At 35.3% G+C, this 60,948-nt stretch overlaps 1 protein-coding gene across 1 annotated transcript; it reads right to left on the bottom strand.

Moving 5' to 3' along the window:
* Positions 1-471: 471 nt before the first annotated feature.
* Positions 472-30,420, bottom strand: LOC149423917 (G1/S-specific cyclin-D2-like). Its single transcript, XM_089632191.1, has 4 exons — positions 29,908-30,420; positions 25,933-26,148; positions 16,589-16,745; positions 472-1,894 (listed from the first exon to the last, which is right to left on the bottom strand). Exons 1-4 carry the CDS (start codon positions 30,139-30,141, stop codon positions 1,566-1,568), a joined length of 936 nt encoding a protein of 311 aa, XP_089488317.1. The 5' UTR covers positions 30,142-30,420; the 3' UTR covers positions 472-1,565.
* Positions 30,421-60,948: the final 30,528 nt, after the last annotated feature.

The following is a 60,948-nucleotide window of genomic DNA, read 5'->3' as shown; positions in this document are numbered from 1 at the left end:
TCTGTTTGCCGGCAAGTGTCTGTCAATGTTTCAAAATCATTTCACTGTCCCTAAATATAAAAAAAAGAAAGAGTCATAGACCAAGAAATGAATGGAATAAAGCTAAACAAAATATTTTCTGAAAAAAAAAAAAAAAACTATTTTAGAAAATGCAAAAATAAGTATGCTATTTGTGTTAATGGTGTTCTAATAAACAGATTATTATTGTTTGTAATGGGGTTAAATCGTACCACATAAGAATTTATCGATTTTAATAAAATGGTCCAGGTTTATGGCCACCCTGATTAATAACATTAAAAAATAGTTTTTCTATTCTTTTGTTACTTTAAAATTAACTACCAGAAGTTATTGTGTCAAATATTTCAAGTAATGGTAAATCTAGTCATGACGCATAGCTTATTAAATATATAACTTTGGTTGAAAGCAGGGTGGGTTAAGTTGCTAACGTAATACGGTAATATCTATAACATACACGTCGGTAATAATAATAATAAGTAATAATGGTCTTAACGGTATAAAAATACTGTACAGCGGTGGACACTTTACAAGAACCTAAAAAGGATAAGTATATCCCAAGGATCCTTTAAGGAGCTAAAACTGAGATGTATAATATCTACAGAATAAGCCTACATCAAGCTTTGGTAAATCTAGTAAGTCTAGATGTAGGCTGGAGGGGAGTTCTACAAAAAATACTACTTACAATAGGCACTTCAATGGCGATAAGTTATTTTTTTGTTTTTTTTAAAGTAGGAACCATCAAATAGAATGGCAAGTAGCTGAAAAATAGCTTTTGGATTATTCATAGCCGCCATTGAAGTGACAGCACATAAAACAAAGTAATTTCAATGAGCCTAATATAGGTGGATTTGAGTCTTGTTTCGTTGGGCAAATATGAGATCAATTATACTGTCTTCTCTTCTATAGAAGAGCTTGTGGGTATGCTTAGGTTAGGATTTTTCAAGCTCTCTCAAATTTGATAATCACCTAATTGACAATTAGCGCCATTTTTAATTTTTGAGATTTGAACGGTCCCTGTCAAACGCCGATAGGGTATTTTCACTGTTTTCTTTTAACTCTTGACAAAAATTATGGTAATGATGGCGTTAATATTTTATTTTTATGTTGACGAATAGTTTAAAGCGTGCCATTTAGATCTGCCGCCAACACGACATTGTCGTGAATATGGCGTTGTTGACGTCATGCCGGTTAACGTTGGTGACAACCGTCTTACCAGCCAGTAGCTTTTTCTACATCATAACGATGTTGTAGCAAGTTAAACCGTTTAGGAATGTGACTATGAGTAAAAATGTTAAAGTAAACATTGTTAGTATGATGATCAAAACCATTTAAATGTGCAACATAAGTATTTTAGTTTGTGAAAATACCTTATTCTCAGCCCATTTTAGCTTTTCATCAAATTGTTGCCGGTTGATCACAATTTTATCAACTGCTGAAATGGGCGGAGAATCGACGTTTAACGGCGCTTATCAAATGTGATTTTTGAAACATCTCAACCTTAGGATAGTCTAGTAGTCTATCATAAGGAGTAGGTTTTGTCGGCTAGTTTAGAAGAGCACGTCTTGCACATCGGTTGGCGTGCCTGGCGGGTCTGCAGCCCCCGCTTGATAGGTACTCTTGGGGGGCGCGGTCTCGCTGGCCACGAGGCGCTCCACGTGCTGCACGGCGCGCTCTGCTGCCATCGGGCACGAGCCACTGAGTGCGCATACTGCGGCCAGACCGTCCACCGTCAGCGGGTTGCCGGCAGAGCTTGAAGAGGCAGAAGAGGCGCTGGTCGTGGTGGGGGGCGTGATGATCCTAGCTCCCAATCCTCGGGCGGCGGCGATCAGGCAGGCAGTCGCGATCAAAGATGGCCGCACGTGTAAGAAGTCCGTATCTGAAACAATGACAAATAATTCTCATAAGTTTATGATGTAAATTATAAAAATGGCAGGAATCGTGTAACCATCCACACATCATCCACAATGTACATTGAAGAGATAAATCTATAAAATTACAAATGTTATGGGTGCAATTTTTTATATCTTACTTCTGGTGAAATCGATTAAACATTTTAATACCTGAGCATATTTGGAGTACAATGTAATTTTGCTGTCCGATGACAACTTTTTATAGACAAAAAAAAATAAATATATATATGTACCTATTTATATATTTATTTATATTTGCCATTTCACTCGTCGCCGCTGGGCGCAACATACATCACGTGACTCGCACTTCGTCTCGTTCTGGCAGCACCATACATACGAGCGCGTGTATCACGTGATCGGTGGCGACGTGTAGCAGTGTGATCAGTAGCGACGTGTGGTAGAGATTTTTTTTTTATTGAAAAAAATATATCATCGGAAAGCAAAATGACATCTAAATACACTTTTTTACTCCAAATATGCTCAGGAATCGCTGGTTTAAGTCGTTCTTGGACCTGTTGATACACTGTTGACACTTCTACTGATTTTCTGTCCAGTGCCGAAGTGATTAATCGATGTTCCTTCTTGCAATATATATTTTTTTGCATTACTATTTAGTGGATCCCGCTATGCTTTGCTATTGTTAAAGCCTTTCTCGGGCGTCTCTGACTTCTTCCACCATTCACTACTGTATCCCACAATGTTACTGTTAAAAAAACTACATTTCATCGGCTTTAATTGGACTCCATATCTCATTCCGGTGCAAAGATATTGCGTTAAGTATTCCTCGGGCGTCCCCGACTTCATCTATCATTCAAACGACTCTCTAAACACGCCTGTCACTAATAAGAATAAACTTTGAAAATTTCAGCAATATCGGTCGACTACTTTGTCGATTATTTTGCGAGAACCAACATAAGCTTTCTGAATAAAGGCCAGCGATGTAACTCCAAAATGTTTAAAAAGAAAAATGCCAAATTGTCAACAACGAAAAAACCCAATCGGAAGCGAAAACGATAACAAAACATCCGAGTTATGGACGATATAATAGAAAAAAAAACAAATAATTAGGGTAGGTATGTAAGAACATCGATGTTTACGTTTTGTATAAGATGCATGCACAATGCACATAATAATATCTAGGTTATCTCGGGTGCGTACGCGCTTGACCTCCGTAAGTGCACCTTTTGTTTTGGTCGAGATGCATCATTAACAGGTGTCTGTTGCAAGACGCGGTGTAAGACTACAGATGCTGGGCAGGTGTCAGGTGTGTTGCACCTTGCGCCACTCTCCGCTACCTTGGAGTACCTACCACCACCACCCGCAGCAGAAGAGTCAACAATACCACTTACTTTCAGACATAACAAACCCTTTAACTTCCTTTCCACCAAAGGCGAGATAAACAGACATGTGGCTGACGAATTCAAACAAAAAAACTATCAAAACAGTTTTTTGTAGAAATTCGTTTTACATTAAGTTGGTTTATATCATTATAATACCAAACTTCAAACAATTCCATTTCGATGGCTTACTTCTACACTGGGACAAATAAAAAATGCCGATCTTTAATTAGTGATACAATTTCGTTATGAATCTGATCCTGTTTCAATGAAGAAACAACTTAAATATTGTCTTATTTAGCAGGGAAAACACACAGACAAACATTTGTGGAAAAAGTTGAAACAATGTTAATTTTCTATTTTTATTAAAACTCGCTGAGGAGTTCTCAGCTTGGCTGTAAATGATTTGGAGTACAAGGATTTGAATTCTAAGATAAACATTAACATATAAGACATTTCTCTACTTTCTATAAATATAATATGCATGTATTATTTGTTCAAACCTTGAGGAAGAAATTCTTAAATAAAAGATGGTGAAAAAAAAGCCTATCAAAATCCATTGCGTAGTTTAGAAGAACTAAGCGCACAAACATACAGACGCGGATAGTGACTTTATTTTGTACTATTTAGAGATAAAAGAATTCACTTGAGAATTATTATTGTTTCTGAGAGCAATAAAATAAATAAGTATTGTTTTAATATTCTGCATAAATTCCTATTTATTTAATTTCGAAAATTTTGCAAAGAGCGAAATAATCATGGCGAAACACCTCAAGCACACTTAATAGTATTCATTATAGGTGTGTTATTAGATGTATCATTCGCATAATATGAAAAAGTTTACAAAGAAGTCTCGCAGAAATGTTTGTTTATTCAGCGTGCGTAGCCCTGTCTGACGTATTATGTATGTAAGTCCCACTGCACCGAAACATCTGCTCGGTGGTGTTTGTGGTTTGGTGCCCGTTACCTGTTGCGATCTGCAATATGTACGAGAATATTGGCGAGCGAAAGTCATACGCATTTTACCTCGATGCCTCTACCGGCTACCTGAGTACCTGAGTACCTGACCACGGACCACGTGGCTGTAAACTTGTTTCGCAAACAAACCAGGTGATCGTAGGTATTATAATAAGAACACGACCAATTTTTCAAGAATTAATTATAATATGAATATTTGCGCGTCATCAAAACTTAGTTTGCAAGACGTGCGTAAATAACTTTAAAAAAATTTGAATTATTTCAGAAATTGAGACATTTCTGTTGGTCGTAAATATGCCAAATTTAACAACGTGTCGTAACCATTGTAACAGAATAACAATGACACATTTTTGACGTGAAGAAATAACTCTTTATTAAGTGAAAAAGTTGTAACAAAAGGCGGTGTTTTCATCGCAAAGGTGCTTTAAAAAAAGCTCGAGTTGTTCATACAGGTTTTCAACATCTGTTCATCCAGAAGTTTTAATGGTCTCGGAACGCTGCCAATCCAGATTTCGGTAATTTGAAAATAATTATTCGGGCCATATGCGAAGGCTGTGGTCCAAACGATGAAAAATAAAGAACGTAACCCTCGCTTATACATGTACGAGTATTATAGACAAAGGGTTGCGAGCGATTTGTTCAAATGTCTGCAATATCGTTTGTATTGCAAGAAAAATTACGCCTGTAAATCTCGTAGTTTTGATTTTTGAATACCACAAAAATAGATAACACCATGCAGAAGGCATGTGCAAAAAGCGTAAGTAAAAAAAACTATTCTTCTTAATGTGAATGAATTTGTTTTGGAGATAAATGGAGCGGCGACATTGGACATACGTCACAGAAATCAAATGTTTGGTTAGCGACAGCTGTGAAGGTTTTTTCGACACAAGGCACCCGATAGGTCGAAGAACGGGCATCTGATGTATTTCAATGGAAACACAAATGTCGCAAGACTCGTTCAAGATAAAGAATAAAGGACGGGATGGTCAGCTGTACTCCACTGTGTACTGGAGACGGACGACATGTTTCGGAGAATTTGAACAATTCATCAAATTTCAACGTTCATTTACGGGTTTTGTGAAAGTCCTATTCAAATTCTGTTATTATATCATTATAGGCTAGTTGCTTGACAGAACTGAAATAAAAACAGAACTTAAAAATATCTTTCACAGAACTTGAAAATTAACTTTGAAATTTGAAGAATTGTTCAAGTTCTCCGAAACAACCCGTCCTAAATAAAGTCTATCAAAGCACTACATTATAAATACGTTTTTGTAATTTAGCTGAATATTCACGAAGAGGTCAAGCTTTTAGCGTGCTCGTTAGGCGAGCTTTCTGAAGGCTTTTGCAATAAGAGTTTAAAAACATTAATTAACTCGTTTCGTCAAATCGTCACGCTTTATGGGTACGCATTAAAGCAACTGGCTTCACAGTACAATGGGTATAAAATAAATGCAAAAGCTGTTATAAATAATAATAACACTAAAATTATATTGCTATCCGGGGAGAAATGGGTGGCATTGCAATCAATTACATCGCATGGGCGTTAATGAGTGAAACCAAAAAATCCTCAGAAAGAAATAACCATAAATAGAAAATGAGTTAAAAACCATATTTCAGAGCGTAGTTTTTTTCAAATATATCTGGATTTCACACTGGATCATCAATTTAAATTATAGAGAAGGAAGGTGAATTTACATATTAATTTTATTGAAATGAGCAAATTTCATAATTATTCCCAAATTAAATAATATAATATGTATAACATTTTTTCACTATTCTGTAAATTTTGCTATTTTTTAAAAGTCCAAAATTTTTTACATAGCTTATCTATTTTAGATACCGTTAATTTCATAAAGCCTGACGGTGCAATTTTAAGACTAGTAAAACTACGATCTAAGTGGTTCATTGGTTATGTCATTTTTAGCCGTGTAAATGACGTGAGATGACATTTCACAAAAAAATAAGCTATGAAAAAAAAATTGTAAATCTCGTTCGGTGCAGAAGACTAATATTTTATGATACAAACGAAAATCACGTGTATTTGAAAATAAAGCTCGCCTTTTCGATTTCAATTGTAAACATACACCCAAATACTATTTTTACTACGGAATAATGTCCTCATTTTGTCCTTTTTAGCCTCGAGCAATCTCACACCTGCCATCGCCAGGTTTACCTTTTGATCCGGTAGTCCTGGCGCAGGCTGTGTTTTACACAGCGCAGGCTTTATGCTGTATGACGCAGGCTGTAGTGCCCGTGCACCACATGTCCTTAAGCTTCCTTCACGAAACAAAAAAATCGGATCCAGAAATAATAAAAACAACGCAGAAACACGAGCTGTCGGCCTGACAGAAGGCACGTGGGCTTGAAAAATCAAAATAGTGGCAAGTAATTTTTAGAAACAATATAAACTTATTAAAGGTAATAAGACTTATAATTTTTTTATTTATAAAGCACTTAAGGCAATGCCATACGTAGTAATTCAAAATCATGTGTTTTTTGTTTGAAAATTTGGTCGCCTAGAAATGTTTCAGATGCTTTAATTAAATACTGCGAGTAGAATACATCTTGGCCTTTGAAATAATCGAGTATTTTTTAGATAAGTCTTTTTATAAGCCCAGAAAAAAATAATGTAAAGGCCTATGAAAGCTGCTTTAAAGTTCAAAATCTCCTACTTAAGACCCCATTTTTGGTTATGATTTTATTGTATAATGTGGAAAATTAAGTTATTTATAAAATGATCGAAAAAAAATTAAATATTTATGCCTGAACATCCACAAAATAAAATAAAAGGCACTTTTTGGCCATGTTTTTTTCTTGCATAAATCAAAACAGGCGGATGGTGTTAAGCGGGAATTTAAACCTTATCGCCATCTACGTAAGGGTTGTTATTGATAGCGGCCCAATTTAAAATATTACACGACGTAGTGCATCGCCTTAAAATTTTCTAATCTCGTAGTTTGCAGATGTACACATGGCTAAAAATGTGAAGAGTGTGTTAAATAACACGGACAACTGTTTGTGTTATTTTATAACAATTATTACATCGAGTAATCGACATAATAGATAAACATGTACTAGAATAATGTCATAAATTACAACGAAAAACGATTATGTCAGCTTTTGACTTATTTATCACCATCAAAATGATAACAAAATATCAATAATAATTACCATTGTGATGGATCACGTTTACCTAGCAGTATAAATATTTGTAAAAGCCTTGTATATGTGGGGGCTAAAAGGAAGGGATAAAACGACAAACGGCTCGTGGGGTGTCTCAGTCAATTTCTCCAAGACAATGATATTATTATAAAGGTAAAGGTAATGGTGAAGGCGGGGGAGGGGGAGGGGAAGGCCGGCAGATGTCGCACAGCACCTGCCCGGGCCCCATTACCTCAAGGGGCTCTGCACGGGGTGAGTCCATTGCCCGGACTTATTTTTTACATAACTGTTATCAAAAAACAGGACCGCGCATCAACGAGGACTCCAAGATTAATGGGATTATATTGGGAACGAGCAATGGAAAATTGGTAATTGCTATCGAGTTATAGTGAAATTATGATAGTCATGCGTGATAATCATAAGGAGGTACAAGAAAACATATGACCAGAGACACCCATTCATAGCATTAAAGATATTTTCGCGGATTAGAGCGATAAATGGTGTTTTTAGCGATAATAAAAAAGATTTTTTAGTCGCTATAATATTGTATTGACAGATCGTAGAACGAACATGGAACACTCTACTGTAGAAACATGTGCCATGTTGAGTTCAATCAATAATACAATAAACATGTTTCAAGTGATTTTGCTAATTTAATTGTTTTTCCCCTCTTGCCGACTCCCATTCCTTGAAGTTATCCTATTTAGCTAAAAACGCTAAAAAACGAAAAATTAAACCTATTTTTTCAATAATTATTGCTACATTTCTAAAAAATTAAAGCTATGAATAGGTGTCTCTATTTAGGACTAAAAATTGTGTTTATACAGGAACTAAAATGTTTAAAAAGATCATAATAAAGTGTAATATAGGTACGTTTTTAATTTGAGTTTTATTTGATGGATCCAATGAAGTGAGTAAAAAGCAACTAATTTTATGTTTAACTCGTATTCTAATGCCGATGACCGCGTGATGAGTTGATTTCGCAGGTGATAATGAGCTCCGTGGTCAAAAAACTAATCAAATAGGTCTAATGAACTAAGTGACTGACCTTGGCAATCAAAAATACTGCCGCCCAATTCTTTAAAAATAGGCAATGTGTCTTTAATTCGATAGTGTTGAGTGAGTGTGTATTTTAAAATTGGCAACCAATAAAATATTTGCCTGATTCTGTATAAGTGCTTCAAAATAAGCAATAGGTCAGTTCAGTAATTTAATTATATAAACCTTGGCAATCAAATCGATCAAGACATTTATTTATTGCTGGGGAATACGTCTTCAAATTTGACGCACAAATAAAACGAGTCATTATCGAGGACAATCGTTCGTGACGCGAAGTAAATTAATTTAATGAAGTGGTTGGCCATTCCAGTTACAAGCCGTGACCTGCCTGCTTTGCAGAAGGAGGTACTTCTTGCCACTGGTGTGTAGCCAAGAACGTCATCTGGACAGTTGGTTAAACGGATAATAACTGAAGACCAACTGACGGAATTACAAAGAAAACGGTAGCGCCGTAAGTAGTAACTAGGGAAAGGCAACACACCCCAAGAACGCCGGAGGGCCGGACCTAGGATAGTATGGAAGAAATAATGCAAAGATGCATAGTAAAATCTAATGCAGAGGTGGATTAATTTAACGAAGAATGGGAAAGACGGAAAAGACAAGCATTAGAAATGAAAATTTTCAAACAATTTCTACTTTTTCTTTTTAACAGAGTGCTCAGAGTTTCATAAAATTCGTGGGTTTGGAAACGAGTCTACAGCGTAATTGTTTATTATAAAGGAGGCAAATATTAGGAGGGCTGCAAAAGTCCCCACGCCGCCCCAGAGGGCAGTAAACCCCAAGAATGATCCCCGCCCCTCCCCTCCTCCGCAAACCTCCGAGAACCCTCACAAACAACAGGTTGATTTTCAGTTAAACGAACTCCGCCACAGTTAGCCGGGTGGAGGTCGCCTAATTATCATGTATGGTAATGCGCCACGCTCGGGTTCAGTTCAAGATCAAAAAGCCAACTATTACGATAAGAAATTATTTAAAAAAACATGATTTTATATTGGCAAGGTGTTTCTTGCTGATAGCGCTTGATTAAACTGAACCCTTAGCAAGAAGACTCGGGATATCGAAAGCCGTACCAAAATTACAGTATGTAAATCAATGAAGCAAACCAAAACGAATCTTTTCTATCACAACGCTAAAGTACTTAACATAATCGTTAAATGCATGATTAAATCAGGAAATATTTTATTCTGTGGAATAATAAATTAGACTATTTACTTTTGCTTTCGGGAGCTTAGTTACATGTGTAAATTAAATCAGTGCTGTGAATTTATAACGACGAATATTATTTGGGGGCTCGCCAACAAGCCGTGGAAAATCTTCTTACAGAAGTCCCGCTGAACCTCACAGATCATAGAATTATGCAAATATCTCGCGTCGTTTCAAGAATACGCAGCAATATTTTAGGCTAAGTGCATATTAAATAGTAACTCTGGTGCTTAACAAGACATAAAATTAGGTTGGCTCCGCGAGTGCCAATCTACGCTACCCATTTGCATTTAGGGGTGCTGGTTAGAAGATCCCAAAACTCACCCTCTTATGTATGAACCCCAATGGGAAAATAGAAAAACTAGTTTGTTAGCATGTAATAGATTTTGTGTAACACAAAAACCTCAAGAGTCGTTCGTCATTTGCTTACATTTGCATGCAAATATGTGATGAAGAATAGTTGCAACGTTCCCCCGGCCTGGCTGTCTCTAGTTATTTAGTCTGAGCCTGAGGGGTTTAGTTTTTAACAGTTATCCGTGTCTCAGCAGTCGGTAAAGGGTGAATCTACAATGCATGGAAGTGGAGACTCAAGATGTTTGTACAACTTCTCCACGCAGTCGGGGTGTGGCGGAACAAGGACACTGCCACTGCTCTGCCCCCCTCGAGTCACTAACTGTTATGTCTGGTTGAAGTCAATTACACGATATTACTTGAGTACTTCAGTCATTGTTTAAAAGCTCTCCATTACGATTGGATAATAAAATAATAAGCAAGGTAATGGAGTGAAACAGAAGGGCGGTTTCTTAAATGAGAATTGGGGTTTTCTTAAAAGGGTTTGAGCGCTTCTAAAATAAATGTATAAAGTTAGATTTCTCTCAAATATAAAAGTCAAAAGGCACAACTCTTTGTATTGGAGCTTCATACATATCGTGCTTTCAAGACATCTATTGTGATTCTTCAGCACAATAAGACCCAAAATCTACTCACATTTTTTCCTTCATAATTTCATATTCCCCGATCCAATTTTCATTGTTCCTGGAGTCGCACAACTGCATTGTAGTTCTTTGATAGTATTTCTTCTCAGACGTCGCAACAATGCTTCCTCGCTGAAATTTATTTGCGCAAAAATCGCCGAATCAGAATAATAGGGTACCTTCGAAAGGCGACTGGGGCAGCTGCAACCAAACTATTGTCCGTGTCTGGAGAGATGCCTGAGACCTGAGATATTGTGTAGCCAAGCGGAGTTTGTCGCGGTTCTAGGAATAATAGTTGATACCTAATCAGAACGACTTGAAAATATTTCACGCAGATGATACACGAGGAAATTGCGTGGATTTGGCGACCCATCTGCTCCAAGACGCGCGTCTCGAGGGACTTTATTTATATCTTAGATTTACAAAGGACGGATTTCGGAAAGGTCAACAATACAAGCTAATTCATATGTGGTGATCGAAAGTAATACAAAAAAAGTGTAGGTACACATGAAAACAATATCTGATCACCCGCTGACATCTTAACAGATAAACTTAAGAAAACTTTGAGCAGATGATAAGACGGAGCGATTTGTTTGAATTTGGCGACCCATCTGCTCTAAAACGCGTGTCTTGAGACCCTATTTACCTATAACTCAGATTTATAAAGGATGGCTTTCAGAGGTCAACAATACAAGCTAATTCGCACTTGGTACAAAACAGAACAATAGAAAAAGGTGTATGTCAAAAGCATCTACTTACTATTAATATCTGATCACCTGTTGATCGTAACATAGATTTGATTTGAAACGACCATTGCATGTTGTGGAAAAGGGAAATGCTTTAATTTAGAATGAATGATATCACGGTGTACAGTCAACAGTTGAGTGAGTTAGATATCGGAGTGATAAGGGTGGCAGTTGCGCTGGCCACATGGCACAAGGCACGCGGTGCGGACTTGGGCAGGTTTCGTGCCACGAAACGCACTCCACACTCCACTCACGCCGGACAGGAATACTGTTAAAGGGACACGACGAGGCCGTCGAACCTCAACTTCATTTAATTAACGACCAAATAAAAAAACTTTCATAAACTTCATATTTCATTAAAAACTATACGAGTTTGTTCACCGTAAAGTTTTGATTACCCATTTCGATACCGCGCTGCTTTGATTTTCATAAAATATTATGGAAGAATACCCATATTTAAACACCTACTAGCCTATTATTATGATTATTTATCTAGCACCAGAAAATAATATTCTTTTGAGGATTCACGTGTATGACAAAATACAATCAACTTCCGAAACGCACCTGGTGACGTGGAGACGGTATATCTGTCTCGGTCAATGTTTTGTGCATCGCGCAGTCAACTCAAAAGAAGAAGAAGGGTGGCCAGGTGAGGTATACCGAACAAGGTAAGGGGTACTCCGGGCAAGGAAACTTTCCTTTTCTCTGCGAGGGTATTGTGTCCCAGCCATTGTACCCTTTGGGCCAATCTTAGGAAGGGTAGATTTTTCAGGAGCCGCGACACAATGCAAGCAACAATTACCGCGATGTGTTACCAGTACAGTGTGTGCAGTAAGAAATCGGATGCTGTTCCGCTCCGCTTGCGTGGAAATCTTATTAGTAAACATCTAACCAAGACCCAAAGCTTTGATCGGAATATTCACGTAACAATTATTATTTTAGGGAATATCTTCAGAAATTAAACATTTATGGAATAGAATTTCACGGTGAGATGGAGATGAAAAGAATTTTATTACACACTAACGGATCACTTACACTCCTCCCAGATATTTTTCATGTGAAAAAAATTAGGTTTTTAACATTTACAGGTATTAAAAGTTTTACTGTTAAACTAGGGTAGTGATAAAGTTACTGTTGTAGATGAAAATAATCGAAAATATTGGTTCCTTACTATCCATGACGTTATACGAGTTACGAATCGTCTAGAGTCTAGAGTAGTGCGACGTCGAAGTCACCCTGTTACCGTCTCTGGCAAATGCAAAGTAGGTTTTTTGACATTTCTCCGATGCATCGCCTTGCAGTACCTTGGGGTGACGGGGGCAAATAGCGGGACCCCTAATTCCATCCCTCGACCGGATTTGCCCATTAATCTTTAGGATAAACTTCTTTTCGATTCAGACTCTCCCCACTGCGGCGATACGAATTTATGGAAGCAAGAAACTGCGAAGGCAGCTGCAGGGGAGCCAAGGAACAATGGATCTTGTAGACTGGAAAATGTTAACACGCCGCGATAACTCTAGGAGGCGGCGGAGGGTACCACTCTCGTGCCCGAAGAATCGCGAGTTAACGAATTTGATTGTATCGGCGTATTGAGATCGAGAGTATTGTTATTCGGTGTTATTTGAATAGAAGGCACAGAGGAAACCGTTACAGATTCACGGTCACTGATGAATGCATTATAATTGAGCGTAATACACGTCAATTACACTCAAAGAGACCTCCCCAGGAAAGTGACTACTTCTTTCAAGCCGTTTTTCTGTTCGCAGCGGGAGTACCTCAAGGAACAGACTTGAGTCCAGTCATAAAATAAAACGATAAAATTGTTATGATAAATCTAAAAACGCAAATGATATTTTCAATCAATGGAGTGACGTTGCAAGTAGTAACTTGCTGCCAGACCACAAATATGATTTATATAAAATCGAGTTTTCAAAACGGGCAGAGGCTTTTAAAACAGGTAAGCTTCAGCAGGAGGGCTGGTCCGGAGCTTTATAGGGAATAGACACGTCAGAATCGAGACGTAATAACACGCCCGCCGATTATAATAACAATAATAATAAATAATAACACACGAACCAACAGCTGAAGCGAGTTGAATGAATCCGCGACTATAATTTGAATACTACGGCGGGCAATATGGCGCGCGCCGAGATCGCGGAATAATAATGACTTTGATATTGTTTCGTCAATGGTGAATGGACAAAGGGCGGCCACCACTGATCTAAAACATTTTTGATATTTTTTAACGCAACAAAGTGTTAACATTAACAACTCCATAAAGAATTGCTAGGAATCTATTATTTAAAAAAAAATATATGCATAATGATAAAACGTCAATATTTATACAGTTTTTTTAATAATAAATAAGGCCATATTTATGTATTAGTAAATTATTATGCTAAAATGTATAAATACAATAACTTTAAGCAAAACTGTACCAGTCTGAAGATGAGTGTAACAATAAAAAGTGGAATAAAGTTTAAAAATGGTTTCTGTATACTTATAACGATGGATTTCCGCCAAGTACTAATAGTCGAATTGACAAGACTTGAAAATAGTTTGCAACTAGTAAAACCATTTAACGTCTCATCGAGATATTCAAGGAGAATTTTCCGAGGCGAGAGAACCTAAGTGGATACCTTTTACTATCGTATCGTATAGTTATAGCTAGAATCGTCTAGTCGTTTTCAAATTTTTCTCGGGCCTCAAGGCCCTTTAATGAAAAAGATTTTATTTAAATTATATACCTGTACAATGAAATGACAACTCTTTTTTTTTTTGGTTTTAGGCATTTCACCCTGAAAAGAGTGCTTTGTGATGACAACTCTTAATGATGCACAGACAATCAAACAAGATTATAATCTAAAACAACAACAAAAAATTAACATTTTTATATCAGTTCTCGAACCAAAGTTCGTTCTTCCCTTGGAGTAAAAAATATAAATATACATTATAATGAAAGGATTTCAGGAGGATCGGGGGAGGGAGGGCGGGGGTTAGGGGCAGGTGTGAGCATTGCAATACATTCAATCCATAGCCATTGGAGGAATTTTATCGCCCTTAATAGGGTGCCAGAATACACCCCAAATTGGAGCACTAAAACATAATATAAGTATGTGGCGTACTCCACAAGTACTCACTCGGCTGGTTTCGTAATTTAGTAATAAATCAATGGTATCCATTCACCAATTGACTATAAAGAATAAAAGATAAACGATGACACCGTGTTCAAATAATATTATTTTAAGTGGCCGATGACCTCTTATTATCCGAAGAAAATGAGCTTTACGCGCACCGTTCATAGTTCCGTTGTAACTTTTCCCGTTTCCTCGTAAAATAAGCAAAATAGCATTTCTGCGGTTATTTTCACAAAAAATATTAAAATCAAGCTATTTGTAAAATATTGGTGTCATTTCATTTGCTAAGAGCCTTAAAAAGGACGTAACATGGAAAAGAGAAACACCATCTACGTTCAAATTGTAAATATAAAAAGAGGTAATTTGCATCCGAAACATGATTGCAGATGATGCCCTTTAAGTTTATCAAACTAGAACAGGATTGACGAGAGATTATTCACCTTTTTAGTGGGCCAATTGCTCAGTGTTTCTAGGCTAACTAGCTTCAGTCCTTGTTCCTCGTCTCTAAACAAGCTGAGCACCTGGTCGCCTGTCCAACATTGTTTTTATTGGACGGCATGTGGAAAACTATCGGCTTAATGGCACGCGACATCGGACAGCTTTGGATAAGGGCAATAAACTAGAACCACTTTAATAAGTGCATGCGTTATGGCTGGACGAAACGCGAACTGCAGATGGTTATTATCATAACTAGAATTCGACGTTTGGCAGATTGTGCAATGATCTAGTTTTGGGGAATACTCGCCACGATTGACCATGACGAACACATTTAACACAATACAATAAACATTGTAACAAAGAGTTCCATACTGATATTGCTGTTACCTCTTTTCAAATAAACGTAATCAGCAGAAAGAGAGGTCACAACGGAGCTTTTAACGAAAAGACCATACCAGCATAAATAGCATTTCAATAAAAAAAAAACAATTCGCAAATTGGAGAAAACACAATAAAACCAACAATTTATCCGTTATTTCTAAACGGACATGTCAAGGTGCATATTCCTAAAGTAACACATTTTCTCGACGGATAGCAAAGGTGCAGGATGAAACATAAAATAACTACCCAATATGAATATAATATTTGACAAACTGCAAGACATTAATAAAGGGAAATGCCACTTTGTTTAGAATTTTTGGGGATTTAGAATATTGACTGTCGGAATTGGATCGATCATTAATGAATATAATTACAGGGGGCAACTTGCCACACCATCGGCTCGTGGCTGGTGGAATTACTGAAGCGTGGTTGTGTCAAAATTAAAACAAAAAACAGTTTGCTTCACCCTTAACAAAGGGGGAAGCAAACTGCTGACGCAACACGCAGAAGCCAATTTTTTATAGAGAAATTCCGATAGATATAAATAATAGGACAGTGGCACGATAGGATTCGTTGCACTATAATAAGTGGTGGTGGAATTTAACCGCAAATATGGATATAGTTTGATTTGAAGTATCATGGAAGAAGAAGATAACACTAATAAATCTAAACAAAACAAGACAAGACAACTACTAATTATATTTGTCACATCTTTCAAATTCAGAATAAACAATTTTTTTCCCATATTTTTGGCTGCTTATATAATTTCGGTTCCAATGGCCAAATGCTTAGAGGTGTTGTCCCGGTAAGACAGATCCTGGGTTCGTTGCCCAGTTGAGACCGTTACATTTTTTATTTTTCTATTTCATGTTTCGTTTAGATTTATTAATATTATCTTCTTTTTCAATGATATATATTACATTGATGGGTATTATTTTTAAAAGTCGTGAAAAGAAATTATTCCAACCAAATTTAATTTGAAGTCTTACTTTTGAGTAAACGAAACCAACAAACAGAGGATTTATAATATGTATTGCGATAAAAAACAAATCTTTATTTATTTAGGTACAGATCAATGACTGATTCATTTGGCCACAAAATTCGATAACACGAACAAAATTTGTTTATTGACGGATATGAATATACAAGAAGTAAAACATCGGGGTTTTGATTGATGAAATTGTTATGGCAACGATGATTCAATGGGGTACAAAGACTAAAGTGAAATATATAGAATCCTACCTGTGTAGCAGAGAGCAGCCAGCGTGTGGGCGTGTCTCCTCATTAGTGGGCGGGTGCTGCTCCAATGGGTTCTGATGAGGAGGTGCTCCACGTAGTCAAAGGCGGTAACTGCATAAGTCTGCCACTGCAGTAGCTGCAGGACCAGCATCTCCCATTGCTGAGGACAACGGATACCAATAAATAAATATATATTACAGGCAAGCATATCAAAATAGATTTATATACCTGGCTCCGCAGGGCAAGTATGGATGCAAGCTGACCACAAAAGACACTTCCCTGAAAGGACGAAGGCGAAAGAGTGTTAAATCCAAAACCTTAAGCAAATTCCGTACCTTTAGGCATAAATATTTGAAGATAGACAACAGAAGAGCGGCAGGAGCGGAGACTTTTCCCAAAGGCAATCAGGACTATCTTAGATTTATAGTGCAGATGACGAATTTACACAGATATTTGGGCTATGTCTAGAGTCTAGACAAAAAATAGCCTACTTGGGATGAAAAATCTTACTCGTCTTTCTGTGATCATTTTACACTATTCTCATCTTCAATACGAAGAATTATTGTAAAGAAGCCGCGTGCGGCATAATAAAAGAACATCACATCCTAGGAAAATAATAAGTTAAGGTTTCAAGATTTCGAATTCGGCCAAACCTTTTCATTTGATATCATTTAAATATGAAAACAAAACTAAATAATAACAGTGATGTACAGGAGATGTTTCTCGCGTCATTCCAGATGCAGAAGAGTTTCAAAAGCTATTTGTTCCCACTACCACTGCACATTTATTTGATTCATTCATTATTTATTTGAGAATCGCATTACAAATAGCTGCTGCTAACAGACACAACAAATAATACTGGTTGAATGCGGCAGTAGGCGAGTACAATCGGCTTTATATCAGATTTATACAATAATAGAACCTTTATGCATCAATTGCATCCGGATGTTTTGACCAAAGGTTTGCTTGACCTTTCACACTTGGAATTGGACGCCTTCAACACCTTTGAACAATATAACTTGACCTAAGGTCCAGGTCAATTGTAAGTTACACCCAGAAGGAAAAGGTCTCAAGAAGTAGTGCGTGGTGCGTGGAAAGGAACCACGATCCTTTTCATTGTTACCAACTTCCGTTTTGATTGAAGTAGTACCCAAGGCTTCCGGGGCTCCTCCCGGGGCACCCCCGCCCCTCTAGGGGGTAATTTCAATATAAATATTAACATCCTGACACGACAATGCAACGCAAGGGTTAAAGCAGTGATTTCCCAACGCAGTCAAATTAAACGGGCACAAAGGTAATCCTAGTTTGATTATTAATTTGAAAAGAATATCTAATATTTATGTGAAAGCGATACGCATACATTGCGTACCCGTTTCGAATATCATGTAAATCTTTGCATACATTTTAATTTATGAAAAAGGTGACGGTTGAAAAATTAGATTTTAGAGGCGTACGTATGAGCAATTAAAAAAATATATTTATTGGAAGAAACATATGCACTAAAACTCGTACGACTCAGGGTAGAGGTTAAGTGTATTATTGTGGTAAGGTTCTCGTACCGATGCTGGATAAAGGTCTTCCCAGGGTTCCAATGCATTTTATGTAATAATTGTGGATTTGGGCGACAGAGAAGTCAGAATACGGACTTTTCAAATTGAGACCCCTTCGGAGAAGTAACAAATTTGATTATAATAAATCACATTAGACCCTCACGGATATTGTTGATGAAAATAATCTTTGGAGAGCAGAAAATGAATGAAAGTTTAATATTTGTTTCGCAAATAGTCGTATCTTTAGAAGTAATGACAATGATAGTAAGTATTATAAAAAAAATACCTTGGGGCTGTGGTCCTTGAAGACCTCCGAGGGACAAAAAGGATGTTTGTTCCATTTCTATTACAGGCCGTCAAGGCCTGCCGCCCACCATTCAGGAAACCGAGACCAATGCCAAGGGTCGCGATATGTACCTATTACTACTACGCGACAAGATGGCAATTAAAATATACTGTGTCGTAAGTGCCGTAAGGTCTCAAAAGCGTAAATATAGTATGAAGCACGAACAGTTAAAGCAAGTCTTTGTTCCACAGGAGCGACACAACCCTTCCTCAAAATAACTGATGTAATTACTAAAAAAAAACAATACCTGAAGTGTTTAATGGTCGGTTAAGAAAGCCCAGCTAACAATAGACGTTTTGCAGTTTTGGAATCTACACCGAATAATTAAATAGGTGTTTTGAATTACGTTTTGTTAGCTCTAGAAGTGTACGTAAAAAAGAAGAAGAAAAAAAACACCCTTGCATTATTATTTATCGAGTACATTTACTCTTCAATTGCAAAGGCTGCATTTTAAAGTGTGCATTATTTTTGTAAGTTCAAGGGGCAATTTTTTCACCACGCAACGGTGACATTAGTCAAGCGAACTTTTCGTGCGTTACAACCACAAACTAGAAAATTACCTTAGATTCTCTAACAATCTCAATGTCCGCATAAGAAATAAAGGGTTCGCGGACGAAATTAGCGGAGAAAGGAAACAAGCTGGGCAATTATTATTTATTTGAATGCAAAATTATTGTTTATTTCAATAAGAAGGTCTTGCAAGTCACTCATTAGGTCAGATATTAGCCGTGTTGGCCGTGCGTGTCCTTTTAATAAACTTATTCGGTTCTCATCGAATTGGAATGAGGGCGCATCGACATACATATTCAAGTAATTTGGTTCTACGAGGGTTCTGATCAAGAAGTACGTGTATTCGGCGTATGCCTCAAAGCCTCTACGTTGTGTGGGTTGGGAACTACCGCCCATGGCCCGCACTCCCATCTTGGGAACTACCGGCATATGGCACAATAGATGGGCAAGATATGACCACAACACTGTGTGAAAATAATAAAATTCTAAATTCAACGGGACATCCATTTAATGGTAAGTACCCACTATAACAAGACACAGAAATTACAAAGAGGTAGTTGAAAGCTATCAGGTTTAGCAGTAAATAGTAGGTATCTATCTAGCTTACTAAAAATCTTGAAATCAAATTTCTGAAGAAGAAAACTTATGAGAAGAACTAAATGAGAAGCATGTTTTTTTAATGAATCATTTAACATACAAATTGCGTCCTGCGTAACCCTGGTACAATTAACTCAGATTTGCTTTGAATTTAAGTGTCATTTTCAAAATTGAATTTATTTTTCGAGAATTCAAATCATCCCGTGATTTTTCATGGGGTTTTCGCTAGTGAATGAATAAAATCGTAAGATTTGAGAATCATAAGAAGAGTGTGCTAGCAATAAAAGTTTAAAAATATGTATATATAGCTCAGTCATTTAGAGCAGTCGCCTGGTTTACGAAATGTAGAGTAGACGAAAAAACATGTCTATCCCTAATGTCCAATCAACACGTTTTATTGGCTGTATCAAACCGAAACAAAACAGCAAAGTGCTGTCACACGTCTCCAAGAGACCGTCATCAATATTCATGTAGATGGAACAGATAGTCGGGGACGCGTGTGAAGTGTTCCCCGTGAGAACCTCCCCATATAGGTCTGAGGGTAGTTACTGCAGGTCAGGGAACAGAGCCTTGAGGAACCCCATAAGGGAAGATAGATGCCCCTTCGAGCCCTTATGCCAGAGAAAGGTCGTGTGAACCCGAGGGCTTTCTGCCTAAATTTGATTCACATCACGGAAGCGAAACGTTTAATAAAACATACTAATTCATACGGCGCCTTAGAATCAGCATAATTAATGCATTATGTACCTACTGGATATAAATGAATAGTGCAGATAAGACATTTTCACAGGAAGATAAGTCGGAATATGAGTGAGTTATGCAGTTCGAATTTCATGTTTGCAATATTTTATTAACATTGAGACAAAATACACGTGTAAGAATCTGCAGATTATTTACTTTCATAAACCTACTGGTTGAACACATATAAACTAACAGTTAATACCCGGATTCGCCCGAGTTTTCAAATGAAAAATAGCTAATGATGGAAATGACTTGGCGAAGTGAATCTAGTTGCGGTGACCTAAAATCAAACACATTTAATGCTTTATGTTTGAGATGAATATCGATTTTAATACACCATGACTCGTGATGTGTATATATTTCATATCTTGATGTGATTAGATCGATCTATAATAAATTATAAAATAATAATGATAATACTACAATATCCGATCTATTTTCAATCCCAAATGACACGTTTCCCGTGTTACCCAGTTCCGGGACAATGGTCCCTCAGGGTTCAGACCTCCGATATGATTTGGGTCTCGGAAATAAAGAGGTCTGGATTGAAGCAAAAAATCCTTTCATGGGATCTTCTTCCGATTTGGGAGACGTGGGAAAGAGCGACCCGCTTGATGGCTATTGTCACAGGTAGCGAAGGTATGGGACACTGCAATATCATGCAATCTATTCCGGTACTTGCCAAATCTTCTCACGTAAATAAAGCTACATAATATATTACAATAAATGGAGCAAGACTTGAGTAAGAATCAAAAGCGGTCAACTTCAAATAATTATAGAAATGATTCAGTTCCCATGTGAAAGCAAAGCAAGGATTATTAAATTTCAAACTAATTTACTATTAGCTTTGCTACATGGTTTCGCTTTGGAGTAGATTTCGATATTAGGAGAATTCTGTTAAATAATGGTTTTTCTTTTATTGTTGTTACATATTGTCATATTTTGACAGTAAAATTTATGATAGAGATGATGTTAAGATCTTAAAATAGTTGCATTGCTTTGAAACTGAATACTGAACTAGCTGTCCAAAGTTCCCGAGTTTGTGAACAGATTTTCTGCTTTATATGTGAAATCGGTTAAAATTATAATTACAAAATTACATCATACCTGTCAAATTAATTAAGATAATATGTTATCCACGTACTAACGTTGTAAGTTGTGCAGCATTCACGTGGAAAATATCTATGGAGGGAAGTAAAGTAATTCAACATCAGAAGATTAGTTCTGCATCTCGGAATAGAGCCATGCATTTTACTCATTAATTTTCCTAAAATTTACGGATTGCTGAACTTTCAACAGATTACAGGCCATTATTAACGAAAAACAGCTAATCAAAATTCAGGAAAAGAAAGCTTACGCATAATGTAACGCGTCTACGCGTCTGCCCAATGGCCCATATAACACCAAAACAAAATCACACGGTGTCACAGAATAAAGGTTGGAAAGAGACGCTTGGTATTGCATTTCATTTGCAATCACATCCATACGAATTATTGTATAATACGCGCATCAAATTGTTTATTCGGCAGTCAAATTGATTGTGACGGCACATTATTGATTGCATTTAACAGGGCCGTGAGAAAAATGTATCAAAACCGCACAACATTACACGGTGCTCGCTGCTGGTGCCGTAGGTGTATAGATCAAGCTATTGTCGGGGAAATTGTGACAATAATTAGCTCGGAAGTAAAGGTGCGAGGTGTGGATCAAAACAAACACTTCCGAATCGCGTTGGACAGGATGTGACTCTAAATAATTGAAAATATCCATGAGAATTTCATGTCGCAATGAAAGTCACCAGTTACCACCTGCTCCTTGCGGTAATTAAACAAGGGAATGTACATGACATATTTATACACTGGACATTCGAGGCCCAAATGAAAACTCGTATTTTAGTTTGACTTCCAAGATAATATACCTATGTATCTGAATTAAGGCTCGGTAGTAAGTGTTCAAAAAGAAGAAGAAGATGGTTTGAAAGGGGGGATATATAAATACGAATGTTAGAGGGAGCACGCTAATATAGTATAAAAAAACGACAATAATTTAGCGAAAATTGTGAAAATATTTAATAAAACAGGATTCGTTTAAAATTGAGCAAAAATCTCTCGACAAATGTCTATGTTTCATTTCAAGATTATGTGATTTTTTCATACCCAGAACATGTTAAATAACAGAACAACTTTTTAAAATAACTTTCGGAGCATGGGTAATTTTTTTCTAACGGGTGAATTTCATATACGAGTAATTACCGCATTGTTATAAGCGGAAAATGTCGCCTGTGCAATGAAGTATCAGACGATTGAACCCGCGACTCATGGATACAAAATCGACGCTTTGGACCATTCAGCAACCAACCGGAAGGTCTTACATCATATTCTGTCAATTACAGATAAGGAAATTCATTGCGTTCGTTTGAAACTCGTTTCAAGCCATTAAGACAGAAAAAAGGCTAATAACGATGCCGATTTTAATGACGTGCGTCGTCACGCACCGGCTACCTTCTTGGGGTCAAAGTTTTTGTCTAATAAGTTAATAAGTAGGCACAGGAAGCACCCCGGTGTCACGTGACATCAGCCAGGCGAGGAAATGACCAAGGAAGAAGAGGTAGCTAATAAACTATAAGGAGTAAGGTAGGAGTGAGGCGATAGGGGACACATTGGGGGACACTCAAGACAAGCCGCAGCTAGTTGGACTGGGTGAACTTCTTTCATCTGTGGGCTGAACCCTGACGGAAGGAGTCACGCGGGCTGCTCCTGTATCGGCAGGATGTCCAAGGATATTAGCTCGTGCGGGCCAAAGTGCCCAAGACAATACCAAAATTAGACAGGTGTGACCAAGAAGCGCGTGCTTACATCATTAAAACAAAGGCAAATTACGCTTTTGCACACGCACCGTGAGCTCACAAGACAACACATATGAGGTGGTAGATATCCATCCCGGCGGGTAGGGTACTTGGACCTATCGAGTTACTCTAGATCAGGGGTGTCAAAGATACGGCCCGCGGGCCGCATGCGGCCCTCGGACCCTATCAATACGGCCCGCGAGCCGTATGCGGCACTCAGGTCCCATCATTACGGCTCGCTACCACGTGACAATATTATGTCGCGGAGGACAGAACCGCACTCTTTCATTGTAGATTTTAGATATTCAGAGGACAGTCGATGCCTACGCGTGTTTAAAATTGCAAGCGATTGATTTACAGTGTAATTTCAAGAGACGCGCGCATCGGACGCGGTGCGCCGTGCACCGAGCGTGAGCGTAACTTTTTCTCTTACGCCGGCTGGTGGCGCTGGTCTGGTGCACGACTCGTTTTTAGCAGATGTTTTCCGTTATGAAAATAAATAAAAACAAACATCGCTCACGGCTTACGGATGAAAATCTCTAATCGATTCTAAAAGTAACTACGACGAATATGACACCCGACATCAATGAACTTGTCAAAAACAAGAGAAGTCAGGTGTCTGGCTCAAGATAATTTACCTTGTTACCCTTCTTTTTAACTTACTGAATTTATAATAAATAGGTATCTCACTAAATAAAGATTTTAACAATTAAGTATGGGTTTTATTTTTTAAATATTGAGTCCGGCCCGCTTACACACGCCAAATGTTATAAACGGCCCTTAAGAATATCCAGTTTGACACCCCTGCTCTAGATACTCACAGCGATCATAGTTAGAATTACACATTTTACAAAGAGCTGCACTGTATTTTCAAGTCAACGATCAAAACAAATTACCGCTAACCTTGAAAATTACTGGTGAGTCTACATCTCTTGTTTAATTGTCTTTAGGGACTATTATAAATGTGTGGCGGACTCGAATCGATTCACTGGCGTCTGTCGGGGGTTATTAAAAACGCTATTAAACGCAATTATGTAGGCGCGAGAAGGCTTGTGTTTTGTCGGGTTATAACTCTTTACTTTACACGAGGTGTGAGAGAAGGCCCGTATTCTCGGATTCAACTTCTTACACGAGGTGTGTGAAAGGATCCATATTCTCAGGTTATAACTCCTTATACGAAGTGCACCAGAATACTAATTACACGACACATGGAACACACTGCACGACAGTACTACCGTAGTACTATGAATGTGGAAGTATTACCCCGACAGGAAATAAGGACACCTATCGGGTCACGTAAGGAGTAAGAAGCAACGATCGGCCGAAACGGAAACAGCGATCGAATGATAAAATAATAATAATAATACAACCGCACAATTATTAAAAGCGATGACAATCTTAGGAGACATACTTTGGTACTAAATGTAATTTAAATGCGGAAGCAGCAAGTGTGTAAGGATATTTTTAGGCGGACGAAGCCAAGCATGCGACAGTTAGCATACGGTCCTGCCACTGAGAGATCCGTTGTAATATCTCTTTCTGTTACATGCATAGTTTGTGAAAGGGGGAGAAGATATTACTTATAACAACGGATCTATCAGCCTTTAGATAATTTTGATTAACCATCACGAAAGTTCCATGTTCCACCATAGTAAAAGGTACTCTAGAAACCATTCGAAGAACCAGAAGATTCTCTAGACCACCATTCATTGCCACTATTAAATTCATACCGACTAGGAACACAAGACAAATTGTAACATTCTTCTGTAATACATACACAACCAACTATCAGACACACTCACTAACCAATGGGATGAATGATCTAGGCAACAAGTTTAGGGATTTTTACGAATTAAGCGTAATCGAAAGATCTATACCAGTACTTTGCGGAATCCTACAAATTAAAGTAGCTATAGGTAATATAGTTTTGGAGACATATATTTTAGTACTGTTTCAGTTTCTATTTTACTTTGTTACTGTTACATGAAATATTATTTTATATTTAGTTTATAAGTTTCACATTACAACGCACTTAAAAAAACAACAAAACGCACAACATTCCCCAAAAGTGAGCATGGTCCCACTACGGGGCATAACCAAGTTTTTTGGGTTAAAAAGCGTGTATTATTATGACGATTTTCAATTATAGTTGAATAATGCTTACAAGTATTATTAAAAGTTATAGAAGCGACATGAATGCAGTGACTATTGTACTATTTGAAAAGCTTGCACCGTGAAAGCGATTCACTCTTAAAGACTTTTCATTGATAACGAATTTGAACCTCAAATTGCAAAAACTTAATACAGTAGAAATAAAATGTTTTTACGAATGTGGAGATCAGAAAATAGTGCAAGGCCGATGTAAGAGACAAACACACGAGATTACAAAAGCGACGTAGAGCGGATAGACGTAGAAACGAATGTCATGTTAACGTTTCATGCGCAAGCGAATATATGAGTATTGAGTATGAAGAAGTCGAGAACACGCGAGGAAGACATGACACGGTCAAGTATTGATTCAAATACCTACTTGTGTGGGTTCATGTCAAGAATGAAAGAGAAGAGTACCAATGTATGAGACGATGTATGAATGTAAACGAATCGAGGAGTGTGCACCAAGACAGAGTTCTGTGGCTATCCATTCTATCCCTGCCGGGAAACGGTCAATTTGATGATTAGACTCAACATGTGCTCATCCGACGTGATGCTGTATCAGGGTTGGTGCAATGAAATTTGTCAATGTGATAATTAGACTCACCCTGAGCTCGTCCGGTGTGATGCTGTTGTCAGTGTAGATGCAGAGCATTGGGACTGGGAGGACCCCGCCCTGGCGGATCTTGGAGGCGAGCAGTAGGCAGGCGGAGGCCAGGAGTTGCAGCTGGTGTCGGGGGAAGGCTCGGCCGCACAGAGCCCTGTCCAGATAGTTGACGGCCAGGGGAAACACCTGCTCCTCGCAGCACTGCTCCTCACACACCTGACACAAATGACATTTATTATTGGAGAGGTATATACATAAAAAAATTACAAAAGGTTATTTTTGACACGTAAGGGTATGGGTTTATAGTCGATAGCTCATCTGCAATATCTTCATATTTCTCGTAAGAGGTATGTAACAGGAAGAGAAGTTACAGGGGTGTATTGAGGCTGAAGGAAGTGGGATGGGGAATAAAATGGTCAAGTATCTTGCATATTTAAATATCAAGTCCGGTCACTAAGCACAACTAAAGCCATTTTAAGCAACATATCGAGTCCGCGTGGTTATTTCTCATCAGGGCCACACTGATGATACCTATTCACCACTTGTTGGTGGTGTAGCCATGGACAATGTGCTTAATATCGTTTTCATACATGGTTCTGCCGCTGAGAAATTCATTGTACTTTAACCTTCTCCAGGCTGCATCCGACATTAATGAGATAAGAGGTTGCAAATTAGCTATCATTGATAAGCCTGTTATGTCCTACCCTGTCAAAAAATCTATATAGTTTTGTTCGTTTGTTGGAAGATAACAAAATAGTTCGTAAATAATACCAATGCTCAAGTAAGAGCTTAGTTTCAATGAAAAAACATCTGCATAGAGACTAGACAAAACTTCGCACTGCGTATACAACTTGTTCAAATGCTCAGATTCATAACAAAAACGCTTCAACAAGTTGCCAAGCTACCTGAAAAATGAACGCCATTCAATTGCAAAAAATCTGAATTAAAAGGGTAGACACACGTGCAGACAGAGTTAGAAAGCTTCAGGACGAAGGGTGTGATGAAGTTAGTATAAAGGAACACAACATCCCGAATTCATCCGATCTTATTTGGCATCCATAACATAATGGCGGGCCTTCCTACAGGAAACGGAATTACATTAAAAGATGTTGATTATGGCGTAGGTAACTAAAGAACAAAAAAAAGGCTTCATGGCCAAACCAAGGCTTTATTCGGCGGGATCAGTTTCACCGTCGCATCAACAGACTATTTTAAAAAGTTCATTTTCATTTGATTACCGCATTAGAGTTCCGACTGCCAGGAGCCATTGGAAATACGGCATCACAATTTTTTTGCGAGGGTAAAGGATGTGGGGATGAATAGGATTAGTAAAAGGAATAGGTAGATATAAGGAATAGGAATAGATAGGAAGAACCCGCCAAATCAGATCTGGTCATTTTTCGATTCTGAATTAATTACTACTATGAATTGATTGAGCGAAGGTTAGATTGTAGATTTTACATAAATTTATTATAAACTAGCTGTACTCCGCCATGAATTGCTGTGGCTCAACCTGTCTGTACAGATAGAGAAACAATAGCGCGTTTTGCTTTTAGGACCAAAAGATGCCGCTGTTGAAAAAAAAACATGTTTTTACATGTCACAGGTGACATCAATGCAACGTTATATCAAAATTTCAAAGCAATTGGCGAAGAACTTTCGGAGATTTAAAGTTTTGAACAAACGAAAATTTAAGTTTTTATTTATATAGATAGATAGACATGTTTAACTAACTTTGTTACTAAGTTACATTGACCTCATTACGAGTATAGCAATTTATTATATTATTTATTTTGTATTCGACCACTTTGTTTGAGTTCCAGGTATGTACTTGTATGACAACAATAATAATAACATTAGCGTGAACTTTAATCCGATTCTTGAGAGTTTCTATTGTTCCCTGAGTAGGTACTTCTGAAAAATAATTAGGATAGTTGGAAACGGCGGGAAAAAAGGTTTGTTTAGTGAATTTACCAATTGCAATTTGCAACGGTAAGTACCTACTAACGGATAAATAGATTTAAAGGGAAACCCATTATCATTTAAAAGCTCTTATGTTGTATTATATATATCGTTAATTTGTTTTTTCATCGTTCTTGGGTTTTTTGCTAACCGGTGTGACCAACAGAATACACTTCTGCGATTGCCGTTACAAATTTTATTAGGGGTATTTTTACCCCAAACCAGTTTTCTTAGAAACTGCCTTCAATGCAATGTAATTGCGTTTCTATTATGTTATACAGAATTATTTGAACTGACTTGGGACTCTTTTGTAAAAACAATTGGGGTGTTTAATTTTCATAGGAATTTGAAAAAAATATGGACTCCAGATTTGAGTAAAACATAACAATATAACACTTTTTCCAAAGTTGATTTCAATATTTTGAGAAACAGGAGAAAGACGTAAACATCTGCTTTCTTCAAAATATTTGTATAGGTCGAGAAATACCATAATAAACTGAAGAGTCACCATGATAAGATTATTATGCAGGATATTATTATCAGTCTGTACTGTAAACAATAACAAACAATTGTCAACCATTATACGTACACTTCTCCTTCTACACGTTCTCGCTCTTATCGGAGGTTGGCTATCATCAGAAATATTTCACTTTTGCAGCCTTTCTGTTGATACCTTTTCCCCTTCCCTATACTGTATGCTTATATATTGTAATATCTTTCTTATAATGTTGTATTGTTGGTGTTTTCAGTATTTTCTGCCTTTTGATACAGAGCTAAGGCTGGATGGCGAGAGGAAGGGGTAGGCAGAGAAGACGGACCGCCAAATAACTCGGTCTTGGCACACAGTCCTTGCCTCATTCACATTCATAGATCGTCTCATACATACTCGTCTATTATTATGACACTTGACATGGCCTGACTCAAATATTTGATTCTCTTTATGATTTATCGTCATATAGTCTCCTTACACTCCTTTCTTCGTTCATTCACTCTACATGCTCAAACCATCTGAGCATCCCTTTCTTAATCTTACTCTTTTACGTTTACATCAGCCTTGCATTATTTGCGAATCTCCATATTCTTCACACGATCATACATGGTTTAACACACATACGCCTGAGGGATCTCAATTTTACAATATTCAGTCTTGGACTGACTGTAGGATATAGTAACTGCAGGACATTTCAATGTGAAAGTACTGTAAATAATAGTAATTTATTGTTAATAATGCCTACAAGCCTAGATAATATATATAATAATGTCAATATATGAGAGAAGATAGAGTTTCGTTCGATGATTCACGTAATACGATGCACCATGATTGCAATACGCAGAAATGTAAATAATTTTGTTGCAATCCTAAACTAAAAAGCGGAACTAGCAATAATATTTTTTGTTCAAACGTTCTTCGGATGTGAGGTAGACGACATCTATTAGATCCTGTCTGCATCCCGCTAGTACGAGCAGACAGCAAAAATTCATACATTGAAAGGGACAAACCATAGCATTCAATTAGCATAATTTTATAAGGGGTAAAGCTGCCCTTTTTATTAGCACATTTATTTGAATACAACTTTCTTCGGCTTACAGCGGGTCGAATATCGTAATCGGATGTAGGTAAAATCAGAAATGTTAAATTTGACATGTCGTAAAAGCGTGGACTTTGGTAATGCTTTCTACATTGTTTGACTTTTAATTTTCTATTACAATGTAACCAGCTTTGGTTACAAAGTGCATTCTTGTCAACGTTACATATTCTCAAATATATTCGAGACAAAAAATAACAGCGATTCGTGGAATATTTTCGCAGCATAAAATATCTGCATGTTCATGGAAAAGTAAATTGGATAGATTATCTTAAAAATAAATTATAATTAAATAAATACGTTCCGTAAAGTTATTTACAATAATTGTATTCACATGGGAGAATTTCGGTATAAAAATCTTCCAATGGCTGTTGTATTTATAATAATATTAGTTATTTTCAAAAGATTGAATGAAATTAATTATTACCTCCAGCATCCATGTCGTAACCACCTTCCTCATGAAGGGCTGGATGTCATCTTGGACATGCTTGAAGTAGTCACAGCTCGGCATGGATTCCTTCTCCAAGGCATGGAGGTTGGGTATAATCCTGGGATCAGTGCTCATCATGGGGTCGATGGGAGCGTAAAGAGGCTGAGGATCCACATCCTGGGGGCTCTGGGGCCCCTGCACCTCCATGTATTCAGCACAAGACAGATCCATTACGAAATGTCAACCAAAACTTCATCAAAATCCACACAAAACAGAGTCTGAAAACGCTTTTGTTACACTCGCGAACAATGCGTATTCACACAAAAGCACCAAAATTGTTTATATTTATAACTTAATGTGCATAATATGTAATTATGCAAGTCTTTATACGTATGGTTATACGAGATAATGTCACTTAACTTTTTTTAAAACACTTTTAAAAGTTGTCACTAAAATCTTCGAAATTTTTTTCGAATGTTTACAAACTGTCACTTCGGCCGATTTATACAGATGTCGTGATTGATGGCTGTGCGCAGAGCGAGCGCGCTACCGTCCTACTACGGAGTCGATTTACGAATGAGAAATTTTAGGCTACTCGAGCTTAGTCGCAGCCGGGTAGGTATTAACGCTCTCCCCGGGTAGGGGCAGCCCCCCGGAGACCCTTCCTTGCATAACACCTGGACTTAATGCACATACCTGCTGAGTGTCCCTGCTAGTGAAGGTGGAGTGTTGTACATTTAATAAACGTAAAGATTTATTTTTAAATAATCAGAAATATCTGATCATTTTATAACCTAAAGAAGGCACAGTTGTGCAATTCGAAACTCCTTAACATTTTTCTAGCCCTTTTAATATTTTGAGTGTTAAAATTTTTATTTTTCACTCAGTTTTCAACTCGGTAAGTGGCCTCTGATGTAATTTAATTAAAATTATAATAATTGTAGGGGTTTTGTTTATGCATAAGTTTTGTCACAAGTTTTTTTTTCAAGTATTTACTAAAGTAGATATTCAAGTGTTAGCGACTTAAAGTTCATAAAAAGATACTTTAATTTGGAAAAAATCATTGTGCTACCGTTTCTGTTCAAACACTTAAAACTACATTTTGTTTTATAAGTACTTACTCTATTTTCCTTATGGTGTCCAATAAGTGTGGAACAATAAAATTAAATTTGGTTCGGCAATGCGATATTGAAATTTAAAGTAGTACTCTATTAAGCTAATTATCAATTGACATTGCTGTGTAACATAGAACCTTGTCATTCCAATACACGTTATAATGGCTTATTTAATAAGAAGAGAAGAAACGGTTTTGCGGCGTTATTTCTTATTATTAATGGTAAATTGATGTTATGTATGAAAAAAAAAAACAGAAAATGCACAGTTTGGTCCTAAATTGTAGCATCACCCAGATTTATAAAAAAACATTTCGGCAATTCTAAAACAATGTAGTATGCACAAGGCAACACCTCCACGCTGCACCGTCGGCTTTTGCCCTCTCCATAACATCTGCCATTCCGGTGCAAGATTCAACTATAATAATTTAACGTAGGTACCTACCTACCTACCTTTATACTACTGCTACTATAGGAAGGTAGTGCGTCGTAGGTAGTGGGTAGGTACTGGGTACCTACTTACTTTATTATTATAGCATACACGTGAGGGCCACGCACACCATTTATCCTCTGTAATAATATCACCACGTGGTTTTCGGATACGTTATACTATTTTACTATTGGAGGTTTGTGAAACTTTGTAGAGTGGTAAAATGAATAATTTATATAACTATTTTTTTAATATGTGCTTGCTCGTTTAAAACGCAGCTTCAACATTGATTGATACCTGTTAGAAAACGAGATTCACCAAGGCGAAGCTTAACAAGAAATCGTTATTTTTTATTAATCTTTACTACGAATCGGTTTACACTGTGAATACCAAAAATATGCTTTGAATAAATTGAAACTTTTACTATCGTTTCGCTTGAGTAGAATTACTTTATAAAAAAATATAAGCATATATCACTAAAAACGGTTTTTTCACTGAAAGCAACTTTAAGGACGGGTTGTTTCAGAGAACTTTAACAATTCTTCAAATTTGAAAGTTAATTTTCAAGTTCTGTGAAAGATATTTTTAAGTTCTGTTTTATTTCAGTTCTGTCAAGCAACTAGCCTATAATGATATAATAACAGAATTTGAATAGGACTTTCACAGAACCCTTAAATGAACGTTGAAATTTGATGAATTGTTCAAATTCTCCGAAACAACTCGTCCTAAAAATGCAGTTTTACGGCTAAGATTAGATATCTGTGTCAGTTTCCATTGATATTTTTTTTTATTTCCTATAAAATTATTCACAATATAAATAAAATCACTTTAGACACAGTTTGCCTATTTCCTATATTCTCGGTAATTTAAGACATCTATGAATATACGCATTTTTGGCTTCTGTATTCCTAGAGGGAATATGTTTTTTATATTCATTACTTTGACTTCGATACGAATTTACATAAATTGTTGAAAGGTATTTATTTAGTAGATAAGTAGGGACTTTTAAAACATATTTTTTTAATTTGTCATCATAACATAAACTTTGAGCACAAACGGAATTGTTACATCAAAACTAATAATTTTATATTCAGAAAGCTTTGCAAACGCATTATAGGTTATAGGTATTACGAGTACCTACCTATGTAAACGTTTCTTCGACTACTTACATATGTTTTTTACTGTGGCTCTTTCTCTTTTTAATTTATAAAGAATAATTTTATTGTTCATGAATCATGCGGCGACCAGATTATCTTTCCTTAAAACGGGACATTGATTTAGATGCGGAGGGACACTAAATTTGGTGTTGAACACCCTTCCCCAAATCACTGGACCATCTCTAGACGTCGGATCCACGATGCCCACTATAAATAGATCAATCGGTGGAACTTTGTTGTGTTTCCAAAGTAAGGTAAAATAAGACCAAATAAATGGGATATGAAATACGCTTTCAAGTGTTAGATATTATTAGGAATAAACATATAATTTTTGAATTATTATAATTTTTAATGCAAACTCAATTTTTTTGAATAACTCACGTTGCATTTTGTTTTAAACTAAAATTACTGAAAAAAAAACAAACACAAAAATATTTTATTACACAAATGTATGAACGTTATTATCACCTCACTCTTTTGTCAGTTTCATAATTTTTTCTCTTATTGCAGTTGCGAAATTTGGTCACATTTTACCTTTTCTGTGGTTAACTTCTAGATTCGAATATAAAGCGCCGTGTTTTTTTCTTTCTAACACCATTTAGACCATATTTTGCACTATTACAGTAAGGGAGATACAACGATTTCTAGAAAACCTATGTGAGCTGTTCTTAAAAGCGAACAAATTAGCGTGAGGGGTTAACGGTCTTATAAAGAATACTGTATGTTATATGATTGGCGACATCAGTTCGCTTTCAAATCTTTATATATAACATATTTCGTCTTTCTGTGACGCTATATAATAGTCGAGATAATTTTTTGCTTTCTGTTTACTTTTCACTTCTGAAAACGGTACATTTCCTCGTCTTCTGTCTCCCTCGGGACAACGGGACAGAGTCCCAAAAAACGGGACGGATGGTCACGTTATGCAGCATGGGTTAAAAATTTATCTTTTATGAAAAAAATGCATCTTTGTGTTCCAAAACGTCTTTCAGTACATAATGCTTACTTATGTGAGTTTTTACATAATTATAAAACAGAATTGATAAATTGAATGAAAGTATTTGTGAGCGTGTCCGGGTGCCAGAAGTGAGGGAAATTGTTCAAAATAATTTTTATTGACCTCTCTGGGGCCTAGAAGTCTTGTGTCGAGTGCTTACGAAGAACGTAGAATGAATGTAAATTATTCGTGACAAGTTTCAGTACTAACTGCTCGCAACCGTCTGGAGCCAATGAGACTATGACATACACAATTGGAGTATTTGTGAGGGCTGAAGGTTGTGGGGATGGGAAGGAGATGGGGAAGAGGAAAGTGGGGTATTACCTGTATATTCAGATCTGGTCAACAAACACGGCTAAAGCGATTTCAATAGAAAGTATTTACCACTCTAAAAGCAGTCACTTTGTGGTTTGACATATTATTAAATAAATATCAAATTATTAAAAATATAAATAATTTATTAAATATAAAAATTAAATTCCAGTTAAATTTTTAACCCTGAAGATGCTCTACGAAGCGAAACCGGTCGGTCTTAATAAAATGACAATAATTCGTGGTTTTTAAACAAAGTGTTTTATTTTTATTTAATAATACATTTTGATGTAACAAAATATAATTTTACTTGCGCAAGCCGGAATTTGAACCTGCAACTTCCGCATTTATAGCCAAGGATCATAACCACTCGATGCACGGTGTCCGGAAACTCGTAGTACAATCCGAAAACTGGTGAATCTACATCACATCTGAGCATTTAATTTTTTTAAATTTTTTTATAAAATTGACCTAAATATTCAAACTTCGGATACGATTTACTCGACAACGAAAGCTGAAATCAAAACAAGTTATACCAAAAAATCGACTCTAAATGTGATGTAGATTCACCAGTTTTCCGTTTATACAGCGAGTTCCCGGACACCGTGTATATTTTTTAGGCATTTGAACTTCTTTTTAAATAGGCGGCTGCACTGGCCTTTGCTACGCCACTGTTTATTATTTAATTATAAACTAGTACCTACCTCTACCTCCTGAGTATACCATTATATGTTCCAGGGATTCCATAATGGGATAATAATGAATTTGTCCTTTTATGCGACTTCTAATGATCTTGCTAATGCATTAGACAATAATTACTATATTATTTATTGTTTTGTGTTTAATTCGTAGAACTCCATTTATTTTTTTTTGAAATTTTAACGTAAATTAAATTTAATACAATTATTAATAAGTTCTGCAAGTATTTTTTGGTTTTTGTTATTGTTACAGCTGTTTCGTCTTTCAAGAACAATTTTAAAATGGCCTTGAAAGCCGAAACAGCTGTAGCAATAACAAAAACCAAAAAATACTTGCAGAATAAATTTACTATAATGGGTAACGGGGGAATTGCCAAAATGGTGAGAAAGAAATAAAAACCACTGAACTATTATTAAATATTTAATTTCAATTTATTGCTGAAAAAATAGACATGTTATTTACCTAGAGCTTTCATTTGAGAAATCTTGGAGTTCTTAAAACAGGGCATTTAGTATAATCTTTTGCAAAAATTTAAGCCAATTCACAGTTAACAAACGGTTCAAAAATGTTGTTTTTATCAGTAATCACATAATAATATAATCTATAATCTCTACTCGGAGAAAATTTACTGATTTAAAATATTGAAAATCTATTAGAAATCTTTTCTAATTACATTTTCGCATTACGGTAAAAAAACGAAACTGCACACCTTTAACGAATGAATTGACAGATTTCCTAATAAACTATCAGTAAAACACAAATGTGTTATGGCGATGTCGGAACACGTGTTCATAAAAATTTAAATATTTTCGCTTTTCGTCATTGTGTCCTGTCAAAACAAACTCAGGTGCATGAACACGTGTTCCGATATAATACTATACTAAAAGTTTATTAGGAAATGGTATGCTACTGCGTTTTTAACAGTATTTTAATTAATCAGCAATGTAACACTGACAATATTTGCAGTTAATAATAAGAATATAACGATTGGGTAAAAATTATTACTCATTTTTACTCAATCAACTTAATATGAATAGGTATTGTATATGTCTCCAATTAGTAAAAATATCTGAGTAGGATTAAATTTTAAATTAGTTTAAAACCCCCATACAATCTACTCGCATCTTCCAAAATCCCACAGTAAGTGAATCTTATAATATGTCATGCAGATAAATTATCCGTTAAACAAAACTGTGTTTTGGAATAATCCTAATGACAGTAATGACGAAAGGACCTCTTCAAACTAAGAACACACGGTCAGCAGCCATTTTGAATGTCCTGCCTAGCTAGGGCTGGCCATGAGTCATACGGAGTCTGGCGCTAGTAAAAACCTCTAAGCACTGTGTTATGTGATAGGTATTATCAGCGCCTTGGCGCTTTGGTAAGTCGGCGCCCGGAGCGGCCTGCTCCAATTGCACCCGCACAGGACCGGCCCTGCTGTTTGCGCATATGTCGGTCTCCCAACTGTCTCTCTCCCAAAAATCACACAAGATAATTAAATACGGTTCTGCAGCTGAGAGTTCCATTGTAACCTCTCTTTCGCTATATATAAAGAACACAATTTTAAACTTTTTTCCACTTGTTTTTATTTGACCGTGACCGGTTTCAGCCTGTTAGGGCCATCTTCAGACTGGTACAATTTTTGTCTTAAACTAGGGTTTATATACATAGGCAAATTACATTGAGGGGAGGGTTTAACATAATAGGTTGGTTTGAATTATGAGGGGTTTTTTCGTGAAATATGATATTTCCCAAATAAGTATTGTTATTAAAATCAAATGAATTTATCTATAGAACTATGATAATTATGCCTATTAGGACTATTAATTTAAGGATTTACCCAACATAAAGTTATCGGTAATCTATTGTGTGGTTAGGAAAAAATATTTTAATGGATTTTATATAATTCAAATACATATTTAGGATAGGTGACATACTGATTATAATGTATATAGCAGCGGAGATTTAGCAACTGATTCTAATTTTGTGTTCATAACATTGTTGGAGTTTACTTTTTTAGTTAGGCGGGTTATCTCTAATGAAATGACTCTAGCCTATCTAATTTATGAGTTTTGTCGCAGGTATGTAAAAATTTTACGTCTCTATCCTTGTCTCTCTTTCGCTTTTTGAATCAGATGGGAGGTTACAACGAAGAAGTCGCTTATGCACACTGAATATATAATACACACTAGAAATGCTTTCCATGAAAATGTGAATGGAAACCAATGTCTCCACTGACTTAGTTCCTTTTGATTCTTGCCCATTCAGCACGCGCTCTGTCTCTCTTACATTCGCCATCCCAATGATCATATTTTGATCAAGAAACACGCCAACATCGTATTTATAATGTTATTCTTAATTCTATGCTTATACATGTCAGACAAACCAGACAAAACCACACATTAAACGTCCCTAATTTAACATTAACTCGAAACACAACATATTAATTCACCGCGCTTGGTACATTTTTAACATTTCATACAATGAATTTGACTTTTAACTCAGCACCTCAAATTTTCGAACACAAAATCAATAAACAACACTCACACAATACGTATTAATCAACTCAGACTAGATCCATCTCCTTTTTCCTTTTTCCCCATTCCTCCCTCCCACCATTCCATCCCTATTTATAGGCAAGTGTATCTCTTTACTCTTGTATACTCACTAAAATATGTCAGTGAAAATCTCTCAGTGGTTTAATAATTAAACATATTTCACTATACATTGAGAAATATCTACTATAATTGTTGGTTTTCAAAGTGATTGCGAGTAGATTGTATAAGGGTTTTAAAATTAATGCTACGTATAGACAGACATGAGAAAAAAAGAGCAAGCCGAACCACGAATTATGGGAAAGGAACGAAGCAACCATAATGGCCTAAAACGCCGCTTGCGGTTGCTTCGCTCCTTTCCCATAATTCGTGGCTCGGCTCGCTCTTTTTTATCATGTGTATGGGCAGCGCAAGAATGCTTGAGAAGCTGTAAGAGGGTTTCGATTGTTAGTTCGAATAAAGAAAACACGATTGGGTCACCTTTGTGAATACTCACCTTGAAATAATTTCTCGACCTTCTGAAAGACGGCCTGGACGATGGGTTCGACGTATTTGAAGGTCGCATCCACCAGCTCGGAGAAGTCTCCCAGGGAAGTGTCCACGAGGACCTCCACGACATTCCTGACTTGCTCCAGGATGTGCAGGACTTCAATTAATCCAAAGCCTTCGCTGTCTTCCTTGGCTTCTAATTTTACTGAAAAAAAAATGTCAGCAATACATTCAAGACACAAAAAATGTCAGCGTGACATTCATTTTTAGGACGTAATAAAACCATGCATGAAATGGTAGCGTCAAAACAGAACTTAGCTAAGCTCAAAATAAATAAATTTGGATTATATCAGACAAATATTTGTCAGAACATAATGAATTTGAAAGTGGCGTTAGTTCAAAGCTGGACATTACAGGTTACAGGGTTTTGGAAGAATAACGAGATAAAAATGTAAATCGTGGGGTTATTGACAAAAATTGATAACTTACAAAAACATGTTTTGGAGTAAACTCGATTTTAAAGTTTGATCTTCGTTATAAAATCAGGGTTTGGGAAATAATGCTAGTGTTAATTTTTAAAAAAATTATTAGAATCTTGATTTTAAACAAATATGCTAATTTCTTCTACAACAGTTGTAAAATTACTTTGTGACGTCATTTTGATTATATATACATAAATAAAAACACTTTGTTTACCCTTTTCTTAATCAATAATAATCTGGATGTTTCAAAGCCAATGGATTCTTCGTCAGGATTATTAAAATTAGGTTCATTTAAATTTAGAATATTAAATTAGCTTAATTTAAATTTAGAATATTAAATAAGATTAATTTAAATTTAGTGTATTAAATTAGGTTAATTTAAATTTAGAATATTAAATTAAGTTAATTTAAATTTAGAATATTCAATTAGGTTGATTTAAATTTAGAATAAAGTAGTAGTGTTTTGAGTTAGCAAAATATTACGACATAAGAGGGGACCTAAACTTATTCCAGACATTTATAATAATACATAAATCATCGCTAATTCAAAAAAAACTTTAAATATCGTCACCAACTTTTGTCAGTAACCCCACGATAATGTAAGTCCAACTCACCGACTTCTCCTTCAGATAAGCTCGGATTTGGAAAACATACTGTGAGGACAATAACACAGACTAATGCCTTGTGTTGCCGCATTGTGTTAATTCAGTTTACTGACTTATCGGCATGGGAAGTATACCTACCTCCCTTGTAGTAATCTAGAATAAACGATAAATAGGTACTAGTTGCTTTTATAGCCATTTCATTTTCACGGTGGTCAACATTTAACAAATAATATAACCTACAGTATGAACTTAAAATAGCGAAGTTTAATTTTTGGCATTTGTTTTTTCGGAAGTCAATCTACCAAAATTTTGCAATATTCCAAGGAAACTGTAAAGGGTTAGTTGCTAAACACGGGCCATCTTATTCATAATTTATTGATTTATTTTATTTTTTATTTTACGCCTATTAAGGCTTTTACATACATATATAACAATATTTAAGAAATCGTACTCGTAAATAGTGCAGGAAATGACTGTTTAAAACACATATATAAAACAAAACATTGTTGATTTTGATCCATACAGTATGTAGGTACAAAATATAAATATTAAAAAAAAAAACAAAATATTTTTTTCTTTCAGCCGACAAAATACTGTTAACGTGCAAAATACTGTAATACTGTCAATTTAAATAGCATAATAAAATATTCCCCTACTTGGTGAAAAAAACTTCAATAAGGTATGCTTATATACTGAAATTGATGTACTAAATATATCAACAACATCGGAGTATTTGTTTCCTAGCTGTTGAATCCGTCGCATAGGAGTGTGATATTCGGACGTTGATATAGAATCGCTACAATAATATGGAAGGTACTGTCTTGTAACCGACCTGCTTGGAGTATGAAAAGAGATTACATATAATAAATCAGGGGTATCAAACATTGAATTAATGATTTTAAACAAGCAGGTTAAATCGGAATGAAAATGTATAAAAGCAGTAATACCCATTTGCAGCACGATCAGAGGAATATTTAAAATTGATTTACTAAGGAAATACAGGACGCATAATTGAGTTGGCCGGATTTCGATACAAATAAAAACAGACCGTATCAATGACATTACAAATATCATCTGAAGAAAAGTGAAGTTAGCAACAAAATGTGAAATGCGAAAATGATCGGAGTTTAGTTAAGTAAAAAAAATGGCATGAATATTATTAAGAGTAACGATTTTAAAACGAGCAGTATAAGGCCCTCTTCCACTTATACCAACGCTGCAGCGGCGTATTAGGAATCTTTATAAATAAAACTGAATGAGCATATAACATATTTCAGTTTGTATAATGTGTTTTACCGGTACCTGAAGTCAAGGTGCTCTATGGCTATATATTATAGTGTCATAGTGTTATTGATCCCTTCGCACAACTGCACGGTAGGGGGACACGGCAAACGCGTACCTAATAACCGTATATAGTTGACATTAATTTGGTGAGAGAAAAGGCCCTTTTAAAGCTCGTCTCTGGAACAACCGGTCTGATCTTCCTACAATGAGTTTGCAAATTCACTCCTTCCTCTCCTTAAAAAGAATAAGCACACGGCATATCTGAAGAAGGCATGGATCATAAATGAATCACTTGGGTTAAAATGTGGACAAATAAATATAATTTCATATAACCTATACCGAACCGACTTATATATTGGTCATTATCGAATCGATATCCCCTTGATGTATCTAGAACTATAGAATTAGCGCAGAGCCGCGACCGCGAAACATCAAGGGATATTATAATTGTAGGATTTGTGAATTTGAAATTTTATGTAAAGAACACACCAGAAGAACAACAAAACAAATCAATTAAATATCTACAAAATGAGTTAATCCACCCACTGACGTATCTTATAAATCTGTCAATATCAAATGGTATTTTTCCTGCTTGTCTTAAAATTGCTACGATCATTCCAATATATAAAAACGGTCCCAAAAATGATGTATCAAACTATCGACCAATTAGTATTTTAACTACACTATCAAAAATATTAGAAAAAGTTATAAAAAAACAAATGCTTACATTTTTGGATTCTAATAAAATATTATCATCTACGCAGTATGGTTTTAGGGAAAACCTGGGTACTGGTGACGCTATAGCTAATGTAACAAATACAATTATTAGAAAATTGGATGAAGGCAAAAAATGCCTAGCAGTTTTCATTGATCTTCAAAAAGCTTTCGATACCATTGACCACGAAATACTGTATTTAAAACTAAAAAAAAATGGAATAACCGAAACAACCCTAAACCTACTTAGAAGTTACTTAACGGGAAGAGAACAATTTGTACAAATTGGTAAAAGAAGGAGCAAAACTCTACCAATTAAGTACGGTGTCCCCCAGGGAAGCGTATTAGGACCTATACTATTTCTAATTTACATAAATGACCTTATGAATCTTCCCATCAAAGGAAACATAATGAGCTTTGCAGATGACACTGTAATTTTATTCCATGAACAAGATTGGACAAGCACATATAAGGAGGCTGAACATGGCCTAACTGTTCTTCAAAACTGGCTTAAAGCAAACTGCCTTACATTAAATGTGAATAAAACCAAATATTTAATTTTCTCCAAAAACAAAAGAGGACAACCAATGAATGAGCATATACTCAAACTACATGAATGTCAAAAAAAATTTCCTCAATGTTCCTGCTCGATTATAACTCAAACCAAAAGCATAAAATATCTTGGTATTGAAATTGACGATAAACTACACTGGGATTCACACATTGATCGAACTTCAAAAAAGTTAACTAAACTCATCTACTTCTTCAAAAAATTACGGAACATTTTGTCAGCTAGGGATTTAAATAGAGTTTACTATGCTTTATGCCACTCCAAATTGGAATATGGAATAATAGGATGGGGCTCAGCAGTATCAAAACATATAAAACAGCTGAAGGTAACTCAGAATTGCATCATAAAGACCATACTAAAGGTTCCCATAAGGACATCAACAACAGAAATTTTTAAACAATTTGACGTTCCAAGCATACAGAAAATCTATGCCAAAAACATTTTGGTACAACACCTCAAAAATAATTCTCAGGAAAACACCTCACATACTCATAATACCAGAGCCAAACAAACAGAGATACTAACTATACCAAAGTGTAACTCTACCTTTGGACAAAGAAGCTCTGAATTTTTAGCAGTAAAGGTATATAACAAACTCCCACTTAGTATCAAACAAATCAAAACAAAAAACAACTGCATTAAGAACATTAAATCTTGGCTTAAGGAATTACCGGAAAAAGAACTTACTAGCATATTTAAAACATCGTCGTAGAAGTTTCTGGAAACCCTTACCCAAAACATGGAGTCATACCATAGAAGTCGCTGAATAACTTATCCAAAACCTAGTCCCCCTCAGCACAGGATCTCCTAGTGAGGAGGACTATGAATATAATCAACATCTATTTTTTATATATATATTCTTATAAAAATGTAAAAAAAAATGTATAATATAGCTACTAAATAAAAAAAAAATATATATATATATATTTTGCAGAATATTCAAGAAGAAATATTAACGAAATTGTACTAAGTAGTGTATTAAAAGCAACAGAGCGGCTTATCAAAAACTATTCTCATAATATCTAGGTCCTTAAATGTATAACAAAATCCCTTCACAGCTGAAAAAAGTGTGAATTGTCATCCTTTGGTCCAAAAATAACAAAATGGTTATTAGATCTAGGCAGGACTGATTCCGAAATATTACTAAAAATGTAATCTGATATTTATTTATCACGAAGACCTAGTTGTATCTTCGCTTTTACATACTTATTTTCTCACAAATTTTAAATTTTACCCATTTTTTCTTTTCTTATATTCGCCATTAGTGTATTACCTACTCAATGTACTTGTCATATGATTTAACAAGATAGTGTTACTATTATGCAATTGTGTTACTATTATATATTTTGTAATGTTACTGTTTTATGTAATTGTGTACATGGATGATAATTTGAAACCTGTTAATTTGACTGTCCTAAAACGTGAACCTTCCTAGTTGGACAGCAAAAAGCTTCCTTGCCAATAAAATGTAATGTATCAAAAAAATAATATATATAGGTAAGTAGGTACTGTATCGCTTATCTGAAGTCTTGATATTACATCAGTTTTAATTGTGAAAATTTTCTCTTAAAATAGTATGTTAATAGGTAGACACTATTTTATTGTGTGAATTCTTCACACAATCAGTTCCATTTTTGAAAAGGACACATAAAATTTAAAGCAAAACAGAGTTCCACAGTTCGTTGAACTAGAGTTACTCAGGACAGACACAATACCGAAATTATTATTTTTTATTGGTCCCCTCCATGTTTTTTTTTTAAATTTCATTCCTTATTAGACGCAGCTCAGTTAAAAAATATTTTTCAAATTTTGTATTTTACACACTTGATAACATATCACTCCTGTTCCTTTTCTCTGTCCTTTTATTAGGTATTTAAGAAAACGCTTGAAGGGCGAAAACCCAGAAAGCAAATATTAAAAAAAAAATCATCCCTTTGTGAAATCCGCTGGCATATAACACGTCATGATAACTTTTTATAAACGCTTTTATCGATAATTTCTATAATCCAAGTTCAATAATTAGGTATAAATTAATGACTTAATGAAGTGCAGACTGTTTCTAATTACCGCAAAAAATACATGAAAAACTGATTAAGATTATTTTCAGTTTATATTGTATTATGAAACAACACCACGGAAGCAAATGCATATTAATTTATGCATTCGATTTGTTGATATTTGATCGTAATTCTTATCACCATCTCTATAAAATATAGATGTTCTTTGATAAATGTAACTTTGATTAAAAATTACACTTTGACTACATCAGAATTTTATCTGCTTTTTGCTTATTTTGCCGACAACTTTTTAATTACAATTTAATTTTTTTTACCATAAAACTTAAAAAATATTGCAAATTTATTAATTGTCTCTTTAAATTATGCGTAATAGGTTTAAAAACGGGATTGCGGGCTGTTAACGAATGAATCGATACGTTTCCTGATAAACTTTTAGTAAAATACCAAAGTACACACTGAAAAGTTACGATATATGTTGAATTTACAGATATTTGGTTCGGAAATGCCTTGCAAACACGTTATCAACAGGATTTTAATTAATCAAAATCCCTAAGAGCCTATGCCATCTTTGGGGTTGCTGTGTGTAAAGTCTTTTGAGGAGAAGAAGGAGTGAACAGTCTTGAAGAGACTTATGATATGGTACTTATGATATGGGAGGAGGAAACACAGAGGCTGGCAAATCGTTCCACAGCCGAGCTCGAACTCAGAAGGAGTCATAGAAACAACCCGTTCTCACGTGACAAATATCAAACGGTGTACAAATGTTGAGCGCGCGTATGGATTATTTCCAGACCGATGACCGGTGCCGAAGGGATCAATGACGCTTGTTCCTCGGAGCGTTTTCTATTGAGATACTGGTAGAACAAGAACAGCGTTCCCATCTGTGCTCTGAAGATAGCTTGTGTTAAGAGAGGGAAATCTATGAAAAAAAACGCCCGTTTCTGCACAGATTTTAGGGTTTTGTCAATTATTTTGGGGTTCCAGACCAGAGGTGGCTGCCAACTTGAACAGTGTGTTACATAATTTTAGAGCTCTTTGGGTTTTAACGACTACCACACTAGGCTCACAATCGTCTCATTTAGCTATATAAATAAAATAAAAAAATATTCTTACCACGAGGAAAACAGTACCTATACCCTAAATTCAATTTCAATTCTCACTATCTAAGCTATCGAAGTTGAAAGGACTGAATTTCAATCAGCAATACCTGTTGTGTTAAATAAATTTGATTTTTTAAAGTTGATGTCGCACAAGAGTCCCAACTGCTCCCAACCGTCTGGAGCCAGTGGGACTATGGCATCCTCAATTGGAGTATGTTATGAGGGTGAAGGTAGTGAGAATGGGATGGTGATGGAGAAGAGGGAGGTTATGAATTACCTGGCTATTTAGATCTCACCAACGAAGGCTAAAATGACGCAACATTTCGATTCTGAACGGTTGTCTTTCACCATGGCGATACTGAAAGTTTCTATTGCATAGTTTAGTGTTAAAAACAAGTTAATGCTTCACAATATGCTCCTTTGTGCTCAAGCTGCTCACATTTCAATTAACTCTTTAATAATTCGTAACGATAATATATTTTTATAGCGATCCCTTCGGATGTAAGTTATAAAAGTATCTTACCTTTAAACTATAAAATTAGCGGTGAGCACCAGATTTTGTTTTTCTAAACGATGAATTAGTAACTTCCCGAAGTCTTCCTCTAGAAATATCTGAGATTTTATTAATACGTTCACTCGAAGAAATTAAAATAAGCACGACGGAAAGATCAATTTTCTAGATCTGCTATGGCATTTTGGACCGTAGGTCCGTCCATTACGCCGGGCTGCGCGCTGAATATTTTTTGACACGACTTCCTCACTTATGTAGTTAAGTATATTTTTGTGTCGTTAAAATTTCGACTTTATTTTAGGGTATTGTCCAGTCTTAATTTCCTTCAGGACCTATTATCTTTTTGGGTGTTGTATGGAAGGAGTTTTAGAAGAAAGGGAACATTTATGAGGGGTGGTAGGACTCTGGGGGTCAGTAAGTCCAGAAGTGACATACGTATGAATGTATCCCTCCCACTGATGGGCCGAGATTGTCATCCTGGAGAGGTGAAATGGTGTCTCTTAACCGGCCTCTCACAATCCCGCCACGTAGCAGGCAGGCAGACGGAAGACCTGGACAAACCTCACTCCATGTAGCTGGACGTCCCTGCTTGGTCACCAAAAGAATCGAACCACCTGGGGATGATCGATTGCAGAGGTGTTGGTTATCAAATAAATGGGCAGTGGTACCATGCCCGCTTCCCAAAATGAATATCATTGGCATATTACGCTGCTGTACATTTAATGCCATACATCTTTTCGTATCTTCTTTTTAACTTGCTAACGTTCTTCTTCCACATATTTATCTTTTTTATCTTACTTTTCTTGAGTTATATCAACAGCCTACGTGAACAGAAAATACGGGAAGATCAGGATGGTCATAAAAAATACACGTTTGCAAGCTCAGAATGTATATTTTTTTATTAAGTACAAATATTATCTGACACTTTCATGGAGTACTGGTAATGGACGAACACAGCCAATCCCAATAATCCATGCAACTGAATATCTGCACGTTACGAGATCGAAGATGTAGCATTTTTGACATCAATTAATAAATGAAAAGCAGTGATTAGATGAATCATAAGTTGGCAAAATGATTTAATTTGATAACATTGTTACTGCAGATTTTCCGAATCCACCAGAGTATCAAAGTAGTGTTTGGCCCCCACAGCCAGCGGCTTAATGTGAGGCTCCATGAACTTGATGGTCATGACGAGAAGCTCGTTGATATCGTCTCCAGAGTTTTCCACGATGGTATTGACGATACTATTATACTTTCTCACTAGCTTCAAGATATCAACGATGGTAGCCTTGTGCAAAGTCTTCTGGGCCGCTGACAAAGACTTCGCGAACCCTGAAACAGAAGACTATGATGTTATCATCTGGAAAAACTACAAACTTTTCATGAAAATCAATTGATGAGTTATCGCTTTTAAGCAGGTATCATAAAACAGTTTAATGAAATCTAAAACAATATTTTTTGCAAAACCAAAAGTAATATTATTGGCCACTTAAATATTACTGGAATACCAAAATGATTGTATTATTGGCCACCTAAATATTACAGGAATACCAAAATGATTGTATTACTGGTCACCCAAGTATTACTGGAATACCAACATAATTTTACAGTTGGCTATTTAAATATTACTGGAATATCAATTAAATTGTATAAGAGGCCACCCAAATATTGTTGGAATACCAACATTATTTGTATTACTGGCCACCTAAATATTACTAAAATACCAAAATAATTGGAAACTTGAATGATGTTTTTAAATACAGGTTGGTATACTAGATATACCTGACTTACTTAAACAGTGATTCCTGTCATTGTTTTGAGCTAAAATGGCAATCAAATTTTGGTCTTCGGAGAATTTTTTTTATCACTGGTCACTCAATCGAATTACCCACAGACATAAGATATTCATATGTATATGGAATTACCGCTCAAATCTTCACCCTGATTATAACTGACGAATACCTTCAAATTTTTTAAAGTTTTTTTAATGAGAAATAAAGCCTTCGAAGACCAAATGTCATTTACATTTTTTACTCCAAATAACCTATTACTGGTTAAATGAAGTCAGGTAAATCTCATAAAACCTTGTATTTGTATAGAATCTAAATTATGCAGAATTTAAATTATTAACTAACTAGACTAATTAGTACACAAATTTTATTTTTTTTTAATTTTGGGACTGATGATCGAAGTTATTGATTTTCTTCGATTTATAATTTACCGCTTGTAACCAAAAAAACTTGACCAAATTGAAAATTCACACAAATAACCATGTACAATGTGACCTTAGAACGTACCTCGGGTCAAATTCTTTTCAACAGTTGTAAAAAATTATAAAACAAATAAATATTACATAAAATTCTTTCGGTAGAAAAAAATCGCAAGGTATTTTCCGAAAATTATGAGTAAGCACATTTGCTTCTGTTATTTAACTTTTGTAGTTATGTAACGAAATTACCATCTCGAGATTTTTGCTATATTTTAATTAAATATTTTAACAACAGTCGCTTACGCCTGTTATAATCGTTTTTTTTATATATTAGCGCACCCTCTTTCGTATATTTACATATCTCCCTGTCAAATTCATTTCAATTTCCAATTTCCATCTTCTTAATGAGTAGTGCTAATTTATTAAGAATCTCGTAAAATTATTGGTAATCCGGTAAAAAACGGGTTTTGTAGGCAGTTTCCTGATAAACTTTTAGTAATAATAACACGTAATTATAAGCAATAATTAGTCCCCTGAAATATTAATACAAATTGAAAATATCTCCCGATTAAAAATAAATGCCGCGAACGGGAATCGAACCCGCACCTTCTGATGTCCGGTCAGGTGCTCTGGACCACTGAGCTACGTAGGCTTATTTCCAACACGCCAAATAATTCAATATGTACCAGTATGTATCAATATGTACAAGTAGCAACTATTGCTTATGATAATTTGTTATCCTTTGTGCTATGTATAAAAGCTTGACTTATAAACATTAGTTTATCTTTAAAAAATAATAACAATAACACGTGTTCACACACCTGCGTTTTTATTGATAATATATAATGACGAAATGCGAAATTGTAAGGATTTTTATGAACACGTGTTCCAACATCGTGATAATATTTTTCATGTATATCGGGGCTGCAATCCCGTATTTAACTGGAATACGAATAATTTGAAAAGATTCTTAATAAATTAGCAATACTTTTAATCTGTAAATTTTCTCCATGTTCTTAATGTTAAAATGGTCTTACTTGCATCAGTAGGTGACAAAATTATTGCGAAAATTGCAAGTAATATCATCAGCTTCCACATGGATCCCATTGTGATTGAAAAAGTTGAAAAAGAAACCAGAAAGCTGTTCAACCAACGACTACACAGTTTCGACTGACGAACCTAAACTAAAGAACCCATGATTTTTAATATGGACGATTTTCTACGCAGTAGAAATAAAACTCACGTAATTAGCAATAGGCGTACGATAATGCATTATTATAATTAACGGAATAAATGTAATGTTTTGTTATTTTATAAAAAATAACAAATGCCGTGCAAAATCTGCATGAAAGAGATAAATCGATCGGTAGTTTATATTATTATAAAATTCTAATTTAAATTATTTACATTTACTTACATGAAAATATGTGAACTGCAATAGCAATAACTCAATTTTTAGGTCCGGATTTTTACATCAAATGGTTTTTTGTTGTTCTTCTCTCTATGTACTACACATGAACATGTAGGTGTCTTCGAAATGGCTAATATGGATTTATATTTATCTGCCTTGTGTGTGCTAGAAAATGATAAAATTTTACAAAGTCAAACATCTATCTACCTACGCCATTGACTAAATGACCTACGTCTATCTAAAAGCGTAATAACTAGGTAGGTCTATAATGTAAAAGTGGCATTATTATTATTATATCGTTTCAATTTATCTAAGCCCCATTTACATAGGTAACCTCAGGAACTTTATTTTTTATTGCTTAACATCATTTTTGCCTTGGTTTTACTTATGCATTTTCGTATTTGCATATCAACGTAAAGGATAAAACTACCGTAAGAAATATAATTTCTTTAAATTGTTTTTTATGTAGATATTTCTCTTTTGTAAAATTCGCAATTTTCGGCTGAAATAAAGATGGCGTTTCTCAAATGTCTTCTTATTATTAACTAACAGAGAATTGAACGTGCATTTAAAGATTATCGTACAATATTAACCCCGAGTAATTACTCACAATGCTGTCTCAACTTTCATGGATCTTTCACTTTGTGGAAACGCTACTCCATTTATCTACGCCATTATATTCAGCTTGCGTTTTAGTTATGAAAATACGTCTGAAGGAAACGGCATTATTTGATTACGTGCAAGTAGCATGATGCTACCTATCATGCTATTTAAGATTAATAAAAATTTAAAAGGTTCATTTTTATAATTAAAAAACATCCCACCGTTTCTCAGCAGGGGTAGGTGATGTGGACTGACCGCCACACAGACACAACTCTTTTTAGGCACAAGCGTTAATAACATATATGGGCGGTGCACACGATGCGTTTTATAGTGCAGTTTCTATTTGTTATTTTTTCTGGATGAAAAACGGACATGTTCTATTTTGTAACCGATTTTCGTACACTCACTGGGTGCTTTACCCGTGACTCATTGGGTGCTTCACACGTGCCTCACTGGGTGCTTCACCGTGCCCCACTGGGTGCTTTACCCGTGCCTCACTAGGTGCATTACCCGTGGCTCAATGGGTGCTTTACCGTGCCTCACTGGGTGCTTTGCCTGTTCCTCACTGTGTGCTTTACCCGTGCCTCACTGGGTGCTTTACCCGTGCTTCACTGGGTGCTTTAACTTAAAATTTTTAAATGTTATTTGTTATATTGATATTTTTATTATTTAATCCAACTTTTCTGTTAATTAAATAATCGTATAAAACAAACATTTTTCATGTGGATCCCGATGTAGTTTCCATATGGTAATAATAATAATAATAATGAAAAAAATCATTTATTAAAACCCCCACAAGTCGTGCCAACAGCACGGCGTTTTCCACTTGTGATAAAATTGGAACCCTCATGAAATAAATTTATGTTAAACCATAATTTAAGAATATTGGTGATGACTGGCGATATCTAATCCTGCCTTAATAGTTCTTATACAAAGTAACCTCTCATGGTCCGTGTTTAGAAACTTGGTTCCCGGATTAAAATAATACGTACAAGTAAGTAGGATACAATAGTTTTAAAACGTCCCCAGCTTTCTCCATGCCAAAGTACAAAGAACTAGCCGCAAACTAACATCAAACAAACCCTATTTGTTATCTGACAGTTTTTTTAGTGGACTCTTAAACATAGGTATTTATATTCTACAGTTACATATGATATATCGACGCCGGAAAGGCAAACTTAGTCATAAATGAGTTAATCATACAGTTTGTATTAAATTATTCGTCTGATCAAAAATGTATGTTTCACTAATTTTTGATTAAATTGTCCCTTACGCTCTTTTGACTTTACGGGGTCGATATAATATATGTAACCGACCGCTCCCAACATGCAAAAAAATTAAATTAAGCAGTCAAAAGGGGAAAACAGGGTATGAAATCAGTTGTGACTATAATGGCGTATTCGAGCCTTCTCATCACAAAATTAGTCTTTTGACGGCATCACACAGATTCCCTAAAACGATATTATTACCTATAACTATTTCCCTTTGAAAACATGTGAAAAACATTATTCAAAATTAAACAATAAAAATAACTTTGTAAAACGACTTTTTATTTAATGCCGACTATGTATAATAATATATTTGTCGACTATATCCTAATGCCGACCAGGTTTCACTACAACGAAGCTTCGTCAGGGCTGTATAATAATGTACTATACTAAACAAGTAAAACGTGTTATAAATATATCATGGTTTTACAGTAGGTTAAAAAATTTGGTTGGGAAGAAAGTGCTCTTTGTCAATGGGGAACAACCTAAGTATATGACTTTTATGTTTTTGGCTTTCCGGAACTCAAACTTAAATAACTTTATGACTTATAATTAACTAAATTATCTAGCCTGATCCCTATTTCGTTTTAATGCAGTAAACTGACGCCTGTATTTTTATTAAATGTGTGGTCTGACTTTGAAATTATTCCCTGGGCCAGCAATACATTACTTGCGCATTCATAAAAAAGCTTAACGAATATATTATCGGTCAAAAATCACCTCATACATTGCTTTGACCCTTTGCCGCAAACGTATGCAGATACAAGCAAATTTAAAATACCTCGTCCCAAGTGTATTCGGGCGCTCCGAATACACTAGTATAGCTGTAATAATTGACATCATACGCTTCACTTTATAATTGGGAACTGCTCAGGTGCATTGTGCAGCCCGAATTGCGTAGCTAATGCTCATTCGGAGGTTAGAAAAGGAACACATTTCTTCACTCCATAACTCCCAACGGGAACCAAGAGGGCAAAGGCCGCAAAAAAGTAGGTGAAGAGAATAAAATGATACTTTGTTTTTGATCTATATTTTTTTTAATTCTGTAGACCTGTTCCTGATATAAAATTATTTTAATTATAAGTCCTAAATAATTACTAACAAAACTCTCTCAGTACATAAAAAGGAGGATGGTAACCTCTACGGGAAATAAACTCATCTTAACAGAAATCCACCCCCACCACCCTTAGACAATCTAGACAAAATATAGAGAATATATTCATATAGGTATATGTTGTGTGAATAATATTATAATAAAATAAATTATGTTTCCAATAAAAACTTTATTTCGTTGGTTCAATAAAAGTTACACAAAATTACGGACAATGAACTTATGTTTTTTTACGCAAGCAACCGAGAGATTCATACGAGAAGACGAAGAGATAAAAAAATAAGCTTTTCTATGGAATTCTACGTTTCATAAGAGCATAATTTTTTTTTGTGTCCCAATGGGTATTACATAAAAATCTGTAAAATTTAGGTGAGACTGTTTAAAAGTTCACTTGAGATTCTCCTACGATACGGTGAATTCTTTATTCGAATTACTAGTTAAGGATAAACTATTTTTTATATATTGTATTCTACTAAAACAGTCCATATATTTTTTAAAGACAATTAATTTTATGTTTATTGTTATGCCAGTATTCCAATGAAAAACCTTTCCTTTCCCTTGTTTAATTCATTACTTTGTTATTATCGTTTTCTTTATTTTAGGCTTCTTTCTCGTCATTGCTATCTGCAGTGGCCATCAAGTATTCGGCGTAGTCCTTTAGCTCAAAGACCGCAGATCTCAATAAGGGCTCCAGGAGTAGAAGGATGCTGTCTACTAGATCTGAGATGTCCTTCCCAGATTGTTGAATGGTTGTGTCAATAATATGGGTGGCTTTTTTTGATAATTTAATGAACTCAAGTATTTGCCCCTTGGCCGGCTGGCCCTGTACCGGTCCCTGGCGTTGGAGCGCTGCAATATTAAAAATATATTTAGTGAATTTTATAACTAACTAATCCTCACGCCGTTTCCCGCAGGGGTAGGCAGAGAGGAAGGACCGCCAAACAACTCGGTCCTGGCATACACTTCTCGGTTCATTCTCATTCACACATACTCTTCTGTTACTCCGAATCTTGACATGGCCCGACTCAAGTATCTGATTCACTGGATCGTACCGTGTCTTACCCGAGCGCCCCTGACTTCTACAATTCATGTTCGCTTCAAATATTCTCCTAGCACTCCTGTCTTCGTTTTGTCGCTCTAGATCAGAGGTTCCCAAAGTGGTATATATGGACCCCCAGGGGTCGATATCGGCTTGCTGGGGGTCTATGTCAGCGAGAAAAAAATTTGGGGGTCCACGAGATTCAAATGGAGGTACATACGAGCAGACCCCCATTTACCTCAAGCCAACATTTAGGAGTTCCGTAAAGGACGCAATACACCTAACACAAATATAATATACTGAGAAATTACTTATTTGATATTTGCATTTTTATATTTCGTAAAGTTGTTAATTGAGGTATATAAATACGAGTCTACAATCCTTTTCTAGTCAGAATTAATATATTCAAGCAAAACACTGCATATTGGAAGCCGCCAATTTCCTAGTTCCCCAACTTGTTTTTGAAAAAGGTCCAGGGTAAAAATGACATTCAACATTTAAATGTACTTTACACAGACTTCAAAACTAAGTCTGAGGACATTTTGACTATCGAAATGGAACATTGAAGAATCGAAAACATGTGACAAGAAGAAATGACCGGAATAAGCACCGACAAAGAACTTAAGTGGTAGTTCTGTAGGGCTAGCTATAGAAAGAAATTCCCGTTGCTTATCCTGCTTCATTTTCATTTGGTGTAATACCTCACAAGGGCGCCCCTGTCTGCGCAATGTAAAGACAGAGCAACTATACCGCCACCCGGTTGTTGGGCAGGCAAGAGAAGGGAATCTATTTACTAAAAAAATAAATGATTATCACACGGGACGTTAATAGTTTTAGGAAAATTCAATGTTCGGTAGGCAGGGGGTCTACAGAAAAAAAATAATTTGGTAAGTGGTCTACGGGGCAAAAAAGTTTGGGAACCTCTGCTCTAGATGCCCAAATACATAACAAAAAGTTTTATGCCTAAGATTATCTGTGACAGTTTTCCTTGATCAACATTTTTCTTTCATGGAAAATTATTCACAAAATAAATAAATACCTCTTTTCCGCTAAAATCGACGGTTTCTAGACTCCATTTGCCAAGCGAGTTTTATGCCTATTACCTACATTCGTGCTGATATAAAGCACACTTAGAATACACCCACTGCACCCCGGCTGGTAATATTAACACTCCTTGATTTATCTAATGAAATGCGTGTTTTATTGTATTTTGCGAAGTTCATGATCAATTATTTAAATGTTTTCCTATCAAAATCTAAAGATTATATGTCTGCTATAAAACCATTTGCGAAAAAACTACACCATATGTAAAGTGGATGATTTTACACTTAAAAACAATATTTATAGTCCCGATACTTTATTTTTTAGACTTAAAGGAACTTATAAAATTGTGCTCGACTATGGCAGAAGCCAAGATATTTTGTTCTACTCGCAGTATTTAATTCAAGCACTTATAATATTTCTTAGCAATCAAATTTTCAAACCAATAACACATGAATTTGCAGTGCATCGCCTTAAGCTTAAAATACATGGGAAAAGTTAGGTATTTAATGTTTAAAAGGTCAAAAATATAATTAGTTAAAAATACTAATATGTTGAAACCACAAAGAACATTAAGGACGGATTGTTTTACAAAATTTTAACAATTCATCAAATTTAAAATTTGATTTTCAAGTTCTGTGAAGGTTCCTTTCAAGTTCTGTTTTTTTTATCATTGTTGGCCAGTTGTTTCATAAAACTGCAATAATAAAAGAACACACATAACTTGAACATCGACTTTGAAATTTGATGAATTGTTCAAATTCTATGAAACGACCCGTCCTTAGTAATTAAAAATGGATAAAAAAATTAATGGCCCCATAACTTACATTTCCTTCCATAGTTAGCTTGGCCAGTAATTGGCATTAATAGCGTACAGAACACCACAACGGCCAATAATTTCCACATAGTAAATTAAAGTTAGGTTAGGTTAGGAAGACAAACAAATAATTATCTGGAAGTGGATTGCTAAATAAATGTCTGATTTATATATATTTCTAAAAAAGGAAATATTGAACATAAATACAGCATGTCCATGGTTTAATTTTTCTTAACATTTTCAGAAACTACAAATTCTATCAATTATGTAAAGGTATTGTATAAGCCGAAAAGTTTCAGCAACCACAGAGTTTCAATCATGTATAGTTTGAAAAGATATTTTAAAATTTAGTTTAATAGCTGTACCCCACCATGCGTTGTTGTGTCTCTGTCTGTCTGTGCAGACAGAGAAAAAATAGCGCGTGTTGCTTTTCCGTCCAACAGATGGTCCAGTTTTTAAAAAGGCATGTTTTTCCAACAGATGACTCTGTTTTTCAACAAAATCATGTTTTTACCTGTCACAGGTTACATCTATATAATCAGTGACGAACTTTCAGAGATTTAAGATTTTGATCAAACGAACATTAATATTTTTATTTATATAGATAGATAGACTAGCTGAAAGCCCAGGCTTTGTACGGTGTTTTTCGAAATCAGATGGAGACAGTGATTTTCCCATTAATTTGAAACGTCAAGTGTGCAAAATTTCGCCAAGAAGCAACAAAATTCTGTCTTAAGGGGTGAGGTAAGGGGTGGAGGTGGTTTTTCGATATCTCTGTAGATGGTAACCTTCATCCTATTCTGAAGGTCAACTGAAAACAAATTTATTAATAAAATGTAGATTTGTAAAAAGTCCATATTTATTATTATACTAACTGACGTTTACCCGGCGTTACTGGGGGTTATCCTTAGGATATAGGCATAAATACACAACCACAGACTGTAGGCCTTTTTAAGATATAAAATTCCGTAGTACATTATTTTGATGTATCTCATAAGGTTTAGCAAGCGTTAGAAATGTAATTCTCGAAAAAATATTTTATCATCGACTTTTTTCTACTTCCTATGATTACAATCAGAGATGTGCAAAATGGGTACCCAAAACCATTTGAAATGCAAAATGGAAATGGGTCAAAACTTTTCCATTTGAAAATGCCAAATGGTTTTTAGAAAAGCATTTCAAATGCAAAATGCAAAATACCTATTTTCAAAATGCCTTGAAAATGCAAAATGGTTTCTCAGGTCAAACAATTAAAATAATTATACAATTTTTATACAATTTTTTCATTTAATAATGGACATCAATGTAGAACAAACATATTACATGATGGTAAATCCAAAAACACCACGACTACAGATTATGAAACCACAAAAAATTTGCGTGGTACTAATGTTGCCAACGTAAAAACATAGAAACTGCTATCTAACATTTAATATTACAGCGTCATGGCCCCATGTTCAGTATTTTTTGTAATGGTATCACTCAATTGCCAGGGCTCCTACCAGGGAGCAACTTGACAAATGTAAATTATCTCTCATAGCGAGGTTGAGGACCGACTATTTGGGGTTTATGAAAAAAAGATGAGTGGAGATAGTAGGAAGAATCTTGCAAAAAGCATTTAAAATGGAAAATGCATTGAGAAAAGCATTTAAAATGTAAAATGCAAAATGGTTTTTAGAAAAGCATTTAAAATGCAAAATGGAAAATACCCATTTTGCATTTTGCATTTCCATTTGAAATGGATTTATTTGAAATAAAGCACATCTCTGATTACAATATGCATGTATTATATATGTAAGCCTTCCGTAAGACATTCTCTAAATGATAGTGAAAACCATATTAATATCCGTTGCGTAGTTTAGAAGAACTAAGCGCACAAACAGACAGACGCGGATAGCTACTTTATTTTACACTATTTAGAGACTAGCTGAGGTCCCCGGCGTTGCTCTATCTTAAACAAAGTTTTTTGAAATCAGATAAAAACAGTATTTTTCATCTTATTTTGAGCGTCAAATGAGCAAAATTTCACCAATCTCGGAATAAACTGTAGATTTGTGTAAAAACATAGCCAAGCCAGTTCAAATAATTCATCTTTGTTCTTTACAACGCAGTCTATAAAATTTATTTAAACATCCTGTTAAAATTTGTCGTTAATTCTAAACGTTCGATTGTTAGTTGTAATTAGACGGATTATACGATATTTTAGTCACAGATAATTTTCATTTCACACGACACAATCTGATGAATGTTTATATTTAATAAATTAGGTGTGCACGGGCATAATTTTCAGATTTAAAATATCAAATATTTATTTCTCGTTGACGAGTTTTGCTTTCATCTGATATTATGTTTTGTTTGTCAATGGTCTTATCTCTAGATTCCTGTTCGTATTCAAAAGTTTAATGCAGGTATTTTTATGTTAACAAAATTGACTATGAGGTTCCTTAACAATAAATAAAGAGAACATTAAAGAAACAAATAAGATAACCTATTACACCGTGCCGAGAAACTTGTAGTATAAGCGCCTAAACTGTGAATTTACGTCAAATTTACAGTCGATTTTGTGAAATAACTTTTTAGGTCAAATTTGAAAAAAATCTAGGGAGTTAATATCAACTTTTTAATGTCTTTTAAAATGCGCCGAAGCGAAGGCCCGGCTCCAAAAGTTTCATTAAAATGATACAATATTGCGTTTGTGTGCCTTTCTTGAATGAATTGAATTTTTATATGTATTTATTCATTTTGGTATTGCGTATGCAAGGGCGCAAAGAAATAATTCGTCTTGAAATTTTGAATCATATAATGCAAAAAGTGTATTAACATAAAATAATTAAATTAACGCCATCTTTGAACGCGTAGATTATAACGTATGTTAGTTTACTCGTTGATGAAACAAATTGAAAATAGTAAAAAAAAAAAGAAAATCGAAAGGTTTTTTGGGTTTTCTATGATGTAGATTCACAGGTTTCTCACTTATACCATGAGAAATCGGATTACTTTATTATTTAAAGTAGTATCATGAGCCTGATACTTTATTTTTTAAAGTAGTATCATGGGCCTGATACTTTATTTTTGAAAGTAGTATCATGGGCCTGATATTTTATTTTTTAAAGTAGTATCATGGGCCTGATACTTTATTTTTTAAAGTAGTGTCATGGGCTTGATACTTTATTTTTTAAAGTAGTATCATGGGCCTGATACTTTATTTTTTAAAGTAGTATCATGGGCCTGATACTTTATTTTTTAAAGTAGTATCATGGGCCTGGTACTTTATTTTTTAAAGTAGTGTCATCGGCCTGATACTTTATTTTTTAAAGTAGTATCATGGGCTTGATACTTTATTTTTTAAGGTAATATCATGGGCCTTATTTTTTAATCATGGGCATGATTCTTTATTTTTTAAAGTAGTTTGATGGGCCTGATACATTATTTTTTCTGGGATTAAAAAAAGACTTTTCAAAAGTCCTCCTAATTTTTTTTCTGTACGATCATTTTGTAGTGCTTCTTTCAGTGCCTTACTAAAAACATGCAATGTCTGGAGCTAAAAAAGATTCAATTTAATGTATCTGCGCGCTCCATACGCTCTTTACGCTCACACAAAGTTATCATTTCAGTATAATGAAACAAAATAAAATATTCTGTAGGTAGGATAATCCGTCAGAAAATAATGAACCATATTATACATTTTTTACCTCTTTCTTTTCAGCGCCGACGGTGGGGATTAAAATAATACATTAAAATAACACGAAATAATAATTTATTGAATGTGTATATTATGTACTTTATTTCCGCCAAAAGATTTACCTCTTATAATTGTTCAAAATAGTATCATAATAATCGTAATAGTTTACTTCCGCAGGCTTAATGAAGGGGGGTTCTCCAGAGGTTTCCAACAGGTAAATTCCATTCCTGATATAATGACAAATAAAATATTATTGCATGCATTTTTTTTTATTTTTTATTTTTTATATATTCAATAATATTATTATTGGGTTTATAAAAACAGTTTATTTTTAAACAAGTTCTGCTGTGTAATTATTATTACGCGTGACAGCTGTTTCGCCCTCTGAAGGCATTATCAAACTCTTCAGAGGGCGAAAGGGCCCTTCAGAGGGCGAAACAGCTGTCACGCGTAATAATAATTACACAGCAGAACTTGTTTAAAAATAAACTGTTTTTATAAACCCAATAATAATATTATTGAATATATAAAAAATAAAAATTAAAATGGAGTTCTACAAATTAAACTTAATAACAATAAATAAATTATTGCATGCAGTTTGTATCAAATGAATATTGTGCAGAGCCGGGAAAGGATTATCATCCGGGGTGATGGGTATTTCTATTTCCGATATCGGAATGGCGCGAAAAGATTTAAAAAATAAAATATATAACAATAAATCAAAACCTATCCCGATCGCTTCCCTGTGGGCTGGTTCCATTGGCGTGCATTGCTCCATGACCAAAGGCAAGCTGTATGATGTCCGGAAACCAAATTCCACAGAGAAATCATATTAAATTTATTTTTATTTTTTCAGAAACTTTAAGTTAATAAACCTTATTTTAAAAGACAATAACTACCTTTTTAGAAAGTTATCCTTTTTAGGTAGTAGCCCTTTTTAGATAGTAACCCTCTTTAGGTAGTAGCCCTTTTTAGATGGTAACCCTTTTTAAATAGTAACCCTTTTTAGATAGTAACCCTTTTTAGATAGTAACACTTTTTAGATGGTAACCCTTTTTAGGTAGTAGCCCTTTTTAGATAGTAAACCTTTTTAGGTAGTAGCCCTTTTTAGATGGTAACCCTTTTTAGATAGTAACACTTTTTAGATAGTAACCCCCTTTAAATAGTAAAACTTTTTACATAGTAACCCTTTTTACATAGCAACCCTTTTTAGATAGTAGCGCTTTTTTTAAATTTTAACTGAGAAAACCGATATAAAATACTGCTAATTTATTAAAAAATGATAAAATTATTCGTATTCCTGTTAAAAACGGGAATGTAGGTCAATATCGAATGAATTCACATGTTTTCCAACAAACTGTCGGTAAAACACGAATATGTTTTGGAAATGTCGGAACACGTGTTCATAAAAATTCTGATATTTTCTCATTTTGTCTTTATATTTATTAAGATAAGCGCAGCTGTGTAAACGCGTGTTCAGATATATTTTTACTCATTTTTTTCGTGTGACTTAACAAATTTACTACTCGATTAGATTTACTCGAAAACGAAAGGCAAAAATAAAAAAAAGTTATAGGTTCCAAAAAATCAATTCAAAACGTGGTAAATTCGTAAACGAGTTTTGGCACACTATGCATAGTTTGTACATTGGGTTCCATGATAACTCAACACTGTAACAATTCAACACACTTTTAAAAAAAGTAATATAAAGTCATTAGAAACGATGATTTTTTTTTAACCTAACCTAACCTAACCTACATAACCCTGTTAATAAAGTTTTTGTGTCATCACTTTCCATGACTTTATATAACTTTTTAAAGATGTGATGAATTATCATTGTGACGATTTATCCGGTTACCCTAGCATTGAATATCTGTAAATGCCCATTTTATTATCTCTGTAGAACGTACAAATAATAGAAACATAGAAACAATTTATAAATGTGGAATAATTGTGTAATAATACACAAATTTATTGAAAAAATACTTTCGAAATAATACCGCTTTATTTTCTTTTAATGTTAATTTTTCTTAGGGTGGGAAGAGTTTCTCAACCTTTATGGACCGCACGCCCTGGTAAGATAACTACTTGTTAAAGTTTATGTTTGCGTCACTATTATCATCTAATTTTTATTTTTAGTGTGAAAAAGCTCCAACTGACCCCAACCATCTCGAGCCAGTGAGACTGTGGCATCCCCAATTGGGGTAAGTTGTGAGGATTAAGGTAGTGGGGAAGGGAATGAGACGGGGAAGAGGGAGGTGGGGAAGTTCCTTGCTCTTTAGATCTGGTCATCAAACAAGCCATTTCAAGCAACGTTTTAATTGTGATCTGTGGTCTTACACTAGCGTGATACTGAGAGTATCATCCGCTTTGGAACATGCCACAAATATACTGTAAGTATATTATTTTAAATGAATAAATTTTGAAGAAATACAATAAAATTTATTTGCACATGCTAGGATTTGGACCCGCGACTTCCAGCTTGCTAGCCGAGAGCCTTACCACTCGACCACACCTTGACCTCGAGCGTCATAAGCAGTGCATCTTGTATGCGATAAAAAACACTAGTACGACGGTAGAGAGCAGTTTGTACTCTGATGTGCTTATAAGAATTATTACCATTTCATAGAATCAATCCATTGTTGCTCCTCCCCATAGCATTGTTCAGCCTGCGCTTGGCTCATTCCGTCGCACTCCCTGGCCGTGAAGAGTCCTGGGTTCCGCACCAGCTCGGCATAGAGCGCGTGTGCCCGCATGTGAGCGCAGACCCGCGCCGGGTCCAGTCCGCAGCCCGGCTGCCTGGTGCCCCCGTTCACGT

The sequence above is a fragment of the Hesperophylax consimilis genome, chromosome 5 (assembly GCF_061612785.1).
Source record: "Hesperophylax consimilis isolate HC1 chromosome 5, BYU_Hcon_1.0, whole genome shotgun sequence".
NCBI classification, from domain to species: Eukaryota; Metazoa; Arthropoda; class Insecta; order Trichoptera; family Limnephilidae; genus Hesperophylax; species Hesperophylax consimilis.
Note: the sequence above shows the minus strand (reverse complement) of the source record. Positions and strands in the feature narration are given on the sequence as shown.

Bases quoted from the DNA above. Each gene is read 5' to 3' on its own strand.
- LOC149423917 (XM_089632191.1), bottom strand. From the start codon at position 30,141: ATGGATCTGTCTTGTGCTGAATACATGGAGGTGCAGGGGCCCCAGAGC. The intron at 16,746-25,932 runs GTGAGTCTAATT...CGTTGTCCTCAG, and splicing joins TCACACCGGACGAGCTCAGG to CAATGGGAGATGCTGGTCCT. The intron at 1,895-16,588 runs GTAGGATTCTAT...TCATTGTTTCAG, and splicing joins GGCTGCTCTCTGCTACACAG to ATACGGACTTCTTACACGTG.